General features: G+C 36.2%; 1 protein-coding gene across 1 annotated transcript; it reads left to right on the top strand.

Moving 5' to 3' along the window:
• The first annotated feature begins 54269 nt into the window (after positions 1–54269).
• Positions 54270–54818, top strand: LOC309821654 (thymosin beta-4-like). The gene has a single exon (XM_082653144.1). The coding sequence runs from the start codon at positions 54323–54325 to the stop codon at positions 54455–54457; it is 135 nt and encodes a 44-aa protein (XP_082509270.1). The 5' UTR covers positions 54270–54322; the 3' UTR covers positions 54458–54818.
• The last annotated feature ends 17271 nt before the right edge of the window (positions 54819–72089 follow it).

Genomic DNA, 72089 nt, shown 5'->3' with positions numbered 1-72089 from the left:
AGGTCAGCAGAACACTTGTAAACTGCAGGATCAGATGCCCATACCAGCCTGATTAAATCAGAACCTCTGGCTTCTGATGTTGTCTCTAAGCCATTTGGTTTCTGCACATATTTCTTTTTTATCCACATTTTCATCTCTTTCACTTTCTTTTAAACTCCTTAAACTAAGTTTAGTGCCATTATTAAATATTCATCCATATAACTATGGTATATTTACTGAACTCCTACTATGCGGCACACACAGAGCCCCCAAATGAGGTGACAGATGAATAAGTTGTAATAGCTGACGTCCTAGATTGCATTGTCACTGGGGAAATCAGCCATCAGGCTGATTAGTCTTACCATTGGCTTTGGACATGCAGGAGGCATTCAGATTGAGATTAATGATTCAGTCCTTTTCAAAATAGACAGTCTTTTAAGAGAGTCAAAGGAACAAAAGGAAACAACTGGTATTTATCACCCAGTGAGGAGTGCAAGGAAGACCTCAGGTAGTCTTGATACAGTACATAGGGAGACTTAAGTGGAAAGATGACAGGTCAAAAATACACTTAAAACCATCTCACTGTGTATCCAACTACCCGACCCACCCCCTTTAGCCCCCACTGGTTCCCTTTGAAAGGAATTCACTACATAAGCAGGTGAGGGAATTTGTAACAGAACATGATCAAAAGCAAATTGGGTAAGTGAGGGAAAGCAATTACACAGGGAGATCATTAATTGGAGGGCTTATCTCTTCAGTGAGCTTGGAATGTGTAAGCTGCAGTGTTGTGAATTGAATTTCATGCACTCCTATTGTTTGTGAAGAGCTGGCTGTGTGTGGGAGGTACCGGGTGATTTGCCAAAAATGTTGTTAAGAACACCAGCAATCAAAAAGCCACGAGGCTCTTAAAAAGCCCAGAACTGAGTGAAGGTACAAAGGCATGAAGGCTGAAGTGAATTGGGACTTTTTACTGAAACAGAGCTTGAAACTGTGGAAGTAACAATCAGTAATGCAGGGTAGTGAAGAGGAAGGCAGGGCAGAGGGGATTGGAAAAGGTCTTGCTAAGATCCCGTTTCATCAATCAAATTTAGGCTCCTGCTGGGACAAAATCTACCTGGGCCTGTTGTTAAGGCTCTTTGAATTCATAAAGCTTATAAAGAAGGGTCTGTTAGGAATCATTCACATATCTTGAGGGGAAATAGAAGTCATTTTAAACCATTCATGCATCTGGACAGGACACAGAGAAACATGAGGGAGCAGAAGCCTGGTTACTCTAGATCCTCCTATCCCATTCCTGTCACCCACACACTTACCTGCTCAGACATCTGAACCCTTGTCATTCTTCCAGCAAGCCATGCCACCTCTAACCTCCATTTCCTTTGCCTGAATTTTTTTTTTTTTTTCCCTCCCTAATTCACTGAGACCCAAGTTTCAAATCCTAGCTCTGGTATTACTTTCTCTTTGAAATGAGTTCAGGTTAAGAATACTTCATGATGACAGAATAGCATCTATCACAATACTGCACCAGTCCCCTGACTAAACTCAGCAGCCTAACTTTCTGCTTTTCTACCTTTCCTTCAGTTTCTTCAATTCATGCACCTTCATACTTACTGTGGTGCCTTTCTACGAGTTTGTGAATCCCTCTTCGTACTTTAGAACTTTCTCAAATGTCAATTCCTTCAGGCAACCTTTTCTAATCCTTCAAGTTAAATAGTCTTATAGCAGCCTGCCCCTCTCCTTTGAAACACTGATTATTTGATGTCCGTCTTTCTTATGAAACTGTCATCTCAGTGAGGTTAGGACTGTATCTTTATTGGCCTCTGATGTGTTACAACTTTCGGGCACAGTTCCTGGCATTTGTGAGGCCCCAAAAACTGTGCATTGCCTTTATTATTTCTTCTCAGTGGATTGTGAAATCCTTGGGGTCAAGGATCTTGTCTTTGATTTGTTTTCTTATGTCATAACAAAATACCAGGTGCAAAACAGGTATTAAATAAATGTGTATTAAATGAATAAAACACAAAAGAAAATATCTAGAGCAGAATTTCTCAATCTAGGCACTACTGGCATTTTGGGTCATATGATTCTTTGCTATGGAGGGCCATCAGTAAGATGTTTAGTAGCATCCCTGACCTCTACCCACCAAAAGCCAGTAGCACGCCTCCTAGTTGTGAAAACCAAAATTATCTCCAGACCTTGCTAAATATTTTTGTGCTGGTTGGGACAGTGGGCAGGGGTGTGCAAAATCACCACAAGCTGAGAATCACTGATCTATAGGACACATTTTTAAACTGCTCAAACCGTAAACATGAACTGCTAGCTTTTGCAAAAGAAAAGTGACCAGCGAGCAATGGATAACAATTATAAAATTTATTTAGGATTAGTTGAAGATTTATTTAATTGATGCAGGCTATCATGCAGGCTACTTGGCAAATCAACTTTTACATAGGCAGATACAGGAGTTAATAAATATTCTGAGAATATCCTTATAAGAATTAAATCAGATAATGTACCTAGAAGTATCTTAGATCAGAGCTCATAGTAGCACTTCTGTTATTATATTCTTTCCTTGATCTAATTAAATCATTTGGTATAAAATAGTTGTAGCTAACAAAGATAAATTAGGAAGAGTTTAGTCAAATGAGAACAAAAACACACAGAGGCACACACAATCTATTTAGTTAAATTTTTTTAAGGCAAACATTTTTGATCAGTTGATCCACTGAGTTCTTTGTTGGGGGACTAGAGGGTTGACACAAAGAGTTTGTTAGTTTCTTTCCTGCTGGGGAACACTAAATTACATCCCACCAACTTAAGCTCCCCTGGAGTGACTCACACAGTGGTTGACTTTTAGAGTTCACCAGAGGTGAGTGTTCAGGCTATATGAGGTCCGATTTTCTCCATGAAGCAGGACAAACAAAAATTTATAATGCCAGGCTGCTTGATATAATTTCTAAAAGTAGAAAGCCACTGGTTTTACCCTCCCTTAACTCTTTCCTGGAAAGAAAGTATAAGAATTATCCCCAGAGTTGCTGGAAGATGGAGAATTTCTGGGTAAGTAGATTTATTTTTTCATACCCAGTGGGATTGTTGGCTGACTGAGTAGTAAATTTAGTCTCAGTGTTTTAGCTCACAAATAAAGAAGTAATAAGAGAAGCTCTACATGTGTATTGGCTGAAATAGAAAATGGACAACAAGCAACCGGAGTTTTTAAGGAAACACATCCTGCTGGAAAAGTGTTTATTGCTGTTTTAGAAAGAATTGCAAAATTGGGAGGTAGAGGGAAGTGTCGATGTCATGCACTTTAAACTGAGGTAAATGTTAGATACAACAATTTATGAAATGCGATTTGCAAGAACAAACAGTCAACTTAGATTGCAATGTGGCTACAAGCCTGGGAGGAAGTATGAGGATATTGGGGGTCAGGGAGGGAGGTCCGTAGCTAAGTCTGCAGAAAACCTAGGATTATTATTGCTGTAATTTAGTGAGCTTTATTCCTATGTTTGGGTTTTGACTAAAATTGTTTGTTTGGCTATAGCTTCCCTAAGTGAAATACTTTATGTGGTACATAGAAATTCCTCAGTGCATTTTTTGTTTCCTGTGACTTATGCACTGCATTTTCTTCATAATTCTAAATTAAAAACTGAACAAAAGTTTCATACTTTCCTTTTTCCGACTTAAGAATTCCTTTCTTGTAAGACACATGCCCATACATATAATGACTTTAGGTAGCTATTTGATCATAGGAGAGTCATAACCACTTTGGCCTCAGTTTCCATATTTGGAGAAGGATGAATTTGGCAGCTTCAACAAAGTACGAATTCTTCTACTTGATTCCTTTCTGCTTGAGTCCAAATCCATTTTCTCTTGCTTTCTTCAGGTTAAGATGAACTCAGACTAAAAAAAAATGTGTCTTTGGGCTTCCCTGGGATCACCCCAATCTGATTATGACTTGGAATCTAATGAAAGGGCATGGAGTCCTACACTATGAGTAGAAATCTTAGCAATCAATGTAAGCCCACAGTCAGAAGCCTATGAACCAACATCAGGGTTATGGAAACAGGGCCAAACAGGCTAGGAAACTGAAGAAAACAAACAAATAAGGAGATGTCTACTTATTAAGTCTACTTAAGTCTAGTACTTATTGGCTCTGTGACCTTGAACTGCTTACTTCTTGTCCTCAGTTTCTTTATCTGTGAAGTGGAGTTTGCCATTTGTTCCATGAAAGTGTTCTAGAAAGACTTAAGAATCTGTTCACAGTGGCCTCAGACCAAGATAAAGGGGAGGAGACCATGAGAAGACTCATAGTGGAAAATGAGGCTGATTAGGATAATTCTTTTTTTTTTCCTCTCTTTTTTTTTTACAGTACACGGGCCTCTCACTGTTGTGGTCTCTCCCGTTGCGGAGCACAGGCTCCGGACGCGCAGGCTCAGCGGCCATGGCTCACGGGCCTAGCCGCTCCGTGGCATGTGGGATCTTCCCGGACAGGGGCACGAACCCGTGTGCCCTGCATTGGCAGGCGGACTCTCAACCACTGCGCCACCAGGGAAGCCCGGATAATTCTTCTTTTGCATCTTGAAATTTCTCAAAGATTTATTTCATCACAATTAGTCTGGTCCACTGGCCAGGTGGCTAACATGTGGGTAAACCAATTTCATCATGATGTGCTGCAGCACTCCCTCTGTAACTTGACTGTTGAATGATACACAAAGTAATCACCACATATCTCCTTACGTGACTGTATTAGTTTGCTCAGGCTGCTATATCAAAATGCCAGATTGGCTGGTTTAAACAACAGAAATTCATTTTAGCACAGTTCTGGAGCCTAGAAGTCCAAGATCAAGGTGACAGCAAAGTTTTCCTGGTGAAGCTGCTCTCCTTTGGTTGTAGATGATAACTTCTTGTGGTGTCCTCATGTGGCCTTTCTTCTGTGCAGGCGCAGAGAGAGAGAGAGAGAGCTCTGGGGTCTTCCTCTTCTTATAAGGATACCATTTCTATCAGATTAGGGCCCCATGCTTCGAACTCATTTAACCTTAATTACCTCCCTAAAGGCCATACTCCAAATACAGTCACATTGGCTGAAGTTCCAATATATGAATTTTGGTTTGGGGGAGATGGTAGTGTGCAATTCAGTCCCTAATACCAACCAACTATTAAGTCTCTTTGGTACTTACGGGATCTAAGGGAGAGATGACTGAGGAAAGGCAGGGTAGCAGGACTTTCTTGTAGATCCCAGGATTGTTTGGATCCCTAGTTTGGAACAGTTTTTTGTTTGTTTGTGTGTTTGTTTTACTAATTCCCACGTATGAATCAATCTACCAAGAATAATAGACATTCCCAACCAGTCATGTGGAAGTAGCACTGTTATATATCTTAATTTTGTTACGTATTCACTCTGTGGCCTTGGAACTTATCTGAGGATCAGTTTTCCCCTCTCTAAATAAGAATCATAAGGTACTATCCCTGCTTGAATATAGACAAACTACTGCTAAATTAACTACTTACCATTTTCACATAGACCCTATACCTTTCTGTTACTCTTTACTTTTTCTAATATTAATTTCCTTATTTTAGGATCAGTTTCTGTTCCACTTCTTCTATGAAGGCTTCCATGATATCCTAAAATACTCTCTCCTATTAGTAATCCAACAAGATTTCCAGGGTATCTCAAATTAATGACTTGTCCTAGAATTCTTTATGAAAACCCCTACCATATTTTGAGACCAGTGGCTCTGTAATTTAAAATTTTATTCCTACTATTTTCTTTCTCTGCACATTTTTTCAGTGCAATTATTGTGTCAAATTAAAAGGACTGAAACTAGTTTAAAAAGCAAATATTGTAGAAAGAAGAAGAAACCAGCTCCAGAAAGCCTTCAAAGATACCCTTGGCTGATTTTTGTGTCTTGTCACTGTGGCATCTATCATAAAATCTAACACATGCTTCTCGCTTCTTTAATCATTCATTTACTTATCTTTCTCCCCACTCTATTCTGAGATCATAGAGGGCAGGGACTCTTGTTCTTTTCTATGCCACTAGGGGTGTTATTAGATCACAGGTTTTCAATACATTGAAAGGAAAATGTGCAATTGAAAGACAGGGATTTAACTCAACTTTTATATTTTCCCAGCAGTGAAATATTTATTCTCCCAGTACCTTACACCACGGGCCAGTGTCCCTTCAGTGGTTAAATATTTATGGAGTATCCACAGTGTATTAGGGTCTGTAATAGGCAACATGAATTTACAGAGAAGATGGACCCAGCCACTAGCTTCAATATGTCAATCCTGTAGAAGAGGTGCACCCGTAGATAGAAGATTATACCACAGTGTGAGATGCACACTGATAGAAGGCTTCAGAGCCCAGAGGAAGCCCAGCTGTTCCACGCATTTGCTTTTTTTCTCCCTTATACACACCAGGTTCTTTTCCACCTCGAGGTCTCCGCACACTTTCTTGCACCTGCCTAGAACATGCTTTTCCTTCTGTCCATATGATTGGCTCCTACTAACCATTTATTTTTCAGTTTCAATTCTCCTTCAAAGGAAAGACATTCTTGATATTCTAACGTTCAGTCAGCCTCTCTTATTCATTTTTACATTATCTTTGTTTCTTTTATAACATTTGTGAAATTCCACTTTGGAATATGTAATTAGTTTATTTGCATGTGTAATGTCTTCTTTCCTCATTAGACTATGCATTCTATGAAGAAGAAACTGTATCTTTTGTTCAACACTATTTGAAGCACAGAGAACAGTCCCCAGAATAATGTAAGAGCTCAATAAACATCAGATTATTGAATAAAGGCAAGAATGAAATAATGACATTTGCAGCAACATGGATGGACCTAGAGATTATCCTACTTAGTGAAGTAAGCCAGACAGAGAAAGACGAATACCATATGATATCACTTATATATGGAATTTAAAAACTGTTACAAATTAACTTATTTATAAAACAGAAATAGACTCACAGGCATAGAAAACAAACTTATGGTTACCAAAGAGGAAAGCGGGGGGAGGGATAAATTAGGAGTTTGAGATTAACATATACACGCTACTATATATAAAATAGGTAACCAACAATGACCTACTGTATAGCACAGGGAATTATACTCAATATCTTATAATAATCTATAAGGGAAAAGAATATGAAAAAGAAAAAAATATACGTATACACTGAATCACTTTGCTGTACACCTGAAACTAACACAACATGGTAAATCAACTAAATGTCAATTAAAAATAAATATATGAATAAATAAATACAATTAATTTCAAAAATTAAAAAAAGAATGAATGGGCAGAGAATGTTCAGCCCCATGGAAACCAGTGAGAAGAGGGCACAAGAAAAGCTAGCCAGTAATGTTTATTTAGGATTATGCCATGATTCAAGAGCTTTGATCTTACTCTCTGCACATTTGTTATAAGCAAATGTAAGCATTTTGCAGATACGAAATTCCAAAACACAGAGCTAAGTTCCTCTTCCAGAGATAAACAAGTAATACAAGGTGGAATGAATGCTCATAGGTTTATTTTGAACGCAAATCCTCTACTTTTTCATGAACTATGACAGTACCTCAAGCAGGTGCAAGAATGGCTGCTCTCACCATTCATTTCCTTCTGGGGAAGCAAAGACTTCACTGCTCCAAAGTATTTTACAAACACAGCATATCCAGGATTCAGAGAGGTGGATAAAGGAATTTCTATTGTTTCCTTATAAATCCTATAAACTCCTTAATTTTTGCCTCTGGAATCTCTCCTCTTATTTTAATGTTCATTGTATTCTGTTTTACATTACTTTGGTCCTGTTGTCATCTAGATAAGGAATATTAAATTTATCATTACATCTTGCATCTCCATGCACTTTGCGTATTTTGTAGCAATTGCTTTGTTCACTACTAATTCTTTGCTTCACCAGAGTTAATTCTTTTATTAACAACCACAGGTTTTCAATGCTCTGTCTAGTCAACATTTCCTAATTTCTTCTTCTCATTCCCTTTATGTATTATTGAATTTTCTAAGTGAATTATTTAAGTCTGCATAGCATTTTGAGATGTGACTTGCATGAAATATGTTGTACAAACTAAAAGCATATCATATTAAAATGTCTATAATAACGTGAAGAAAAAGCCCCCAGGGAATACACTTGCTGTATATAATGACTGTGGGGAAATTTTGAGCTCTTCAGTGACGTGAAGCAAACAAAGAAAGGGACATTGTTACATGTGGAGATTTGACTTGCACTTAAGTAGATAAAATGTGTTTATGTGCCAACTAAGGTTTTTTTGGTTTTATTTAAAACTTTCTTGTTCCCTTTGCCTTTAAAGGTAATCAAAAGAGAAGATAGGACATTTTCTCCTTAATTAATCTCTACAACAATTTTGTGGAGTGAGGAGTATTATCTCCATTTCATAGATAAGTCAAAGATTTACCCGTCATAGAAAGTCAAAGATGTTAATTGACTTAAAGGTCTTTCTGATTCCAAAGTTTCTGGCTTTTCTCTAGATTCCTGCTTAAAGACTATATGGCAGTAGACATAGTGTAATTGAGTGGATTGAATTCTGCCCTTAATGGTTTTTGTCACAGAGCTGAGTAAAGACTGTGTTTGGGGGTTTTAATGGAACAGTCAGAGTGTTTTCTTCTAGAACATGTCTCCATAACTTGAGCCCAGAAATCAGGACCTTATAATTATATCATCTCTCAAGTGGTGGCAGCTTTGCCTGTTGCCCAAATGCTTATATTCAAACATCTTTGCTTGACTATAAAAGCCCTTGGTAATTTAGACCCACCTATGACAGCAACCGAATACCCATTCTTTCAATTACACTTGTACTTCTAGATAATGGAATGGGTTGGGAAATATTTCTTACCCCCTTTTCTCAGAAGAAGATGGGCAGGGGGAGAAAAAGACCTTATCCAGTAAAGTTGATGCTAGTCTTCAGAGGACAAAAAGATAACCTGGATGGCAAATGTATATTATCTTTGTCTTAGTCAGCTCAGGCTACTATAACAAAATACCACAAACTGGGTGACTTAACAACATAAAGTTATTTCTCACAGTTCTGGAGGCTGGAAAGGCACCAGCAGTTTCCATGCCTGGTAAGGGTCTACTTCTTATTTCTTTTTATTTTTTTTTAAATTTTTATTGGAGTGTAGTTGATTTACAATGTTGTGTTAGTTTCATGTGTACAGCAAAGTGAATTCAGTTATACATATATCCACTCTTTTTTTAGATTCTTTTCCCATACAGGCCATTACAGAGTATTGAGTAGAGTTCCTTGTGTTATACAGGAGGTCCTTGTTAGTTATCTATTTTATATGTAGTAGTGTGTGTATGGCAATCCCAATCTCCCAACTTATCCATCCCCTGATATCACTTATATGTGGAATCTATAAAAGGGTACAAATGAACTTGTTTACAAAACAGAAATAGGGTCACTTCTTAGTTCCTAAATAGCTGTCTTCTTGTTGTGTCCTCAACATAGTGGAGAGAGAAGCAAACTCTCCTGTGACTCTTGTAAGGTCACTAATCTCATTCATGAGGGCTCTACTCTCATGATCTCATCTAATTCTGATTCTTTTCCAAAAGACCCACCTCCTAATACCATCCTATTGGGGGTAGGGTTTCAAAATATGAATTTTAGGGGAACACAAGCATTCAGTCTGTTACAGTGTTTAATTGCCTGTAGACCACAGGATAAATCTCCGCTAATAGAAGGAGTGCTCTTTCATCAATGTGGGATTGAACTGTGTTTGCTCAGAGGAAAATTCATGCTTTTACTAACAGAGTTTGCTCATCTCAGGGAGATATAGTCAGTAGATTTTGGGAGGCTCATATTCAGACCAGTTCATGTTATTAGAACGTGTTTCTTCTCTAGAAACTGGGATGTGAATTGCACAAGCCCAGGTTGTGGTGATGTTTGAATTTGAAAACAAAGAGTCATCAGGGAATGGAAGCTCTTCCTGTTGGGAGAGAAGACATTGAATGTGAGAGAGAGGGGCTTCATCGATCTGAGAAATTTGAACTCAGTTTTGAAGAGACATGTATGAAGTTGAGTGGTGGCAGGGGCGGTGGTGGTAGTGATCTCGAGTAGGGGATGGGTGGAAGGGGAGTTCTTGCACGACAAACCTTTTGCAAAGGCATATGTGAAATAGGCCCTAACCCTGACGCACACACACAGAAGCAGACACAAACACACATACACAAACACACACACACAGGTAGATTTGTTTAGTTCTTTGTGGATCTGTATCACAAAGAATGTGCATATAAGCATCCTAGATGAGAGTGTTCACTCTGATGGAAGCGTATGACTGAATGGCATGAGGAGGGCCAAGTATGAACGCAAATAAGGAAACATATCTTTATCTTTTAACCTAGGTGGCACACAGAAGATGCCAGGAACTAGAGAAAGCAAAGTTGATTTTTAAATCACTCTGTATAATTTCATAATATAAATAGAGGTCACCCTTTGGAGATTAAAGTGCAGAGGGTTATAGTTTTTTTTTAAATTGCCACATAAATTATGTGAATTTTCAAAGCCTATGTCAAATCTCAACGTTTCTTAAGTTGGTAGTGCTAATTCTCTCTAGCCATGAATGAGTATTTTGGTATCTTTTAAGTTGGTTATTATTTACATGTGATTTATTGAAGATGTACTTTGTGGCAGCAAATGTGTGAGGCTTTAAATATGCTGAAATGTGCAGGCTGACATGAGCACGTGCATCAGGAGCCACATAGAAAGATGACCATTCTAAGCCTGAAAATAAAAGCCCCTCTGCCCCATCTCCTTGAATAGGTACCTGTCAATTTCCATGCTAGCTTTTTGGTATTTGTTGCGCCAGATGACTTGAGTTTGTTAAATGTAATGCAAAACGTTCTCTTTTTCAAAAATTACGCTCTACTCTTTAAGGCAGAATTTTATAAAATTTAATTTTCCCAATCCATGGAGAAACTGGGTATCATCAGTAAGTAATTCTGTTTTGTGCAGCTTGGCCCCAAATCTTTATTATGATAGTCATGAATGTTGACATTCAAATACTAATATAAAAATAACATAGGTATTAATTTGTTCTTTCCTTAAGAAACTTTATATTGTAAAAATTGTATTATAAAAGTAATTGTTTTTTTTCCCTGTGGGAGTATGGCTTGAGAGGTTTGGCTTCCCATTTAAAAATCCAGTCTTACCGCAGAGGTTTCAATTTAAAGATTTTTTAATGTAATGTAAATGCTTAGCTAAAAATATCTGAAGATGACTGAAAAATTCAGAATTTGATTACATCTTGCTCTTGACAAATACTAACAATCTCACTATATTTATGATCACTAGCACCATCATTTGTATATTAGTTTTATACATTCACATAATTTAATCATTTTTATCTCCCATTGTTACAATATACAATGCAGAAAGCCACTGGAACCATTGGACATGAGGAATAACTTCTTTGTGATCATGTCACTAGTTTGTGACCATTATCAGCATGATGCAATGCATGTTCTCCAAAACAATGACAGCTCACAGTTGTTAAATGCTTACTCTTTTGCAGATACCTCATAAGCACCTTTACATAAAATATTTAATTTATTGTCACAACAGTCCTATGAGATTGATACTGATTTTAATTCCACATTAGTAGAGATAAAGTGGCTTCCAAGTTGGTAAATAGCTGCTCTGGGATTTGAACCCTGGTAATGGTATCTTCACAGCTCATGGTCTTAACTAATCCACCTTAATAGTGCCCCTCATTAATCAAATGGCATTTTGAAAATGAAAGCTGTAGTAATACCTTACTTTATCAAGACAGTGTATGTGGTAGGGAGAAATGAGTATATTTTGTTATATAATACATTTGAACACAGTATATATAAAATAAATACACATGTTAATTGAGTTCTGTTATAAACTTCCAATTACTTCTTACTCACGTATCAATGACCATTTTGACCCCAGTGTCTTTCATGACTTAAATTGCCTTTCTCTCCTCCACTGATTTTGATCAACTTTTTCAGTTTATTTCACAATTTCTGTGCTGTGTCATCTACTTCTTGCTTTGGTACTCTTTTTACCATCAGCAGAAAAAATACATTTTGTTCATGCACTAGCCCAAATTGTATTCTTTAAATAGCATTTCTTTAGTAGTTGATAGTTGTTTTTTAAGAGTGACTTTGCTTCCTAATAATGGGTAGTTTGCATAGTACTGCATAGTACTGGTAGTTTGCTTGCCTTATTGAGTAAGGAATGCAAACATATGTTACAATTTTCTCTCTTACCTGAGTACTCCAGGCTAGAATTCTCTATATTGACATCAGATATTTGTTTATTTATTGCCAAAGACTATAGGAGGTGATTTTTTTGAAACATTTTTTTAAAAAAGATACAAACATTTTCAATTTGTAGTCTCAGCTAAAAATGGATTTTCCCATGAGTTAGCACCATGACACTACCTATGCAATAAAATTTAATATTATAGCACTCTCCCAGAGTTGTATCTCAAGCCATGACAACTTAATGTGTATCCAATATCATGTAGACTGTTGTTTAACTTATCATGCAATGGATGAGTATAAGACCTCTGTAATCATACTATGGTTCAATCTGACTGTATTATTGTAAATAAGTTACAAAGCCTCTTTAAATCTCACTTTATTTTAACCTGTAAGTTGTGACTTGGATTTAACTAATAGCCCAGTACCTGCAACAGAGTATGAGCTAGCTCTATATAGGTTTGATTCCCTTTATTAAGTGAATCCCTTAATAACTCTCAGGATGATCCCTGAGAGTTTTCATCATGAATAGATGATAAATTTTGTCAATTTTTTTCTGTATCCATTGACATGATCATATGGTTTCTTTTCTTTAGGATGTTAGTATGGCGTACTAGCTGAGGTCCTATACAATCTATACTTTCCAGCTAACCCTCCAATATTGTCCCCTACTATTCTCTCTCTCTCTCTCTCTCTGCTCCAGGCACATTGCTTCCTTTCTATTTGTTGGCTACTTTGTGCCTTTGGACCTTTTTACTTGCTCCATCTAGCTTTCTGCCAAGACTTCCACATGATTAGTATTTTAACTTCCCTAATGTCTCTGCTCAGATTTTATCTCCTTAATGAGTCATACTCTGACCATCCTATTGAACTATGTAAACTGAACCTGGCATTTCTGATCCCCTGCAATCTGGCTTGATTTTTTACATAGCATTTATTACCTTCTAATGCATTATATAACTTACTTTTCATTATGCTTATTGAATATTTTTTCTATCCCTCTATCCCAACTGTCCCTCTCTTCCTCTAGTTCTCTCCCCTACAAAAATACAAGCTCCATGAGGGCAGTGATTTTTATTTCTTTTGTTTTTTGATGTACCTCAGTACCAAGAACTGGCTCGTGGTAGATATTTTATCCGCATTAGTTGAATGAATGCCTGATTAACAGAGTGAATACTTGAATGGGTTCTGCTTTCCTCTCCATCTGCCTCATTCTCACCTATTACAGGTAGGTTTCCACATGTAACCAAGGGACAAGTGGAGTATGGTCATCGGGAGCTCCATTATTACATCTCATCACCTTAGGGAATCCAGAGGAAAGAGATGTACAATAGATAGATAGATAGATAGGTAGAGAAAAGAATTGTGAGAATTGTGATTGGTGAAGCTTGGCTAGTGTTTTTACACCCATTTACAGGGTAGTATGAGCAAAAGGGTCTCTCTCCAGAATCAGAACCATGTGGATCTTGGGTTAGGGTGGGATCAGGTCATTGATCCAGAGAAAGTAATGTGTTTTACGAGAAGAAAGGGCTGTGAAGATGTTGGGCAAACAAAATCCACAGATGTTCACCACTGTGTTTATTTCAGTGTGACACCTCCATAGCACATCTTTATTTGACGAAAGGGCCCCAAATTACCAGCTATGTCAGTTCACCTTAAATCATCTCGAAGGAGGAGTTACTCAAAAGTTGGCACAAGCTAACTCTTCCAAGTTACTTTGTTAACCATTTAAAATTCAGAAAATTTTGTTTACTTTGCTCTTTGCTTCCAGACCTTTCCAACTAACCACATTGTTAGTTCTTTCTAAATACACATAAAGAGGGTTCTTGGGTAGCCACAAAGTTTATGTTTATTGGCAAAGCTCTCCACAACTTATAGCAATTATGGAAAGGTACAGAGTTGAGGAAGGATGCCACAAATAAAAACAAACTTGAGACTTTATAATGGATGGAAAAAGTAATATCAAGAAAACATTGTAAGAGGGAAAGTTGTTAAAAATATTAAGTTTCCTATAGCATCTTAGCCTCTGTCTGAAAAGTAAAATTTTGTAGAGTGAAACAAAATATCAGTTACGTTATTTTTATTTAATTAATGTCATTTAATTTAAAAATAATGTTATTTATTAATATTAACATTTAATATATTATTTAATTTTCATCACAACACTAACATATGGAATTTGATATCACATTTTACAGATGAGGAACCAAATTCTCAATAGTTTAAGTAATTTATTTAATCTCATCCATGGCAAAGTGGAGAATCAGACTAACCTAGGATTATCTGATTCTAAGCTTCAATTTTCTACTTTAGACAGCAACAACATTCTCCTAAGAGAAGTAAGACTATTTTCTTCTAAATTATAATATCATACAATTTACTAAGCTGTTATGTGAAGGGGACGGCTGCAATATTGAACCAGGTTCATTAGGTTCAAAAGCTCTGTGCATTATTTTTTATAACTCCAATATCCAAACAATTGAAATGAAGGGAAGTTCATACACTGATTCTTCTGCTTATTATTAACAAAGGCTCAGAGTTAAGAATAAAAATCAGTTAGTGAAATGCATAAATGAAAATGCATATTTAAGCCAATCTTTATTATTAGAAGGTTGTATATAGTAAGAATGTCTATAGTAAGAATGTCTATATAGTTGTATATAGTAAGAATTGTCTATAGTAAGAATGATGAATTACTACCCCAAAAGTATTCCAGATGAAAAGCATTTTATTGACTATACCATAACAATAACATCTTGTAGTGATCCTGGGAACTTCTATTATACTGTCTGTTGTAGCAAAGATTTCAAGTCATTAAAAACTCAGTTTATTTCTATAACAATAAAGTGTTTAAGGAGAATGTTATTATTTCCTATTACTTGAACTAAAAATAACACCAGAACCCATGGGGCCCAATAAAGTCAAGGGCAACAGCAGCCTATTATTTTTGAAGAATGGACACCTATTTAATGAAGAAGAAATATTCCTATGGCATCTATCTATATTGTGATATCTAGGAGTACTTTCACCTCTGATGGTAAACAGTACTGGAATTCCAGTTAGATTAATTGTGAGACATCTTGGTGGCTGATGCTTTTCTACTACCTTGTCGGGTGAACTTGGGCAAGTCATTTAAGTTCTATGAGTCATTGTATCTTCATTTAAAACTATGTCAGCTTTACCAATATTTTATTAGAATACAGTAGTAGTTCACACACACACACACACAGAGTAAATTGTAAAATCCTAAACATAAAAGGGATGGTTCTTAATGCATTATTAATTACTCTAAAAATTTCTTTCAGTATTTTTGTCACTGCAGTCATTGGTCAAAAGTTCTTACAACCAAAAACTTGTCTTTATAAACAGAAAGCCAAGGTGGACTGCAAGGGCGGGGGGGAAGGGATGCTTTATTTGTACAATATCTTTGAAATGTTTTAGCTAGCTAAAAACTTGAATACTTATCTTTCTAGATGTAACAATTAATGAGAGCATTATATGTCTCTGTGTGTGTGTGTGTGAGCGTGAGTGTATTTTAAGAAAAGAGTTGGTAACAGTAAGAAATGTGTGGCTGTATCATTGGGAATTTTACTATAAAATTACTAACCAGAAAATATGCAACAGTAATTTCTTTCCTGAGTAAACTTTGAAGAGTATATTCAACGTTTATTTAAAGAAATAGTTACCATGGCATCCTTGCAGAAAAATACACCAGCACATGAAAACAAAAATAGCAATTTTAGTATTGTTCTTCAGGATGAAAAACAGCATTTGCAGCTAATATTATAAAAGCATGACTATATATGCTTAAGAGCATATATTCCAATCAGGAGACTTTTCAGGAAAAAAAATGAGTTAAATAATTTTTTAATAAACAGTATCACTTTAATTTAAATAGCTATGTAATTACATTTATGTAAATTAAGATGAGATAATTTTTTTCAGAAAAAAATAAAATTGCATTTCTCTGGATAAACTGCTTACATTTATCTTTATTTCTATGACTCCCCTATAGGCTCTGTGGCCTTTAACTTGCCACATTACTTAACATTTCTCAGAATGTGAACTCCCCCCTTCCCCAAAGGCAAAGTTCTTTCATGTATTTTTGTTCTATACAAAGACTCCATTTGATTGATATTCCATTTCTATATCCCACAACACATCTTCTCAGTGTGTTCTGCTCTATTCTTTAAGATTTAGCTGAAAAGTTTTCATATTTTGAGCTTTCCTCTACTACGTGGTAAAATCAGGAGCTTTTGTGTTTTTATAATTATTTTCATTTACTTCTGTAATAATAATATAATAATAATTCTAGTTTACATGTTTGACTCATCAACCTAACACGAGCTCCTTAAGAGAAAGGTTCACAAAGAAAAAGATTCATAGATTTAGGTTTATTCATTCATTCTTCATTTTAACAAATATTTTTGGAGTGTTTGTCTTATGTCAAGTAAGCAATCATCATTGAAAATTCACAGAAGCCTTGCCTTCATCAAATTTATGTGGACCTATCTCCCAGTGGGAATGGAGACTATCAAATGATCTTACAAGAAAGTTCATTAATTATGATCGTTTTAAATTCTGTGAGGTAAGGGTGCTGTGCTAGGATACCTGTGATAGAGAAATTTGGTCTAATTCAGCAGATCAGAAAACGCATCCGTAAGGAAAGACCTTGTGATGGGTTATAGAACCAGTATAAGGCTTTTTCGGCTGAAATAGAGAAAGAGAAGGGATACTGTGTAGGAGGTGAGCTGAGACAGAGGTAAGGACCGGACCTATCTGGAGTTCTGTCTCTATCCCAAAACAAATAGAAACTCGCTAGAAGTTTTAAAGGGGGGCAGCAACATCAGAAAAGAACAAAGTCATATTGTCCTCAGTTTGTGTGAGGCAATTGTCAAATGTCACATGATGCCCAAGTGACAGGTGATGTTAATTGGGACTAGGTGGAGAGAACAAGCCAGATCTGAGCTATATTTAGCAGGTGACACTAATGAGACTTTAAAAAAAAAATTATGATTATGAAACAGATCTTTTAAAAATTTTATTGGCATGTAGTTGCTTTACAATGTTGTGTTAGTTTCCACTGTACAGCAAAGTGAATCAGCTATACCTATACATATATCCCTTCTTTTTTGATTTCCTTCCCGTTTAAGGAGTTGGGAGACTGAGGGAACTTCAGATGCCAGGGACGCTGTCCAGGTTTCTAGCTTGAGTCTGTCCAGCTGACAGTCTTGTTCTGAGAGCTCCTAGGAGTGGCTCTGATTCAGCCTTGTGTTTTTTTGTTTTGTTTTGTTTTTTGTTTTTTGCGGTACGTGGGCCTCTCACCACCGCGGCCTCTCCCGCTGCGGAGCACAGGCTCCGGACGCGCAGGCCCAGCGGCCATGGCTCACGGGCCCAGCCGCTCCGTGGCACGTGGGATCCTCCCGGACCGGGGCACGAACCCGCGTCCCCTGCATCGGCAGGCGGACTCTCAACCACTGCGCCACCAGGGAAGCCCCAGCTTTGTGGTTTTTTCATAAGCCTTGTTCTTGCTCAGTGCCTTGGCCATTATATTTAGTGTTTGCTTATTTTTAGTGTTTAAAACAATTACTGTGGTCATGCACTGTATCTGGTAGTTTTTTTTTTTTAAGTAAGGCAGATTCTTTCTCTTAAGAAACGTATTAGGGTTCCGTTAGGTACAGAATTATTACATATATTCTCTCAGTCTCTCATGGTGAAGTAGTCTAGGTATGATCATTAAAGATGCTATATCAGGGAGTGCAGGGGCATAAAAGAGTTACTACAAACAGAAAAATATGAGGAGAAAAATATAATGGAAGTAATTAAGTTTAATATCTTAAGAGATAAGTATGATTTTGAAAGGCAGCTATGAGTATTCGGCAAAGTGAACATTTTGAACAATGGCATGGAGGTGAGAATAAGGAGGGCCAACACAAAAGTAATGAAAAGTCTAACTTGGTGGGAGCACAGTGTTTGAAATAAAAAAAGAGAACACTAGAAAGTTTGATTTGGGTTTTCACTGATGACATGAGGATTGTTTGCTTAATTTAGTTAGTGGAAACTGTTTTGAGTCAGATACAACAATTGGTAAGAATTGGAATAGAGGAGACACAAGATACTAGAAGATATTAGATACAAATAAAAATATTTACTTGGTGTGTGGTCAGAATAATTTATGTTTGATGAAATTTGAGGATCAGAGAGGAAGAAAGGTGGACATACTAGTAAAAACGTTGTTAGATTCTGAAACAAATAACCTCCAAATTCCCATCGTTTGATAAAACAGAGCTTTATTTCTCACACAGCTTTCCAAAGCAGATGTTCCTGGCTGCTGAGTATCTTTTCTCCATGTGGTGACTTAGGGACCCCGAATGTGCCATCTTGTGGCTCTGCAATGCCCTAATATCTTGGAATCCCTTCATCCAGTTGGCAGAAGGGGAAATAAAGCATTAAGAAGATGTGCTTTCTAAAAGCTCCAGCCTGAAAATTATACATATAACTTCCACCCTGCATTGCATTATCTGTTAGTCTCATAGCCAAATCTGAATACACGAAGGTGGAGAAATATAATTGAGTCATGTATTAAGGCAAAGAAGAAGGAAACAGGTTCTAAGAGACAGCTAGCTCTCTCTCTCAAAGATAGTTTCAAAAATTTCCATGACTGTGCATTGGTGTTGGCGTTACTGGTTAACGTAAACGATACACAAGAAGAGTGATGCGAGGATGCTGAATATGCTTAACATGAAGTTGTAGGGCATTTTTTTTTTTTGGAGATTTCCAGCAGAAGTTTGGTTTATAAGTCTGAAACTTGGGGAGCACATTTGGGTTGCCTTTTGAATATGGCGGAGGATTTATAGACTAAGCTGACTCTTGTAGAATTTATTCAATCAATAATGATATGTTGGTGCTAGAAATAAAGTGATAGATGAAATATGATCCCTTCTCTTTAGTGAAAAAGAAGGGGACTTAGGAAATTGACAAGGGAGCAGTTTAAATCAACACTGTCCAATAGAAGGTTCTGTGATGATGGATATGTTCTATTTCTGTTCTGTTCAATATGGTAACCACTAGCCACATGTAGCTATTGAACACTTGAAATGTGACCAATGGGACTAAGAATACCAATGTGAAATTTTATTTAATTTTTATTAATTTAAATTTAAAATCTAAATAGATTGAAATCCCTAATGGACAGAGACTATATTTTAACTCACGTGAACGATAACAGTCAACAGCAATGATGACAAATACCTCTGGAGCACTTACCACACGCCAAGCGCGATTCAAAACACTTTGTATGTATTAACATACAACCCTGTGAGGTTAGTAATATTATTATAATTATCATTTTTTTCTGGCAAGGGAACTAAGGCACAGGGCTATGAAATCTATTTCCTCCTCTTAGAAACTACACAGTCCAATGCATGAACTCTACAAACAGATCATTCTTTTGCAGTATTGCTAAGAGCAATACAAAGGAACCAGCAAGCACCTGTAAGAAACTTGGAAGCAAAAGCTGGAATTCACCCAGTGAAAGAGCTGTAGAGGCTAGGATAAAAAAATGGAATATGCTAGGTATGAACTAAGGCAGGACAGCAAAGCTGGCCACACAATAATCTCTTTCATAAACATGTAGTCAGTGTTCTCCATTCCTTTTTTTTTTTTTCCTAGAATTATACAATATTCAGGATACTCATTAACCCATCTGGCAAACACCCAGTTGTTTTTTCTTACTTGAATCCTACGTTGGATTACAGCACATGGAGCCTCTGACAATATGGAAATGCTGAAACATCAAAACTGAAAGTTCTTTACCCTCCTCTGCCCTCTGCCTTCAGTTGATCTACTCGCAGTCTGCTTAAAGCTGGAAGTAGCTACCACAGCCTGGCTGCCCTTTCCTCAGAATAGGTCAACCTGCCTGGAACTGAGCTCAGCCCATTTCCATGCATCATTAAGGCTGGATAATGATTAGCTAAATTATTCCTTCTCTAAGCTTAATGAGCTGTGATGTGATACATTTGTAATTCATTCTAAAACATATAAAAATAGATGAAGTTTTTGTTCAGAAAATCTTCCTCTAGAAGCCATTCACTTGGCTCTTCCTTTGTCATCCTAGAGAAATATGGCCCACATGGTAACCCAAGTCATTTATGAATTATTGTCAACTTTGAGACAATAACAGGATTTTCTTAGTTACACTATGTATATGTGTGTACATATGTGTGCATTCCTTTTATGAAAATGTGACAATATAGGGTCCTGGAGGTCTCTCAAATGGGATAATATTAAATACCTTTCTTTTTTGTTGTTCTTTTCACTTTCCCTTTGAATTATTCTATTGTTTATGCCTTGCTGATATGTTTAATATAGATTTTTTCTATCTCAATTTATGCAATATAATATTGTTTCGGAAGAGTTACATTCCCATCTTATCTTTGCAAATGAACGAAGAAACCTACTATTTAAAGGAGTTGGGTGTGCATGATCATGTGTGACTCTAAATCTGCGTAGACAGAGTTTAACATTATTTAAGAAACTCACAACTGGATTTACCAATGTCACATTTTGTGCCAGAAACTCTGCTTTATGTGTTTGTTAGGGCAGGCTCAGCTATGGAAACAAAAATGTCAGTGGCTTGACGAAATAAAAATGTATTTCTTCCTCATGTAACTATCCTGGGAGGTTGTTCAAATAGAGCAATTCTCCTCCCCTCAGTCATGCTGGTACCTTGTCTCCATCTAGCTTGGGGCTCTGTCATCCCTCAGGGAGAAAGAGGAAAGGAAGTATGAAAGTGGAACACCAACTCTCTTAAGAATTCTAGCCAAGCATTTTCCCACATCATTTCTGCTCACATTCCAATGGAGAGAGCCTAGTTTCATGATCTAACTGCAAGGAAGTTTGGGAAGTTAGTCTAGATTTGTATCCAGCTATGATCCCCATTTTGATGTAAGGAGAAATCTGATTTTGATGAGCAGCTGAGTTTCTGCCACATTCTGGATATGTAAAATACTGTACAGATCCACTTGGCATATCTTCTACTTTTTAAAAATAAAAATATAACTTTCATTTTTCAGATGTTCCAGACTTACACTGTCTCATTGTCTCCCCTATTCCCATGGTTTCTTTTGTCTTCTTTATTTATATATATATATATTTTTTTCATTTATCTGCCCTTGAAATACTTTGACTCCTCCAATTTACCCCAGGCTTCAAACCCCACACACAGAAGTAGATCTCTCTTCGTAATGTTTATCCCATCTTTCTCTTTATTATTATTCTTTCTACCACTACCTTTTAGACTTTGAGTCCATCTCAATTGAATTTTGCTATCACTCTCCCAGGGAGACTTCCCAACTCCTATCTTTTTCTTTTCCAATCCATTCAGTATACTGGTTCTAAATTAAATCCACACAATTCCCCAACCCCCAAATACCTGGTTCAAAATTTCTGATGATTTCTCACCATAGTTCTGAATTTGGACTTGCCTTACCCTAAAAGTCAAGGTGCTTCTCACCATGGTATCAGTCTGCCTTCCATGTACTGCCTTAAATTCTATAGAATACACTGCAATTCAGTCATTTCCCACAATCCATGTTTACTGCTTTTCTATCACTGCTCTAGCAAATCACCCCAAATTTAGTAGCTTAAGACTAGGCAAATTTATTATCTTACAGTTCTGGAGGTCAAACATCAAATGAGTTTCACTAGGATAAAATCAAGGTGTCATCCTCTGTGTTTCTTTCTTAAGGCTAGAGGAGAGAGTCTATTTTCCTGCCTTGTCAGCTTTTAGAGGCTACCCCTATTCCTTAGCTTGTGGTCTCCTTCTTCCATCTTCAAAACCTGCAATTTGCTTCTTTTGTAATCTATTTCTCTGCCTCTCTCTTCTGATTACATTGAGACCAACCTGATTATCTAGGAGAATCTTTCTATCTTAAAGACAGGTGATCAGTAATATTAATTCCATCTACAACCTTAATTCCCTTTTGCCATGTAACCTGACATATTCACATATTCTCGGGATTAGGACATGGACATCTTTTGGAAGGGGCAGTATTCTGCCTACCATGCCACGTTTTCCCTCTTTCTTGATTCCTGCTTATTCTTCTTCAATCTTTCTTCCCTTCCTCCACCTCAGAATGTTCTCTCTAAGACACTTTACATTTTGAAACCTTATACATCCATCCATTCTCAAATTTCACCTCATATTCCTTCCTCTCCAGATTCTACTCACTGGTATAAAATGCATCTCTTTATTTTGTCACTTTTTACACACATAGCCTGTGTTACTTAGAATTTTAACTTTTAAAAAATTGAATGCATTTTGAATTATCACCGTGGGTTGATTGCAGTCTTCTAGGAGGAAAGTCATTATGCTTTGTTCACTTTTCATAGCATTCATAGACTTAAATTTTTTCTTACACATAATAACCACACATGTAATTTTTGTCACATTGAATGGAATTATTTACCACCAGCAACAAAGGGGCACAGTGACATAAGTAATCCTTTAAGAGCAGGCAACCCACAACTAGCTTGCATGTGTTTTAGGAATGCTTCTTATGGGACTTTTGCAAGAGATGTCTAATTAAATTTTTTCTCCTCATACTGATTTTATTTCACATAGCTTCTTTCCTATATGGACTCATAGGTAAACATGAAGATATCATCTTTGACAGCATGCTTACCCACACTGATCACATTTATTGGCCTTCTCCTTAAAATGGAGTCTCTAGAGAAATAGAATTTAGACATTTGTCTGAAGATTTTCTCACAACAAAAATGCTTATAGAGTTTCTCCCTGTGTGAGTTCCCTGATGAATGACAAAGTTGATTTCCAAACTCATTTTTTCTATAAGTATCCAAAGTATAGATTTCTTCCCATGGGGGCCTCTTGGTTGGCCTTTTGGCAAACTAGCCTCTCAGCCTTTCACCCTGATGTGGATTCTCTCTTATACTTTGATCAGATGTTGACCTAGCTTACCTAAATCCTATTTTCAAACACGCTCTAACTATGTTACTTTAGGGATTTCCTATAAATAGGTTATTTATATCTCTCAGTTTTTGAGGCTCTATAACTTCTTTAACTGAAGTTTTACTGAAACTTCTTAAACTCTCTTTAATTCAAGACTAAATTTCACACTTATGTATAATCTCATTAGAGCATGTGTTTTGTGAACCCTGTTGCTTCCTCTTGTTTTACTGGCATAGGGACTGTGGAATTCATGGTCTAAACAATGTTAACTGAGCTGGATAATTGGCTCTCCAATTTAAGCTTGCATCACATACATCAGAATCACTGGGACCACTTGTCAAATCAGAGAAATCCGGGGCCTTACACCCAGAGTTTCTGGGATTGGCTGAGAATTGGCATTTCTATCAAGTTCTCAGGTAATGCTGATGCTGCTCGTTGGGGACCACACTTTGAGAGACACCAATATAGGTAATATGCCACAGAAAGAGCAATCTAAAGAAGAGTAAGAATATATATTCATTTATGTGTTAATTTTTTTATTCATTCATTCATTCATTTAAGAAGTATTTATTATGTACCTGCTACCTCTGATTCCAGAGTTTATATTCTTTTCTTTATATCCATTCCATCTGTTCAAAAGGAAATATGGAGGTGTCTATATTTTACGTAAATTAATATTTAAGATAATTCATGCAAGTAAATCCATACATTAACATCTAATTTACTATATGCTTTTTACAAAATGTAACTCAATTCAATGATTATTTATTGAGTGCCTGAGTGCCTACATTATACAAGGCCTCATACTAGCAACACAGAACAAAATAAGAACTTAAAAATATTAGATATATTAAAATGCTTCTCTACTTCTCCACATTCTCCCATGTATCATGTGTGGATTTGTAAATTTGGCTATTACCTTATTATAATAAAATATAATAATTAGTTTAAACTTGTCATACTGTTGTCATCCATTGTGCTAGTCAAGTTGCATTTGCCTTTCCTTTTTAATTTTAGCTTTTGCTCATAGAGCTAAATAGAGAAAAAATACTGCTGGGTGCAGAAATATGAGATGTATAAAAATGCTATGTTAAATGTATATAAATGTAGATAAATTTTGCTGTGTTTATATCTATAGGCTTTTATTTATCATTCAAACATTATAGTAAAATGAAAAAAGAATCTTTGAAAATAGATGACTCAAGACCCAAAGTTTAAGTTCATCAATAGCCCTCTGTGTGTGTGTGCGCGTGTGTGTTTGTGTGTGTATACACACTTGAATGTTGCCTGCTGGCTCTTGTCTGTATGCATAGTTCTTTCTTTTAATCTCGAGGTATTCATACTTTTTATTTTGCTTTTTTCACTTATTATATTATAAACTATTTCCCATTTTCTATAGTCTTCATAATTATTTAAATGGCTCCATAAATTTTCATTTAGCTAAAATTGCACAGCATTTCCCTTCATTTTAAGCATATAAATCCTTCTATTTCTCTAATTTAGAAAAAAATTTTGAATAATATTCTCATGAAATATTCCTAGTAGAAAGATTTTGGTCAAATCTATGAATATTTTTATGACTTTTAAATGAGAATCTTATTAATATATAATGTAAACAGTAGTATATGAAGATACTTTTTAAAGGTTTATCTTTCATTGATAATTTATGATTTTTAGTCATTTGCTAGATATTAAACGTGCTTTTTATTTTTAATTCACGTGCATTTTATTACCGATGAATTTAATCATTATGCTATGTTGATTTATAACTTTTTATTTTTGAATAAATAGGTCATTTGAATCAATAGAATAGGTTTTACTTATTTATCTATTTATTTTCAGAGGATAAGACTGCTTTTCATAATTGTGGATCCTCTTCATAAGCCATAACCTCATTTCAAGTTTCTATAAGTACTTAATAGAAAGTGTGCATTCAACTATAAATTGAAACTACATTTTCAAATGAAAATAAACATTTTTCTCATCAAGTATTTAGATTTTAAAAAGCACAAATATCTATAATGAACCACTCCAAAAAGAGTTCACTTTAGTAGTAATATAAGAAATTAATAAAAAGCTTTTATAAGATATAAAGGCATACAAAATAGCATCACCATGAGGTATTCTATTGTCTGTTAGAAGACTGGATAAAACTACAGCAGGAATGTTTGAAAAAGAAACATTTTTCATTGTATTAATGCTATGGACTGAATTGTATCCCCTAAAATTCGTATGTTGAAGCCCTAATCCCAAGTGTGACTGTATTTGGAGACAGGGTTTTTAGGAACAAATTAAGGTTAGATGAGATCAAAAGGGTGGGGTCTTTATCCAATAGGATTGATGGTCTTATAGGAAAAGGAGAGCAAGATCTCTCTCTTTGTCTCTGTCTCTCTCTCTTTCTCCACATGTATGCACAGAGGAAAAGCCACGTGAAGACACAGTGGAAGGTGGCTACCTGAAAACCAGGAAAAGAGCTCTCACCAGAACTTGGCTGCGCTGGCACACTAATCTTAGACTTCCAGCCTCCATAACTGTGAGATACTATATTTCTGTTGTTAAAGTCACCCAGTCTATGGTATTGTATTATGGCAACCTGAGCAGACTAAGACATATAATTAACAATAATTATAATTACATATAATAATAACAATACATACACTTATAAGAATACACCTTTTCCTACTCCTCAACTGGAGCCTAATGCAGAACTTTGTTTTGGAACAGCCCAGAAAGTGTGATTTCAAGTTCTGTCAGGATTTCCCCAATTGTGTAATAGAAATGATAATACCTGTCCTATTTTCTTTCCTTTTCCCACAAAGGGTCATTATGTTATTGTACATGAAAGTGGTTTGCAGGACTTCCCTGATGGCGCAGTGGTTAAGAATCCGCCTGCCAATGCAGGGGATACCGGTTCGATCCCTGGTCTGGGAAGATCTCACGTGCCACAGAGCAACTAAACCCCTGTGCCACCACTACTGCGCCTGCGCTCTAGATCTCACAAGCCACAACCACTGAGCTCATGTGCCACAAGTACGAGCCTGTGCTCTGAAAGGAGAGAAGCCACCACAATGAAGAGTAGCCTCTGCTTGCCACAACTAGAAAAAGCCCGCTTGTAGCAACAAAGACCAAACACAGCCAAAAAATAAATAAATAAATAAGGAAAAAAAATAAAGAAGTCCCTTCTGAAAAAAAAAAAGTGGTTTGCAAGCAGAAAACACTAAGAGATAAAAAAGTGATTACAAAATGATACAATCTATTGGTATCTAATGAGCAACTATTATATTGCCTGGGCCAGAATTTTTTGGTCATAATCTACATCATCAGAATCACCTTCTTTAATGCAAGTTACAAAACAATAAAGAAAAAAAACTGAATGGATATTGGATACATCCATGGGCAGGTACTTCATGGTCAGAAGTGTCTGAAGTCCTAATCTGGTTCTTAAATTGAGGAATCTGGCATTTTTAACAAGACAGCTTCTGAATATACTTACAGACATGTCATTACCCTTATATCACAGTGTGGGGGAATACTTTCAAAGGGCATCATTTTGGAAAATGATGACTTGTTTGTAATTTGTTCTATTTAGAGGACGAAGGAAGGGTTGGTTATTCTGAATCATCACTTTGCTGTATGCCTGAGGTGGAACCACAGGAACCTTGCAATGCACATGAGTTTTTCACCTTCCCCTCCCTTCATAGCCTCTAAGCATGTGCTGTCAATTCTGCTACATAAATAAATTTAGCAAAGTATGTAATTGCTGGGGAAGATTATTATCTGAGATAAAGCAAAAATTGTCAGCTAAACTAGTGACAAAAATCTTACAACTTCTAGTCCCAGATTTATGCTCCAGAATCACTACCAAAAACCATTTCATCTGTATTAGGAAGATTTCATATCCTTGGAGGTAAAAGCGTACAATGAATATTTATTATGGCCCAGAGTCTTGTTCTCCTTCTTTTATGCCTGCTTGTTTTTGTTCCTCTTATGTAACTCGGAAAGTTTGCTGGGACAGCCAGGCGAGGACACCGTGCATATGGTGGGGCTCTTAAGACCTATTTGTTGAACTGAATGCATTTTCTTGTTATTAAAACGTCAGATAAAATCCTGGATTTACTTATTTACTAAACTTGTGGCTTTGTACCTGTTACTTTTATTCTCTGAATCTCATCTGACACATGGGCATAATAATAGATACCCAGTTTTGATGTAAAGATTAAGTAATTAAGTAAGTATAAAGTAATACTCATAAAGTAGATGACCTGTGTCTGGAATGTATTAGTTACTCCCTTCATGTTAGTTATCCTATCTTACCCCCTCCTATTTTAAAAAGAGAACTAAAAATCTTCTATTGTCATTTATGTTAAATCATCTCATTTAAGAAACTCTCAACAATCAAAGGTAAATTCCACAAAATTAAAAGATGGGGGCAGTTTTTGATCTCTCATATATATAAATAATTCAGAAGAAGAATGAATTACATTTTCTTTCTATTACCTGGATAATTGCCTCAGTTAAGAGTTGGTATTTTCAAAAGGCTTCCCACTTTTTAAAGGCACTTTTCCATAAAATATCTTATTTGCTCATCATGGTAAAACTTGTAGGATCGAACAATTATCAGTCCAGTTTTAAAAATTTGAAGATACTAAATACAAGTAAACACTTACCTGTATTTAAACAAGCTCTGTGTTATTCCCCCACCCCTGTTCCTTCTCAGCCTTTACTATTTCAGTTAATCATAATTGTGTAATTAATCAAGACTACAACCCAGGAGGTAGTTTCCCTATTTTTCTTCTTCTCTCTCATATCCAATTTCTAGTTCCATTGCCCCTTCTTCTAAGATATATTCTGAATTCATCAAATTTTCACCACTGCACTTTCATTCCTTTAGTCATTGCTACCATTATATGTTATCTTGCACTGTTGTGATAAGATGAATATGGAAAAGATTAACTGAAAAGTTACAAATAAATATAGGTTATTTTTATTATTGAGGTTTTAAGCATTCAATAAATAATACTCCTTTTCTCTCCCTAATGTATATATGTATATAACGTATACATATTGTCTTCCTATTCTTTTCCATTATGGTTTATCACAGGATATTGAATATAGTTCCCTGGACTATACAGTAGGACCTTGTTTCTAAGTTCTTAACTCGTAGGAAGAGAGAAATAAGAATTTGGCAGAGATTGAAGTATCATCTTTATCACTTCCCTGAATACAGTCCAATACTTTCGTTCATTCATTAACGAAATGTATGACCCTTCTCTGGGTGAATTTGTGGCTCAAGTTTGTAAAATCTCTCTTATTCCACCCATAAGCCCGGGTGTTCTAAATTGGCCTCACCATTTGATTCTCCTTTAAGCCATGAACAACCAGGTTAGAGCTATTCTACTTTATATTAATTGGAGAGCCAACAGCCAATTTAACTTCCAATCCAAGATGATACCTACCAGTCTTCATGTCTTTTTGCCTACTCTCAGACAGGATCTTGCAGCATAACTTCTCTGCCCCACCCAAAGAAACTGCTTTTCTTTCCTGTCTGCTATGTGGATGACTTAAAAGTCAGACTTGCCAGAGATCTTTTCAGTTTTACACTTTTTCACCTAAGCATCATCTTACATATAATATCTAATCTATGCCTCACTGGCTTCTGCAGAGGTCAAGCCATGCTCTTGGAGTTCAAGATCATGCTGTATCTTTACACAGTCAAGGCCAACATGAACTGCTCTATAAGGTAGAGCTGTCCAAGTTTGCTAAGGTCCTTGCAAAGCTTGTTTGCTAAAGAGCTATATTTTCTATGAGCTGTGCCTGCTAAAAATAGCCCTACCTCTATCAGTGAAGCCACTTGACTGTGAACAAAGCTGCCATAAACCATAATGATCCACCAAGGACAAAATTCCACTTAGGTCTCCCTTACTAAATCCTTAAGAATAAAGCTATGGGCCAATCTCTCTCTCTGTGGTATTTTGTTCTCCAAAGCTACTGCTTGACTTTTCTCAAGGTTCCTAACCAATACATGCATATATTGGAGTTTGAGAGAACTTAATAAACAACTTTTTTCCTAATCTTAATTCAGAACAAAATGAAATCCAGGAGACAGAGAGATGGTAACCAGAGTATCTGCTTTATTGACATTAAGGTAAATGTAGACCCTGGCTATACATCTCTAGGCAAGTGAGATTGCTAATACTTTACTCCGAAATTGAGCAGACACATCCACCTTGACACAGGCTGTACTGTATGATTGAAGACTTTGTCCAACATGGCAGAGTCCACCCACAAAGTTATTTGTTCTATGGAAGAGCAGAATGCAGTTCTCTGAGAGCAGGAAGACCCCAAAGGAAACAGAGGAGGAGACAGAAAACAATGCTCATCTTTTCTAACCACACCAATTGGCTGGCTAACTTCTCTCATCTCTGGGAGGAATAAGAGGGGTGGGGACAGAGCCAAGAGACTTTATTTAGCTGAAGTTTCTCCACCTGGAAGCATGAGGAGTGGAGAATTACTGTTCTGCTACCAAAAGCATACCATCATGATTCTGAACTTCATTTCTTAAATGAAGAAATAAGCACGGAGAATTTAAATGATCTGAGAAACTAATGTTCATTAATTGCATGCTAATATCAATGAGAAAAGAGATGCTCTTATAAATATGCAGCTGGTATAATTTTTTTTCTCATTCCACTTATTTTGATGGCAATAATGATGATTCGGATATGCTGGTTGCTTAGGATAATAAACAGAACCTTCCCTATAAAGTATTATCTTTTTAAAATTCTTGGTGCTTTGTTTGGACTAATGCTTCTAAGTGTGTATTAGTAAGGAATATGGTCACATATTGGAATGGGGGGAAGAGGAGGGCTCTTTTCAGACTAAATTACTCAAAAATTCTGATACTTAATGTTACCATCTCCAGTTGAAAATCTCCTCTCAAGTTAGCTACAGAGCAGTGGTTTTGGAGGTCAGCGTGTTTTATTCTTTAGGTTACTGGTCTTGAAAGGATTTGAAGACAGCTGCTTCAGAGTCCTGTTAATTTCACATCACCATGCCCATTTGTGGCCCCTCTAGGCCCTCCATTGGACTGACACTGGAATCCTTAGCTCCTCACTGTATTGTTACCCTCCAACTACCTAAGATTTGCTGCCTCTTATGAATCTTTCCTCCCGTACAGCTCCTTCAGTTCCCTAACCCTGCATGAGGATACTCTTCTCAACCTATTAGAAAAGGTACCTGACTTGTAAACCTTATCACAGAACAAGGCTTTCAAGTGATTAATTCTTTTATACACCCACTTAATCCTAAAATAGTTATGGGCATCTTCATGTGCCAGGCCCTGCCCAAGAGCTCAGGTTACTAAAGTGGGGAAGACACAATGACAATGAAGGACCTTAGGTTGCAGCCAGAACTGTATTTCCCAAAGTATCTTTCTTAAAACCTTGCTATTCAAAGTGTGGTCCCCATGGTATTATGTTAGAAATGCTGAATTTCAGGTCCCACTCCTGATCTATTGAATCAAAATCTTTAAAAAGAATCACAGTTTATGGGTATATGCACTAAACTTTAAGAAGTGTATTGCCTTAAAACACATTCTGTGATATGCTCTGTCTTAGTCTGCCTGGCTACTCTAACAAAATACTGTAGACTGGATGGTTTAAACAACAGACATTTATATCTCATCATTCTGGAGGCTGAGAAGTGGGGTTTGTTTCTGTGAGAACCCTCTTCCTTTCTTGCAGATGGCTGCCTTCTTGCTGTATCCTCACATGGTGGGGAGAAAGAAAGCATGCTCTCTGGTCTCTACTTATAAAGACCACTAATCCCATCATGAGGACCCCACCCTTATGACTTCATCTAAACCCAATTACTTCCCAAAGTTCTCACATTTTAATACTCTCACATTGGGAGTTAGGGCTTTAACATATAAATTTTGGGGGACACAAACATTCCTTCCATATAACTCTACTATTAAAAATATTTAATACTCTATTCAAATTCAAAACTTTTGGGTGAAATGAAATTAAAAAGCTTTTGTATTAAATAATTTTCCAGAGGCTTTCTATGGTAGTTTACCATTTTAATTTCCAAGAAGCACATATAGTACATTGTGTTTCCAAAATTTTTGACCAGGGAACCACATTTAATCCAAAATGTTTAATGGAACTAAAATATTAGAGAGTGCTTTTTCGGAAAAAATGGGGGTCACATGATTTTTTTTCCTGTTTTTCTCTTTTAACTTTCATATTTACCATGTCAGTGTCTTGTGTCAGAATGTCAAAATGTATTACATGCATTATCTCACTCAATTCTCCTGTAGACTTCCCCAATAAAATACACAATACTCAGTTACATTTGAATTTCAGACAAATAATGAATGTGTTTTAAGTATGAATATGTCCCAAATATTGCATGGGACATATACTAAAATATATTGGTTTTTTATATGAAATTCAAATTTAACTGGGCTTCCTGTATTTTTATTTTCTAAATCTGGTAACCCTACAGCCTCATAACAACATATGAGGGAGGCAGAACAAGCATTTGTCTTATTGGATTTTGTAAATGAGAAAACTGATATTCTGCAAGCCTGTGACTTTCTTCATGTCATGCAATTAGTGAGCTGTAGAGCAAAAATCACATGTAGGCTTTCTCATTTCTAGTCCAAGACTCTAGCTTTCACTGTTTTAGCGTGAGGGATAATTTAAAAATGATGATACTGTGCTCCTAATTACTATAGTTTATTTCAGTATACATTATTTCAGCATATATTGGAGGCAGAGGGGTTACCTGCTTTTAAATTGATGTTCAAATTATTATAAATATTTTGGGAGAGAAAACTATGTATTCCTGTAAACTAGTGGATCACGTATAATTGGAAGAAAGTATATTTATTTAAATATTGGCTAAATAGGAGTCTCTGTGGGTCTGGAGAAAGTCCAATGAACGTAGCATAAACCATAACATGAATAAGAACTCAATATATATCTTTATTCAATTAAGGAATAGAAAGCTATCTTCCTTAAATGAATTGGGTAACTAGGAATTAATATCATGGTCCACAGGTTAAAACTTTTGACTCTGGGGCTTCCCTGGTGGCGCAGTGGTTGAGAGTCCGCCTGCCGATGCAGGGGACACGGGTTCGTGCCCCGGTCCGGCAAGATCCCACATGCCGCGGAGCTGCTGGGCCCGTCAGCCATGGCCGCTGAGCCTGCGCGTCCGGAGCCTGTGCTCCGCAACGGGAGAGGCCACAACAGTGAGAGGCCCGTGTACCGCAAAAAAAACAAAAAAAACTTTTGACTCTGAAGTCAAATTACTTGGTTTAACCTTGATCTAGCTCTCTTACTCTGTGCCCTTAAGCAAGTTACTTAACTAATCTGTGACTCGGTTTTTCCCCTGTAAAATGGATTTAATCCTTGTAAACAGCTCATATGGTTGTTGTGAGGATTAATGAATTTAATACAAGTAAAGTACTTTACAACAGTGACTGGCAAGTAGTAAACACTCAATAAACTTAAGCTGTTGTGATCATTATTATTTTCCTCCTGCAGCTGCTGAGACCAGCATGTGCCATAATTATTTCAAGTTTCCTCTTACCCCAAATTGCTTTTCTTACTGGTTCCATTAACAGCCGCAATAAATCACATAACTTCAAACAAAGGTTTTCAGGTTTGCCTCAAATGCTCCATCTATTAATAGCTTGCAGTGGCTATAAATGGCAAAAGCCTAGAATGGTGCCCAAGCTGTCAAATTCTGCCCGTAATTCTAAAAATTCAACTAAATACTCTGCTTATACTCACCTACAATGTGATTTTATATAACCATCTCCTAGCTTTTCAAGGTAGAGAGAATTCAGGCAAAGAATCACCTTGAAAACATAAATTTGTCATAAATTCAACCTTTATTTCTAATCTTCATTTAATCAGTGACAGAAGGTTGGAAATTAGAAGCAATAAGATATACAGATAATTTGGAGTTTGTGAGCCTGAGCACGTCAGACTAAGGTTTAAATCCTTTGGACACGTACTCTTAAAAAGAGTCTGGTTATCATAGCCAACTTCTGCAGTCCAGCATATTTTCCTCCATCTGCCAAGAGTCTGAACGTTTCCTAGGTCTGTGCCCTTTCTTCAGCTGATTGCTCTGCCCAGCACTGCTGACTTTAAAATATCCAAACCACTAATGTAATATGCAGCACCTGCAAATACTGTGAAATATTAGCGGAGTGGTAATGAGAATTGACTGCAAGTATAATGACAACAGGTGAAATTATTCATAGCCTGCTCATGTAGAAAACTTAAGATATAAACTCAATGAGCATAAATGAAATAAGTTCATGACAAATATGAAAATACCCCAAACTGCTGAAGTAATAAAAGTAAATATAATAAATCTTTTCTGCAAACATAATAAGGTCCCTAACTGCAAATGTAATAAAACCTATCAACAGCTGCAATATATTTGGAACATATTATTTAGCTTTACAAAGAATTATACCCCCTGCTGGTATGGCCTCAACAATGTCATGCTTTGTCTTTTGCCAATGAGTCCAGATCTATCAGACTACCGGTTGCCCAGTGTATATTAAATATGACAGAACGTTAATACAACCAGGTTTGGATTGAAAATGAAATGCTCAATCCATATGTGCTCTTTGGCCATTCTGCAAGCAGAGCCAAAGGCTGTGGATCTCCCACCAGGGGCTGAAATGCAGCCAGGAAAGCTAAGCATCGGAGGTGAGGAATTGATGAATCGCTGGATAACCTTTTTGTTGCTTGGATATGGTATCTGAATCAGGAAAGTGAGCAGTACGTGGACCAAGGGAATGAGGGGCAGAGGGACTGATGTGAGAAAGAGATATGGGGGTGATGACATTCTGTAAAGATCATTCATGTGCCGGGCAATTTGCTAGATATTTTGTCTCTTTTCTCCCTTCTTTTACTTCCTTCTTTCTTCTCACAATGTAGCACATCTGTTGAGTATCTACTAGTTTATATCCAGGGAGAAAAGAGTAACTAAACTCACTGTCCTTGGCCACTTGAGTCCCTTAAGTCCTGTGGGAGAATCAGAAAGTGGCAATACTAATATAATTACAGTACTAATACGATTCTAATACAAGGCAAATACATCTGTCGCTGGGCAAGAGAAAAGGATCTGGGACAGAAGCCTAAGGAATATCAACATTTAAGGGATGAGCAGGGGTTATATACACATATGTATGGGTCTTGCAGTTTTTTATATACATATAAGTTACTTTTCATCTTGCTTCACTCACTTAATAATATAGCATGGATATCTCTTTAGGTCGATAAAAACAAAACTAGCTCATTATTTTTAAATACTACATAATATTTCATGCACTGAACTCCCTCAATTAACCAACATTTGGGATATTTTCAGTTTTTCTAACTTCTAATCTTTTGCTGTTCTGCTAGCACCATCCCCTGCCAATAATACTACAGAAAGTATCTTCATATATATTGCTTTGCATACCTGAGCTTTCATTCTGTAATACTGGTAATCGAAAGTGAAAATGTAAAGGCTATGGGATTTTTGTTTTTAATAGATATTGCCAGATTATGCTCCAAAGTATAATATTGATTCATATTCTTACCAGCAATCATGTGTCTATCCATTTCTCACAACTAGTCACTAGACCAGACTTATGTTGCTTTACATTTTTAAATTTTTTTTTTACAATTAGAGGTAAAATATGTTTTTTCATTAAGTCTTCAACTTCCAACTGCTAGTGAGTCCTATGATCTTTGTATTTATTGGCCACTTGAATTTCTTATTCTGTGAATTGCCTATTCACATAATTTCCTTACTTTTTTTTTTTCTTATCAGAGAGTGTTATGTATATTTGAGATAGTAATCAATTTCCTACAATATGAGTTGCAAATAATTTATCTTATTATTTGATTCTGTTATGGAATCCTTTTTATGTCTATTTTCCTCCGTGACATCTGGATTTCCTCTCACTTTGGTGGGTCTATTCTTTCCCAAAAAAGCTATATGAGAGCTCCTAAATTTTTCTAATATATTGTTTTATTTAAAAAATAACTTTAAATATAAATACAAAGCTATAAAATATATTATGTATAGGTATCTATTTATTATTGACTATGTATATTTATATAATATAATTATTTTACATTAGATAATCATACATTGGATTATTCTGTAAGGAATTTAGTTTTTTTTTTTCAGTATGCGGGCCTCTCACTGTTGTGGCCTCTCCCGTTGCGGAGCACAGGCTCCAGACGCGCAGGCTCAGCGGCCATGGCTCACGGGCCCAGCCACTCCGTGGCATGTGGGATTTTCCCGGACCGGGGCACGAACCCGCGTCCCCTGCATCGGCAGGCGGACTCTCAACCACTGCGCCACCAGGGAAGCCCGGAATTTACTTTTTATGTGACATGTGCTTTGTTTTCTTATAGATGGCTAACCACTTGTGCTGGCTATGAAATAAGCTTCATTTTGCTACTTTACTGAACTATAACTTGTCATACATTCAATCACACTTTCAGGTGGCTCTATTTTGAACTAGTTATTCTGAACAGCTGTCTATACCTACTCAATTGCCATCCTATTTTTATTATAATGGGTTTATTGTAAGTTTTGGCATCTACTTAGGCAAAGTTCCCTTCATATTCCTTTTTTGTTGTTGTTTTGTTTGTTATATCAGATATTTATTCTTTCATATTAACTTCAACATCATATTCAGTTTTAAAATAACAAGAGAGTATTCTAATTTTCTTCAATTTCTAATTATTTTTAGTTCTTTAATACACTTTATTTTTTAGAACAGTCTTATGGTCACAGCACAGTTGAGCAGAAGTTACACAAATTTCCCAAATTCTAATTTTTAACTTAGAAATTGTGCTTTATTATTCAAAACATGATTGTAAAGTTTTTGAAGTATTTTTTCATCTTGACATATTTAGGTATAAAGTTCATTAATTTCTAAAAGTGGTATGGGAGATCTCAATGTTTTCTGATGTGTAAAATATTTTAATAGCACTGGATTACTTGTTATTTAAAGATTATATAGAACTCATCTATAAAAAATCTAGGCTAATAACTTTATAAGTGGTAATTTTTTAATTAATGCCACTACCTTTCATTTGCCTATTTAAAATTTTCTATATCCTTTGAAATCAATTTTGATAATTTATATTTGCTTGGTAATCATTCATTTTTCTTCAAGTATTCCAATTAGTTTTCCTAGTTTTGCACACAATATTTGTGTTTAAATATTTTTAAACTCTTTTGAATATGTGATTATGCCTTCTTTCTCATTCCTTATTAATATGTATTTTTTCTCCTTTTTTCTTAATTCAGTTTTGCAATCCTTTAAAAAACCACACTGCAGACTTTAAAAAATAATTTCTACATTTTATTTTTGCTTTCTATGTTTCAATAATCACATCTTATTATTGATGTAAATAACTTCTTTGATTTTCAAAAACAGTAGACAATAGCCGAACTCTTAAATATTGTCAAAAATTATTGACAAATATTGTAACCTCTCCTACTCTAAATATTTATTCAGATAAACTTTTATCTAGTGGCTATGATCACTTATTCATTATTCTATCTTCTTTTCCCCCTTATTGTTGCCTTATTTATTTTTCCAATTATATGTGTATAAACTTCTTAATTTTCATGTCTAATGTAACTAAAGTATAATTCAATTAATTTGCCAGAGTCTAGTCATTTTTTCCCTTGCCTATTTGTGAATTGAATCTACTCCCAGTTATCAGAAATAACACACAGTACACCAACAAACAATACCATCTAAATCTTTCTCTCTTTTTCTTTTTTTGTTGTTGAATTACTTCCTTAGAATACATTCTCTAATGTCTCTGTGGCAGACAGAATCTTAAGTTTGCCCATGATCTTCACATTCTGTTATTCACAGCCTTGTGTAATTCCCTTCCTTTAAGTGTGGTGGTGGCCTGTTACTTGCTTTTAAACAGTGGAATATGGCAAAGGTGATAGAATGTATGTGATTATGTGTTTATTATTATGTTACATAAGACTGTAGTGACCATCTCACTAGAGTCTCTCCCTTGGTGGTTCTGAGGAAGCAATCAGCTATGTTGGGGAGCCCCATGTGGCAAGGAACAGTGGGTGGCCTCTAGGAGGTGAGGGCAGCCTCCAGCCAACAGCCAGCAAGAAACTGATGGCCTCCGTATCACAACTACAAGGAACTGATCTCCCAACAACTCAAGTGAGCTTGGAAGTGAATCATTTCCCAACCTAATCTCAGATGAAACCCCAGTCCTGGTTGACACTTCACAGCCTTGCGAGACCCTAGGAAAGAATCCAGCTGAAGCATGGCCAGATTCCTAACCCCCAGAAACTGTGATACAATAGGATGTGTTGTTTTAAGCTGCTAAGTGTGTAGAAATATTGCCTTGCAGCAATAGAAATACAGTAGTATTATCAGGTCATATGGTAACCTTACTCCAATATAGTAAGACATTTTAAAATTTCTCCCCAGAAAGATTGTATGCTCTAAGTACAATCAAAATGCATCAGCACTATAAAAATATATCCATTTCACCACACAATTTCAGATGTTGAGTATTTCCATTTGCTAATTTTTGCTGTTATTTGTTCATTTAATTTGTATGTATATATACACACATATGTTCAATTATACCTATATTGTGAATGTGTAAACAAATCAAATGGTGTGTATATATGTATACATACACACACACGTTTGTTTATTAATGAGGCTGAAAAATTGTCAAGGTTTTTTCTGATATTTGTCTTATCCTTGGTGTGAACTGTCAGCTCCAATACTTTGCCTATTGGCTATGGAAGTTTGGGAATTAATTTAGTATAAATTTTAAATCAGTTCTGCTGTATTTTGTATTGCAAACCTTTGTCTCAGCAATCAAAAATTTTCTTCCACTCTGTCCATGCAATTTCTAAGGCATGAAAATTGTTTTCACTTTCAATAGTCTCTCTGTATGTACCCACCAAATACGGAATTCAATTTAAAAAATAACATAAAGTTAACATTTATTGAGCACTCACTATGTGCCAGACAGTTTCTGCATGACACAGGGTCCTTATATGTCATGTCCATGATTGTATCTTTAGCACTGTACATAGTGACTGGCATATACTAGTTGCTCAATAAATCATTATTGGATAAAAATAATATCTATTTGAGGGATTAATAAGGGTAGTCAAAGAAGAACCCAACTTGAAAGCAAATGAAAAAGAGAACTCAAGTAGAAACTTCTGAGCACTTGGTCCACTAAAATGTTCCTTGCATGGAAATTACCTTGCATCATACTCTGTGTATCCTTTTGTAATTGTAGAATCACTTTTTAACTTTTACCCTTTCCATAGTCTAGTGAAGTTGGCATAACAGGTGTATTTAGCTGAACTCAAAATTTAGAGAATTCAAGTAACTTGCTGTATGTCATACGTGGTACCATATGTCAGGATTGTTACAAGAACCCAAATTTCTGACTTTAGTGCTTGTTCCATTATTCATAAGCTATTTAAAACTGCTTATTTTAATATATTTTTCTGTGTAATTGAAGTCTCTCATATTGCCTTTATGTTATTATTTATATTCCACGTATTATGTTCTATCTCCTCTGCAAGATCATGAGTTTAATTATGGTGGGCACTTGGTCTTAGGTCTCTATTTTAGGTATATGGAAGTCTGTAGATCCACAATACATAGCTAGGGGAAGGTAGCATAAGTGAATTATACCTGTGATTCAGCTGTCCATACTGTCACACCTTTGAACATCTCAACTCCCTTGTCCACCTTCAGGCATAGACATTATGCAGCTGAATCTGGTGTTAGCCTATGCTAATGATGTGGAACATGGAAAGTACACCATTTGCAATCTCCATCTGATAGAACAGAAATGAATGGGTCATGCTTTGATTTGCAAAGTGCCTTTGGCTAGACCATACATGCTATTTTCTAAGTACCTAGATTATAAAGCACAGGCATAGAAAATTCAGAGACAGCCATACATCAGTGGGAATGACTATACTTCTCTACTGGACCAGTTAAAGGAAAATATATCTGTCTATTATATACCCTCATACAGTTATCTTAATGGCTTTATGGAAGGTTATATTTCTTATATGATCTTTGGTTAAATATCACATATTTCAATGTCTTCACAGTCATTTTTTTGAAAGTGAATCCCCATTTTTTGAGGATATATCTTTGTGAAGGAAATTAACATGGGATTTTGCTTCCTTCTGGATGCTGGGGAGTAAATATGTATTTTCTAGAGATGAAGGAAAGAATAAAGTAGAGGAAGGCATTTGAACAAGGTGAAACAACACAGGCAATGATATAGAAACAAGTTCAGGGAAATTCAAGAAATTAGGTATACCTAGAATTTAGGATGGGTGTAGAGAGATTGAGATGAAGGAAAGGGAAAAGATAAACAACCATGAAAACCACATTAAGAAGTTTGAACCTTCTACAAAAGGCAAAGGTGAACCATCGAAAGCCAGGAGAATAATATACTCCTTTGGTGAATCAGTGTAACTTAAATTACAAGCAGAAGTATTTGCTAATAAATTAAAGAGGCTTCAGGAAGAGGCAGAAATGAGAAAGAGCAATAATGTAGTTGTAGATCATATTTGAATTGGAGTGCATCAGAATCCATTGAAACTTACCTTTCATCAGAGGCTTAGTTTTTAAGTCTGTACAATTGAAATGATATATCTTTCAAAATACAGTTATTATGATGAAATACATAAGTGTATATTCATATATGGGAGTAAAATAGGAATTTAGTAACATATTATTAATGTTTTTGTTGTTTTTTTTTAACATGGCACACAAGATTCTGCATGACTTGGCCTCTGCTTTCCTTTGTACCTTTACCGCTCATCATTTCCTACTCCCAAAATGTTAAGTTTCAGCAACATTGAATACAGCTCGTTGTATCTTATATCCATGCCTTTGCTAATTCTATTTTCTCTGGAATAGTTTCTCTGTGGTGTTTCCTTCTCATTCTGAAGTCTCACTGCAGGATTTTAATCCACCTGGAAGGCTTTCCAGCCTTCCCCTCTGATCCTCATACACTTTTTGTGTGTATCTTTAACATACCTTGTATTAAAATTCTCTCTTTATGTTTCTATCTCTTCCACTAGGTATGGTCCCACTGGAGTCTGTGGCAGTGTCATACTCATCATTATAGCCCCAACACTTTGCACATATCTTATCATAACTGCCAACAATTGCTGAATTTAAAAGGTAGACAATTATCCAATAAAAACTGGCTATTGTCCAGATTAAAAAGAAAAGGCCATTTAAATAAGTAAATATTACTGGAGATGAAGAAGAAGTATAAGCTTAAATAAGCACCTAGCAGATGGAATAGAGAACGTTTGGCGCTTCCTTTAAGATTGTAGTTAAAGGAAAGGGAAGAGTTGAGTTTAGCTCATCCTTTCTGGAATGTAGGAATAGGTACTCATGATGCTTTTGCCTGAGATGGGGAATCCAGATGGAAGTGCACATGGGTGGGGCTGTGGATGAGAGATGGTCATGAGACATCTGAGAAAGCACAGGATTTAGATGGAAATGCATCATAATCAGACTTCACTAATGTGATCTGCATTCACCTCTCATTCTGCCTGCGAAGTCCTTCCTCCTATTCTTCATCCTGGTAATTGCTGCCTGTTTTCAAAATTTGACCCTGGTCCCTATTCTCTGGGGAGCTTTGCCTAACTTGCGGTTGGATGAAAGTGCTCTCCTGCTTGCACATCTCATTTCTCTCTGGCATAGGACTTATCACGTTGTCTCAGAGGAGATGCTCAACACTTATTCATTCATTCTTTAATGAAGACTTATGGAATCAATAAGACTGATCTCTTTAAAAATAAAATAGGTTGTTTAGTTCCATAGCACTAAAAGTTAGCCCTCACTGTAAAAATGTGAAAGAAACAATATACCCACACAACTGGGAAAGTGCACATCTTTATTACTAAAGCCAGATGGATTTTTTTTCTCAAATCAAGGCCTGCCACAGCACGACATTAAAAAAGGTATAATTTTACTTTTAATTTGTATTCCCCATTTCAGAATTACGAGACTTCAGTCTTCTTCAGATTATGTTAAGCTGAATTTTTTTTGCATTAATTGTTTTAAATAAAGGTTCTTACTTGAGGGTTTCACTGAGTTGGTTGAAAGGAAATTCAGGACTCCAAACCAGCATAGACCTTCCAACACTGAGAAAATGTTTGTACTTCTTATAAAATTTTAGAAAGAATTGTGTCATGTGGCCGTCACTTTAGGAAGCAACCCTTCTGGAAAGAAATTGTCAGAAATAAGACTCTTCAAGTGTCTCTCAGTAAAAGATGTTGCCCACTCTGGGCATGAGAATTTCACGGTCATGGTTTTGAGTGCATCTATCTGGTTTCAACGTCTTTCCATAACAGGAAGGCAGAGTTGTTCAAAGGGGCTTTAGAAAGATAAAAGCGTTACTTAAGAAAACTGAACATGTTCAAAACATACACAGTTTAACATACATCTACATAGAGGTCTATATGTACGTATATAGCTGTAAGGAATATATTATAGGGATTTGAGGCAAACATCATTTTTTAAAAACATTCACTAAATATAGCTGGATAATTGTTCTACAATGGTTCAGATGTCTTTTCTTTTCCTTTTAGTTTCGTGTATCGTAATGAGGATGATTCAGACATTATCCACCCACAGGTATGTGGTAGCAGTAAGAATCATATAATTCAAATCATATAAATCAAATATATCACATATTGCAGTGCCTGGACAAAAGTATGTGTTCAACAAATATTCTTTCTTCTGCTTTTCTGCTTAACACTCCAATGATATAATAGTGACTACGTTGTGCATGTGATAAAGTACTAATTTAGCTTTTGGTAAGTATGTTTCACACAGTGGTTTTTCTTTCATGGTAGTATCACTAGAAAATGTGAGAGGATTTAAGTTCTAGCCATCATGGAGATCTATATATCTGCTAGTTATTGATCCAGCTTACAGAAAGACACAGAGAGCCTAAATTGTGCTGAGCAAATGATTTTTTAAAACACAATTACATTTCTTTGGCTAGGGGCTCTGGTACAGTAATTACTTTTCTTCAAAAGAAACTTCTTAGCCCATCACAATAGCAACAGACCTAATAAAGCCAAATCGATCCCCGAAGTTATTGGAGCTGATCTTCTAGCTGATAGAAGCTATTTCCTTCAGTCGAAAAGGAACACATCTCGGCCTTTATTTCCTTGTTATAAAATTCAAATAAAGTATTTGGTAGCATTTCGCTACAAAACCCTGCATGCTGTGTCTCTTTCAAGCATTTCTAAGTGTACTTACAAGTTCTTTGATTTTGGAGTAAATTTCTCCCTGAACTTTAATTTGTTATCATCATTGTTCAGGTGACTGAAAATGTCTAAGGCTACCTTATAAATTGAATGGGATTGAGTATAAGATATATGGGAATCTTGCTACCACATTGCTGACAGAGGCAGTGTTGGACCTAGTATTCTGAAAATGCCCATACACCTGAGTAGGACCCTAAGCTCAGGAATTCCACTTGCTCTAATGGCTGATAATGGAAAAGAAACTTGGTAAGTGAGACACAAAGTTTAAAAGGTTTATCAGGTTTATTGGGGCTAGGATGAGAGTAGAGAGAAGGCAAGTGAGGCAACTGAGGTGCAATATTTAAGAAGCTCCCTCTCAGGGTCCTTCAAGTCCCTCAGTTGCTTCACCCCAGTCCTGACCAATTTCTCAAGATATTTTGTGATTCAGGAAAACAATGGTGGAGGACATTCCAAACTAGAGATTATAATAATGAAAATTAATATTCTTTTATGTGTTCACTGTAAAGAAACATCAACCCTGTGTTTTATTTTTCATTATCACATTTTTTCCTCTCTGCAATACTATGAGATAGATACAGATATCTTTACTTTGAAGATGAGAAAACTGAGGCACAGAGAAATAAATGTATTTGTCCAAGCTCTCACAGAAAGTTTAAGTACAGCTAGGATTAAAACACAGATGCATCAGAGAACTGGGATTCAAAGCCAGGTTGGAGGACTCACTACATTTTAAGTGAAACTGTAAAGCACATTTCCCATGCAAGCAGGAGGCCAGAGTGACAGTCTAGGACAAGATCAGGATAAGGCTTATCTGTGGTAGCTGAGTCTGTAGTTTAAAAAATTGAAAAAAACATTGTGAAGATGGTGGAACTGGAACTGTATTTGTTAGGGCTGTCATAACAAAATACTACAGGCTGAATGGCTTCACAAACAGATACTGATTTTCTCACAATTCTAGTGGTTGCAAATCCAAGATTGTTGCCAGATGTGGTTTCTCCTCCTGACACCTCTTTCCTTGGCTTTTCCTAGTTTTCCTTTTTTTTTTACTTTTTACATGGCCTTTCCTCTTTGTTTTCATGCCCCCGGCGTCTTTTCTATTTACAAGGACACCAGTCCTATTGGATTAGGGCCCCACCATTATGACCTCATTTCACTTTACCTTTCTAAAGGCCCATCTCCAGATACAGTCACACTGGGGTTAGGATTTCAATCTATGAATTTTGGGTGGATACAGTATGGTCTGTAAGAGGTACATAGAGACAATCTCACTCCTATCGTCCAGTATTGTCTAGTATCAGCCAGGATAGGCTAGGCTCTGATGTAGTAACAAGCAACCTTAAAATCTTAGTGAATTAATGCCATAAATGTTTTACTGTGTTCATGCTATAGGCACAGTATGGCTTGGCAGGGGAGCTATTCATGTGCTTTCTCAGGGACCCAGGATGTGAGAGCCTTATCTTGACACAAGCTTTATCAGCTTGGAGACTGGAAAAAGAAAACTTGGAGAACTGTGCACTGATTTTTAACGCTTCTACTTACAGGTGACACATCTCACTTCCTTTCACATTACAATGGCCAAAACAAACCATATAGCTATGCTTAAATGGAAAGGAGACAGAAAGTTACAGTCCTAGTAGTATGTGTCTGGAAGAAGTGCAGGGTGCTAGCCTGAGAAGCGAGAATTATATCTTGAACAAATGTCTGCTGTTTCCTTGGTGGTGAGGCAGCTTTAAGGATGTAGGCTGTCTCATATAATTTTTACTTGTTTATTTGGTTTGGTTTTGGTTTAGAGAGGCAATTTATAATTTGTATTGCAAGATATTTGGCATTTCTGGCCATGCCCAATAAAAGCCAGTAACTCCTCCTTATCGTGAGAACAAAAATCACCTCTTACATTTTCAAACCCCCTGAAAGAGGGGGCTGTGGGCTAGAAGAACTAACTACTGGGATACAAAGTACTGCAATTTAGGAATGTTCACTAACACCCAAGGCTTGCTCCTCAATCCCAAAGCTTAGGTCTATTTGTCAGTGAAAGCAACCAGAATTCACTTGCTCACAAATATCACTCATTTTTGAACAAAAGAAATGGGAATGGAGTGAAGACATCAAAATATGTCTACCAAGAGTCAGGTACTAGGGTGTAAATAATTCTGTAAGAGATATGATGTCAGGGAAACCAACAGGAAGAAGGGAGAGAATATAGACCAAAGGGAACAAAGCAGGATTTGGTGTAGCCCTGACAGCTACAGAATTTGCAGGGAGAAATCTGCCTAAATGCCTGCAACGTTTGGACTTACTAAGCAGACCTAAATACTAATTACAACAAATCATGAATACAACAATTTGAAGAAACCATGTGGAAACATTAAGTTGTGTCTGTTATGGTCTGCATATATAAGTAGGGAAACATATTGCTGACTATGGCCAGCATCAAAACTAGTGAAATTTACAGATTTTAATACCTCATTTCACTGTTGTTTTGCAGCAGTAAAATACGTTTGCAATTACGTAGCTTCGAGTATTTCTTATGGAAAATTACGTTGTCTTAACATAATGACCTTTCAAGTTGTGGTAATACTCATTTTAATTTCAAAACTGTTTATACCACTTACAGTTAGTGCCTTATGATTTATAACTTCTATTTTATGGGCTCTTGTTCTGTATTTTGTGGTATAAATATTTCCCCCTTAATATAATTTTTTTAAATGATACTGGTATAAATATGTCAAAGGAAGAGGCAAAATTAATATATTTTGTATTTCTATACACTGTAAAAACATGACAAATGAACAGAAATACAGAAAATATTATAAAATGAAGGAAATTTATTTAGATAGTTCAATAATTCATATATAAAACATTAATATATTTTATCTATAAAAATAATAACCAGATAAGAATCACAATAGGAGGACAGTTTCCACATACAATTATAATAAAAAGATAAACTGCCTAGGAATAGACTTAAGAGATATGCATGATTTATATAAAGATAAATTTTTAAAAATTCTATTGAGGAACATAAATGAAGTTTTAAGTAACTGAATACTTTTGTACTGGAAGATTCAATGTAGTAAACATTTAAATTCACACAAAATTCATCTCAAATCTCAGTGCAATCTCAAAACACAATTAGATTTTATTGAAAATAAACATAGGACAATAGCTATAAAAATAATGAGAAAAATAATAAGGAGAATATATTACGCCAAATATTGAAATCTCTATGGTTATATATTTATTGGAGATACAGTTCTGAGGGATACATGCCCTTACAGATCGCAATCTATCCATGAAAAAAGTGGATGTTACTGATAATGTACATGATTTTACATGAGTATTTTCATCACATATTCATTAGCCTTCTGAGTATATTGTTTGGATACTTGTTGTAATTCTCTACTTCCTTTTAGGCTAATATAAAATTCTCATTAAACTTTCTTTGTAACAGAAATTTATGCCCTATTTTTAAATTTGATTTTTTATCTTTAGGCCATAGACTATAAATTAAATGTTTCTATTTATACATTTTAATTTCAAAAAATTTCTTTACATAAATTTGTAATTATGTGCATTAATTGCATATACATTTAATAAAACACTAAACTTTTAGAAAGAAGAAAATAATTTCTTATAAGCTACCCTCTGTCGATGTACACTTTTATTATTTTGGTGTGACTTTATTCCTTTTTTTTACATGGTAACTACCATATAGGAACTGGCTGTTCTTTAAGGTTTGAAAAAACTGAGAAAAAATCTTGTGGACCTCTCGAGTTTTTAATATTAATATCAAATAATTCTTTAATAATTTGTTCAAATTACCATCATGTATTTTTCCAGTAAGTTCTTCTATTTTTTCTTCCTGGATAAATTTTGTTACATGTACCTTAGAAATAATGGATTTTATAAATATATAAAATTATAATATTTTCCGTATTGGTCATATTCTTTTTTTAACTCATAAATACTCTTTTTTTTTTTTTTTTTGTGGTACGTGGGCCTCTCACTGTTGTGGCCTCTCCCGTTGCGGAGCACAGGCTCCGGAGGCCATGGCTCATGGACCCAGCCGCTCCGCGGCATGTGGGATCTTCCCGGACCAGGGCACGAACCCATGTGCCCTGCATCAGCAGGCGGACTCTCAACCACTGCGCCACTAGGGAAGCCCCATAAATATTCTATTTTTAAAGTAGTTTTAGATTCATAGCAAAATTGAGGAGAAACTATAGAGTTCCCATATACTCCCTGACCCCGCACATGCATATCAACATCCCTCACTAGAGTGGTGCATTTGTTACAACTGAAGAACCTACACTGACACGTTATTATCATCCAAACCCTGTAGTTTATATTAGGGCTCATTCTTGGTGTTATGCATTTTACAGGTTCTGACAAATGAATAATGGCATGTATTCACCATTATAGTATCCCACAGAATAATTTGATACCCTAAAAATTCTTCTATTCATTTTTTTAATCTCTCCTCTAGCTCCTGCAACCACTGAATTTTTTACTGAGAGTAAAGAGTTTTGCTCTTCCTAGAATGTCATACAGTTGGAGTCATACAGTATACAGGCTTTTCAGATTGGTTTCTTTCACTTAGTAATATGCATTTAAGTTTCCTTTATGTCTTTTCATGCCTTGATAGCTCAGTTCTTTTTAGTACTAAGTAATATTCCATTGTCTGGACATATCACAGTTTATCCACTCACTTACTGAAGGACATCTTAATTGTTTCCAAATTCTGGCAATTATGAATAAAGCTGCTATAAACATTCCTGTGGAGATTTTTGTATGGACATAAGTTTTCAACTCCTTTGGGTAAAAATGTCAAGGAGTATGATTGCTGGATCATATGGTAAGAGTATGTTTAATCTTGTAAGAAACTGCCAGACTGTCTTCTAAAGTTGCTGTACCACTTTGCATTCCCACCAGCAATGTATGAGAGTTCCACATCCTCCTCAGCGTTTGGATTGTTAATGTTCTGAATTTTGGCCACCTCTAGTAGGTTTGTAGTGATATCTCATTGTTGTTTTAATTTTTAATTAATTACTATCAATTCCCTAAAGACATATGATGTTGAACATATTTTCATAGGCTTATTTGCCATATCTATACCTTCTCTGGTGAGGTATCTGTTCAGGTCTTTTGCCCAGTTTTTAGTTAGGTTTTTCATTTTCTTATTGTTGATTTTAAGAGTTCTTTGTATCTCTTGGATAACAGTCTTTTATCAGATATACGACATACTTGAAAATATTTTCTCCCAGTCTGTGACTTGTCTCAATCTTTTGAGAGTCCTTCATAGAGCAGAAATTTTTCATCTTAATAAGGTCCAACTTATCAATTATTTCTTTCATTGACTGTGTCTTTGATCTTGTAAAGAGCATTGCAATACCCCCAAATATCTAGATTTGCTCCTATGTTATCTTCTAGGAGTTTTATATTTTTGCACTTTACCTTTAGGCCTATGATCTATTTTGAGTTAATTTTTTTGTGTGGGGGGAAGGTTTGTTTCTAGATTAGTTTGTTTACTGGCGGATGTCCAGCTGTTCCAGCACCATTTGTTGAAAGGGCTATCTTTTCTGCATTCTATTGCCTTTGCTTCTTTGTCAAAGAGCAGTTGACTATATTTATACAAGTCTATCTATCTCTAGGCACTCTACTCTGTTATATTTATCTATTTGTTTATTCTTTCACTAGTATACAGTGTTTTGGTTAGTGTAGTTTTATAATAAGTGTTGAAGTCAGGTTGTGTCAGTCCTCCAACATTGTTCTCCTATCCAACATTGTTCTCCTATAATATTGTGTTGTCTGTCGTAGATCTTTTGTCTCTCCATGTAAACTTTAGAATCAGTTTATTGATATTCACAGAGTAACTGGTTGGTATTGTGATTGAAATTGCATTGAATCTATACAACAGTTTGAGAAGAACTGACATTTTCACAATATTGAGTATTTCTATTCATTCATATGTAACATCTCTCCATTTATTTAGTTCTTTGATTCTATTTGTCATATTTTTGTAGTTTTCCTTATATAGATCTTATACATATTCTGTTTGATTTGCACTTGAGCATTTCATGTTTTGAGGTGCTAAAATAGATGGTATTGTGGTTTAAGTTTAAAATTCTACTTGTTTATGGCTGATATGTAAAAATGTGATTGTGTTTTGAATATTAACCTTGTATCCTGCCACTTTGCTAGAATCGCTTATTAGTTCCAGGAGTCATATCCATTTTTACTAAATTTGTGGTTTTTCTTCTTGGTTTCCCCAGAATTACTAGAACTAGAACTATTTTCTTTCTTTAATCTAAAAATTTAGCACTAGGCATTTAAAAACATACTCAATTTTCTAATTCACTAATTGCTGTTTTCTCTCTTTAAAATATTTTCTTCCATTTTATTCTTCCATTGATTTTATGCTAATTTAACTTAAATTTTGGTCTGAATGATCACATCCAATATTCTCTTCCTGCCTTTTTTAGTTACAAAAATATTTATGCAATTTGATTTGACACTGAGTACAACCTTATATGTGTCTTATTCCTAGGCTACAATCGATTAGTTGTGGAGTCATATGACTGAAAAACTTACTAGCTCTGTCACTCTGGACATGAAAAATGAGACAATAGCATCTTCCACAGAAGGTAGTTGTAATGATTAAATAAAATAATTAATGGAAAAGACTGACTAGAATATTGGGTATATAATATACACACAATGGGATATTAGCCACTAAAAAGAATGAAGTCTTGTCATTTGCAACAGCATGAATGAACATAAAGGGTATTATGCTAAGTGAAATCAGTTAGACAAAGACAAATACTGTATGATTTCACTTAAATGTGAAATGTAAGACACAAAATAAATGAACAAACTTAACAAAACAGAAACAGACTCACAGATACAGAGAGCAAACAGGTGATTGCCAGAGGGGAAGGGGGTAGGGGAATGAGTGTATATATTTGATAGATGTTTTTGGATATATATTTATTTAGGTTCAAAATTTTAGAAGCCTCTACTAAAACATACTTACAAGTTATTTTATTCAAATTAATTGTCTTTAGTTTTATTGTCTATTCTGTCAGTAAATGACAAATATAGGGAGTTCATAGAGATAAAACTATCTGATAAGGTCTAAATTTCTTCCAGTGTCATCATTCTATTTTCAAGACAAGTTGTTTTTCTATATCTAGATGCTATGAAATTCATGAGACATATCTGAAATAATTTCATTATGGAGTATGTGGAATACAGCTAAACCCATTTTTTTGTGTATTATCTATGGCTGCTTTCACATTACAATGCCAAAGCTGAGTAGGTGAGACAGATAATGGCCTGTAAAACCTAAAATATTTACTATTTGTTCTTTTACAGGGAAAAAAATTCCCTACATTGTATATCACTTTGGAAACAGCAGTAGTTGGCACCTTCTATATGATATATTACATTCTTTATCTTGCTAAACAAGGGTAACATTTTTGGGGGAGGTAAAATTTGTAGGCTCAAATGGAACCAGGAATGGTGAAAGACAGACTAGAGGTTCACAAGAAGAATAATTACTGTAAGAAGGTATCTATCTATCTATCTAGATCCAGCTGTAGATTAGATATATATCAGGAAGAGAGCTGTCCGGATTTTTTCATTTGGATCGTCTTCCTGAGGATGTAAGCCCTCTCAACATATTTTTAAAACAGGGGCTGAGCCCATTAGAGGGTGATTTGATGGTTTTGTTTGCATAGAGGAGATGGAAGAAGGAAAGGAGTTGTAGATAGAATTTATGAAAAAGTTTTAAATAAATTTTAGGATTAATTGAATCTTCACAATAATTTTTAATTATAAATTGCAATCCTATGAAAAAATATAACAGGCCATCTAAACTATTTTCCTTGAGTTTCCCTAAAAGTGAAGATTTTCCCAGATAGATAGCCACTTGAGATGCCCTGCTCCCCTGACCACAGTGCAGATTTTGAAATACTAGTGTTGTATCTCCATTTATTTCAAGAGGTTTTAGAACATTTTTTAAAATGGTCAAGAGAGAGTTGATTTGAAATAACTTTAATTTAAAAATAAATACATGAAATATAGCAACTTCAGGAAAGCCTGGGTATGACATTTAGTTAAATAAACAGAAAAAATCAAATAATCACAGAGTCAAGCAACATGAGCTCAAAGAACAACAGATAGTATTTACCATAAAAAGGAAGAAAAAACCACAACTCTTCTTGTAACATGTTTGTTTAAACTATCTATGCAAAATCAGAGCACTTACTGTTTCTGATTATTTTGGCACACAATCATATTCAGTCTTATTACATAACAGTATTATTGTTGTCTTGCAGAATAACTCCTAGATTATTACTATTGGTGAAATAATATCTTGTTTTAAGACCTAGATTCAGACTTTTTGAGACAAGGGGCAGAGTTTCTCCCGTTGCGGAGCACAGGCTCCGGATGCGCAGGCTCAGCGGCCATGGCTCACGGGCCCAGCCGCTCCGCGGCATGTGGGATCTTCCCGGGCCGGGGCATGAACCCGTGTCCCCTGCATCGGCAGGCGGACTCTCAACCACTGCGCCACCAGGGAAGCCCGGGGCAGAGTTTTTTTTTTTTTTTTTTTTTGTGGTACACGGGCCTCTCACTGTTGTGGCCTCTCCCGTTGCGGAGCATAGGCTCCAGACGTGCAGGCTCAGCGGCCATGGCTCACGGGCCCAGCCGCTCCGCGGCATGTGGGATCCTCCCGGACCGGGGCACGAACCTGCGTCCTCTGCATCGGCAGGCGGACTCTCAACCACTGCGCCACCAGGGAAGCCCCGGGGCAGAGTTTTTTATATGCGCAAATTCTCCAGCCATGAATTGTAATAAAACACAAAAGCTGATAGTCATCCTAGATACTACTTATAATACTCTTTACTTGCTTAAGTAATATAGCCTCGCTGTGGCTGGTTTCCTTGTGTAACAGGGCTATGTCAATGAGAAAGCATGATCTCTTCTTTCATGAGCTTACATTCAGGTGGAAAATTTAGATTCTACATGAATACACAAATAGACAGCATTTCCGTAAGTAATGATAAAGAGCTGGGGAAAACAAAAACAAAAACAGTGACACTATGGTGTGATAGCTATACTAGAGAGAGAGAGTACAGTTTCTGAATGAGTGCTCAGGAAGGGTTAGATCCAATTAATGAAAAGGAAACAGGCTCAAGATGAGAGGAGGGACTTCCCTGGTGGTGCAGTGGTTAAGAATCCGCCTGCTAATGCTGGGGACACGGGTTCGAGCCCTGGTCCGGGAAGATCCCACATACCATGGAGGAGCTAAACCCGTGCGCCACAACTATTGAGCCTGCGCTCTAGAGCCTGCAAGCCACGACTACTGATCCCGTGAGCTGCAACTGCTGAAGCCCGTGAGCCTAGAGCCTGCGCTCTGCAACGAGAAGCCACCACAGTGAGAAGCCTGCACACCGCAATGAAGAGTAGCCCCTGCTCGCTGCAACTAGAGAAAGCCCTCATGCAGCAACGAAGACCAATGCAGCCAAAAATAAATAAATAAATTTATTAAAAAAAAAAAGAAGATGAGACGAAAACACCTTTCAGACACAATAAAGAGTAAGCGTGAAGTTCCTGAGGCAAGAGCCAGATCCACCTGCTCCAGCAATGGCCAGAGTTTGCTGTGGCTTGAGTTAAGCATGGTTGACTAGGGCAGGTAGCAGCTCTTCAATACAGTGTTGGAAGGATACATGGGGAAGACATTGGAACCAGGAAGCAAACTGATCTTATTTTCACTTTAAAGACTCATTTAACTACTAGTAGAAAATGGCTATCAGGATGCAAAGAGCGAAAACAGGGACCAGTTAGGGGTCTGTTATTAAGAGTCTTGGCTAGGAATAAAGATGGCTTGAATGTTGGTGATTTTATTAGGTTTGAGCAAAATGGGTGGGCCCAGGACATGTTTTAGAAAAAGACCCTTGTCAACCTTACTGCACTGTGGAAATGTACTATTATTACAGTTAATGAACATTAATAAATTCATCTCAAAAATTAATTACTTAAGCCCCTTCCCATTTTTTTTAATAAGCTCACCACTATGTACATTGCTATTCAATAGCAATGTTTTAATTTTTGCCCGGTCCTTTCTCAGTATAAGAAACTAGCATCTGATAAAATAAGATCCAGGTACATAGTTGCTACTTGATAAATATTTGCCATGTTAATGACCGCATAAATAAAATATGACAGACTTGCTACAAGGGTATTGGGTCAAGGAGATATTTGAATGAATGAAACATAGATTGAAGAAGTTTATTGTTACAAGATAAAATCGGTTGACAGTCTCTTCATTTCAGGATGGGAATTTTTATAATGTCACTGACCCTGGGATATATTTTTACATGAAATTTCTGGGCAGCATTGGGCTTAATCTGTTAGCATGAAATAATGTATATAAATGAGCTTCAAAAAGAGCAGAGCTTTGTGTCAATAATAGTAAGAATTGCTATCATTTATTTTCTGACCCCTATGTGTCAGATCTCATGCTAGGCATTTGCACATACATTAACTTGTTTAATTCTCACAAAAATCATAGAGGAAAAACAATATCCCCTTGTTTTCAAATTGAGGGATCTGCTACTCAGAAATTTTATTTAACAGGTGGATGAAGGACAAAGCTTTCAAATTCTGATCTGACTAGTTTCATTGCCTCGATAAAGGGGGACATTGATATTTTGATTTTGAAATAAATATTGACACACAAATATCAAGTACATTGTTGATTTCTTTGGAGAATGTCTTAGAAATTATGTTACATATGCTTCTAAAATAATCATAGAATTACAGATTTTAGAGATTTAGAGGTAGATCTCTATATGACCAGATATTTCTTTATATGTAATTCCTTGCTTGACTTTCACATGCTCGAGGTCATTGGAAAGCAAAGCTAGGATTCAAATCCAATTTGGTGCTCTTCCGACCATAGCATACTGATTCAGAATTTGACATTTGGTTCATCTCTGTGTTTATAAGAAGACTAAGATAAAAGACCCAGAGAAATCTATGAAAGGGCTCATTTTGCCATTGGTGAAAAGAATTTGTGGTTTACTTGGAAGAAAAAGATGACGTGATAGCAGTAACAAATAGCTTTGGCTTTAAAAAAAATTGTAAGCCCTACGAAGTGCCTAAAAATAATGAAACAATATGCTTAGCATTATCATGAGAGTGCAGTGCTCTGATGTACAGAAAATATAGAAATTAAAGGGAAGCTGTTGGATGTCAATGGCAAACTTTGCCGATGTCAGCAGTGTCAGTAGCAGCAACCACTAGAACGCATGACAGGGAAAGTGGGAGGACTTGATAAACAATAGAAAGATTATTGCATCAAACATTTTAGAAATTTCTCAAATGGAGAAGAGATTTTCATACCCCTGATTTGTTCACTTCAAAATGGCCCCCAAACACCCAGGCTGCTTTTTTCACTCTCCCTTATACACTGTGACCTCTGAGTCAAAAGGAACACCCACGGAGAAACATAAACCTGGGGAGGCTGGGTTCATCCAGCCAGGATGTATAAATAATCTAAATGTTTACTCTGAACCCATCCAGAACAACACATTCAGAACGTCTCCTGCCCTCACCAAATTCCTCAGAAGTGACCAGTCTGTACTATGTAATTAAGACAACTGGACTCGGCGGCGACCACTGCGCAGGTCGGACCTCGTTCGCTCGTAACTCGCTCCGCTTCCTGGGCAGCCATGTCTGACAAGCCCGATATCGCTGAGATTGAGAAATCCGATAAGTCGAAACTGAAGAAAACAGAAACGAAAGAGAAAAATCCACTGCCTTCACAAGAAACGATTGAACAGGAGAAGCAAGCGGGCGAGTCGTAATGAGGCGTGCGCCGCCAGTATGCACTGTACATTCCACGAGCACTGCCTTCTTATTTTACTTCTTTCAGCTGTTTAACTTTGTAAGATGCAAAGAGGTCGGATCAAGTTTAAATGACTGTGCTGCCCTTTTTCACATCAAAGAATGGAGAACTACTGACAACGAAGCCCGCGCCTGCCTCCCATCCGCCTGTCTGGCTGGCAGGAAAAGAACTTGCATGTTGGTGAAGGAGGAGGCTGGGTGGGACGACAGTGAAATCTAGAGTAAAGAGCAAGTTGGTCCAAGGTGTCCTAAGGGCTGTAAAATGCAGTTTAATCAGAGTGCCATTTTTTTGTTGTTGTTGTTCAAATGATTTTAATTACTGGAATGTACAATTTTTTTAATATGCAAATAAAAAGTTTTAAAACCTAAAAAAAAAAAAAAGACAACTGATTTCTCAGAAGAATGGCATTGAATACATCAGTTACAATTTTCTTTAAATGAGGGTTAGTTCTTATCTCTCTCAGATAGACAAAGCCATAGTTTTGTCATGGGTTTCAAATGAATCCAGAGTATCCACTGACATGACCAGAAGCTCTGGATACTAATCACACCCACGGTGATAAAAAGAATGGGCCACGAAAATATGAAAAATAAGGTCATGTAGATAGGCTATAATTTATTATGTGCACAACATTAGGAGTAAGCTAGAACCCTAAGTTGTCATATTCTTTTTCAGTTTTCCATGCTGTTTGCCATATGGATGGTTAACAATGTGTTGTAGTTCCTCAGCTGGAGGTGTGATAGGGTATAATCGACAGCTGTACAGATTAACATTTGAGAGGGGTGGGTTTAAACGACCATGGAAGTGTACCTGTTTATGCTTACTTAACTGCTTCCCCGCTGTATTGGGAACGAACCACAGATCAATGTTTACTTTTTTTCCCCCGACTCCTAGGACTTGGAGATCCTTCAACACACTGGGGGTAGAAATGTCAAGGTGAATGAATTTTTAGGTAGGGAAAACAAGATCATAAAAACAAGAGCCAGAAGAAATTAAGAAAGACCCAAAGCAATAGTTTTCAATGGTAGATATATCTAAATCACCTCAAGGTACTGCCCCCAAATTATTTCATCCCCCCTCATGCCTAGTCTATGGCAGAATATACCTTACTATTTTTCTATGTAACAACTATCACCTTGTGATTGAGTAATTTTTATGTAATTTTTTTGTTTGATTTCAGAGCTAATTCTAGGCCATAAAAAAACTGTAGAAAAAAACTTGTGCCTGTATTGTTTTCCATCTGAATCTATCACCTGGTAAGACCCTTCACACATAGGAGATATGTAGTAGATATTTGTTGAATGAATACATAAATGAATGAATGAATGCATATTCTTGTACTTTGACCTATCAATAGTATATTCTAACATTGAGTCTAGATGGATGGAATCATATATATTTTCAAAAGTTTTTTAAAATTTATTTTTATTGAAGTTGATTTACAATGCTGTGTTAGTTTCTGCTGTACAGCAAAGTGATTCATTTATGTATATTTTTTTCACAAGTTTTTAGGTACTTCTGCTAAGAACTGCTCATATCCTTGCCCTGATTTCTTTAAGCTTCTGCCTGTAAGATCATGTCTGTACCATCGTTTGCCTAAACTATACGGGGCCAAAGTATATATAATAAATCCCATCATTCTCTTCTTCATATAGTTTTTTTAAAAGTATTTACTGGCACCTACTATGTTCTAGTGCCCTGCTTGGAACTGAAGGCACAAGATGAATGATCTGGGTCTTTTATACAAGGACCTCTAGTCTGTCCGGTGGATGAGACAGATCAACAGAGGGTCTGTAGGTAACACTAGAGGCACTAGAGAGGGACAGGGAAACTTCCAGGAGCACAGAGGAAAGCACCTAGTCCAGCCTTGCAGGTTGGTCTCTATTAAGACCTCTTCTACTCTTCCTCCCATCCCTCATAATACTTTTATAGTAGTGTTTAGGATGAGTTACATTCAAATGCACTGTTTCCTGGCCCAGCCATTAGTCTTAGGTATCTGAGACCTTCCTCCCCACTCCTTTCTCCCTACTCCAAGTCTCAAGTACAAACCATACTAGGTATCTCTTTTGTAAGTTTTCTGTTTATTCTCTCCCACATCTGAGAGTGATTGCCTCTAGACCTCTTTCATGCCTCAATCTAATCCCGCCTCCTTGGCTAGTACTCTAATTCAGTGTTTCACCCAGTAAGTGTTTATTTAAAATGTATTGTTCTGAACACTGCCTTTCGAGTGTTCAGATGCTTAGATTCCTTGTTGCTGGGACACACACTTGAAGGCCAAACTCTCCCATCTTTCTAACCTTTGGAACTCCAAACTCACTATACCAAAAGTGATGGAGGCTAACCATTTCGGGTCATATAGATTTTCATACGATTTAAAATTTTAACCTTATATATGATTAAGAAATCCTTTGAGTAAATACTAACATTTCTTTGGGAAGAAACTATTTGGAAAAATAAAATCTTGTGCAAAATTTCCCTCAGTAACCTCACTAATGATTCCCTCCAAAAAGCAAAACAAGAGTTATGTCAGTATTTCCAGATGACATGAAAATAGAGCATCTTTCATTGTGAACAGCAAAAGTAACTTAAAAATCTCTTCAAATCCTTACTTGTCCTCTACAATTTGTTATGATTATTCTCATTTTACAGAAGAGGAAACTAAGTTTAACAGAATTCTGATGAGTTTTCCTAGATCATATAGCTAGTAAGCCACAGAATGAGGGATTTGACCTCAGTTCTGACTCTCCCCCAAAGCTCCTATTCTTAGAAAATAGAATTAAGTTGTTGAGAAAAGCAGTATTTGGATCCAGCTGGCTGTAGTTTCAGTCTCACCTCTTCCATGTGACCCTGTGTCGATTATGGAATTTCCCCTAAACACTCATTTCATTATCAATAATATAGGAATTAAAATGACTAAATGATTAAATTACCTGTTGAATATGCTAAATAAGTCAGAGTAAGAGCTAATGCTTATCCAGTGGTTATCATATGCTGGGCACTGTTTGAAACATATGACATGTATTAACTCATTTAACAACAACCACATGGCTTAGGGGCAAATATTATACCTATTCTGCAGTTCCAGAAACTGAGGCATACAGAGTTTAAGGGATTTTTTTGTCCAATTGTCTTTCAGCAAGATGTGGAAGAAAGGGATTTGAACTCAGTCAAGCTGGCCCCATGATTTTATTTGTCATTTTGCTATACAGTCTGTGCTAGTTTGGTATACTAGGCCATAATAAGCCCTGAAAAACTACATCTCCCTTACTCTATTTATTACCATAGATTTCAAGCAATAAATATGCCACCTGACATCAACTTACTCTGAACTAGTACTTCTGTCTTTAAGACTATAGCAAATAGCAAGTAAAATAAAGATATTCAAATCAGTACTGATGAATTAGAAATCAGTAAAATGTTTTAACTCCTGAAGATGTGGATATTCACACTTTATTTCTGTTTATTTGGTAGGTTTTTTTTTTTTTCAGAGTAGCACTTTGCACATAATGTGCAAAAGTTATAATATCACTATTTGTCTTGGCAAATACCTCCACCTTCCTATCTGTATTGAGGAAATCCATACTTTTATTATCTAGGTTTCTCCCACTCTTTGGTTCATGTGTTGCAAGTAAGTTTCTGATGCGAGTTAAGTTCTTTGGAGGGTCCTATGGAGCCATTCATTACAAAGGGAGCCACCATGGCTAACAGGGATGACCTGACAACCGTTCCATGGTGAGTCTCCAAGGAGTGACAGCTTGAACTATAGCATATGTGCTTGGAGAGCTTTCGAGGGACAGCAGACTGCATTTTTGGTCTTATTGTTTCAGAATGCCAAGGCATTATGGGGACATGACTGTTAACAATAGAGCCTGCCATTGTTATGGTGTTATTTTTTCTCAAGGCTTTCTGAGTGACAGTCCCTGGGGAGAATGAATTATCATCCTTAACTTGTAACTTAACTGCTCCTTTTGTCATTCTGCATAATTGCTGTCACCCAGGTAAAACTAAATAGTTTTTCTCCCTGGTAAATTCTCCCACACTCAGCTTGGAGACCTTCAGGCAAGACAGGCAGTGGGGAACCTGGGCAGATAATGTGGTGATCTAAAATCACTCCTAGAAAAGGAGAGTCTTTGAAAAGCTTTGTCTCCGAAAACAAATGTCAAGCACAGTGAAGACATTTGTTTAAATAACTAAAGTTGCCATTTATTTAGCAATTACAAAAATAGGTATTAAAATTGCATGTGCCGTATACAGTTGGGAAGGTTAAATGGTTAATGCATTGAAAGTGCCTAGTCCAGCATGTGGCATAAAATAAGAGATCAGTAGGTGTTAGCCTTCATTGCTTTGTGACATTATGTGTTTAATCATTATTACTGTCTTTCAAGGTAGTTATTATTAGTGCCATTTTATAGATGAGAAAACTGAATTTTATTGGAGCTGGAATTTAGAAGTAAGTAGGCTAAACTCTGAAGTCAGATGTGCTTAACTTCAAAAATGCTCTCTGATTTACCCAGTGACTTGTGTCAAGGGAGAGATCGAGATAGGTGGCCACCCAAGGGAAATGAACAGTATTTGGGGCTGATCATAGACTATCAAGTTTACCAGTTAGTCCCATTATTTGAGTGAATTTTTCCATTTTTCCATAAAGCTGTATTTTCATAAAACTAATATAATTGGTTAAATAAAATAATCTATTTTGAAAAATAACTGCTTGGATAATTTTTTTATTCTCATGAAGGCCTTGAGGCTGATAAATATTGATAATAATATTTGTAAAATGTTGATAATAATATTATCAATAAAATATTGATAATGATATTATCAGTATAATATTGATAATATTATCAATATAATATTGATAATAATAATATTTAGTAATAGTAGTCACAATAATAACGATGATGATAACAAGAATAATGTGAATAGTAAAGGTTACCATTTATTGACCACTTACTATGTGCCAAGTATTTTTCTAAGAACTTACCATTCATTATCTCATTTAATCGTCATTAGGCAGGAGCTATTATTATCCCTGATTTATATGTTATAAAACTGAGGCTCAGAGAGGTCAAGTAACATATGGAAAGTCCGAGTTATTAAAGAGGTGAGACAGGATTTGAATCCAGGCAGTCAGACTCCTGGGTCATGCTCTTTACATGGGTAGTACATGATGAATTGAGACTCAAGCCCAACACTCCCTTTCTCACATGCTCCCACTCTTTCCTTCTCATTCAAATCCATGATAAGCATGGATCCCTCTTGAATCCACCTTCTGCTGTATCTACATTTGGTTAGATTTGCAGGACATACTCATTCGATTTTAGAAAGTGAGATGTTCTTAGACTTTATTATGATCCATATTGGCAGTGCCCAAACAAATAACCCAGAGTAAGTACAATATAAGGACTGAATTCACAGACTATAGAGATGATTCTCAGTCAGGTCTGGAAGAGTAGGGGATGAGGGATATGGGTAGGGATGGGGGCTGGAGCCTGGGGAGTGAAGGAAGTCTCTTTGGAGCCAAGTTAGCATTTCTAGAAAAGAGATACATTGAAAAGCACATTCATATGACTACCATTTTCATTATATACAAACTACAGAAAGGAAAGTTCAGCATAATCTTTGCTGGCAGGTGAAGGAAGTATGTTAAAAAGAGAGGTTGAACAACATTGACCTACCTAAAAGTATGTCTAGTTTTCACTCAGACAGACCTGTGCTTAAAGACTGCATACATTTTAGAGCAAGTTATTTCAACAGAGCCTCAACTTAATCATCTTTAAAAAAGGGATTCTGAGACTTTTCTTACAGGTACAATTCCTAGCACATGGTAGGAACTCTATAACTGGAATCTATTGTTATTATTATCATGATCATTTACCCTAATTACAAGGTTAAAGTAATATTCATTCAATGGCAAAACGATCAGTAGTTTTGAAAATTCATATCCACATTAATTTTATTCTTGATGCCCCATAATTGACAATATCTTTCTATAAGCACTGACAACTGTAAATATATTCCACTTTATGGTCTATTTCTCTCTCTCTTGTTTTTTTCATGATCTCTCTGATCCCCCTCCAAAACAGTATATCTCTTCAGTTTATGCTTCATGACTTTTCTCTCTAAGGTACTCAAAACAAGAGATTCCAGTTTTCACAGCATACATAATGTATTTTGTATTAAAACAAAAAACAAAGAACATTTCAACTCCTGACCATGCTTACTGAAAGCAAGTATTGTAGTCTGTCCATTTCTTGATGAAATTCCTCATTAGGGGTCTTAAAATGTACAAAGCCTTGTTTCCATGCTGATGTAAAAATATTTAAAAATAGTGTGAAGACTAGGCTGTGCCCTAGAAATACACTGAGTTGCAAATTCCAGCTACATTCTTTGAGGGGTTAAAGTCATCCTGAGGAGTGTCCCGGAGAACAAATCACCACAGTATCAGTTGGTTGTGATACTGCCACTTTCTCGTGAGCTGGACCTTAGTTGCCAGGGTCAGATACTTTGCAGCTGTCCTGGCAGTCACAGCGAGGAGTTGATATTTAACCTAGGACACCAGCCAAGAATTATTTATCTGTCAAAACTTGTCAAATATAAGTCAGTGTTACTTTGCCTGCTGAGCCCTAGACTGTCTGCCTGCCTGATTTCCATGAGGGAGATTTTCAGATAATTTCTATAAAGGCAGGAAAGGGCAGCCTTATTGCAAAAGGTAAAAAAGAGAAGTAAGACACTCTTTCGTAACTTTTTCCTCTTCCACTAAAACCAAACGAGCATCCTTTGAATTTTGAATGCGTTGTCTCCACAGGCAGCAACACTGAATTTTGAGTCAGGAAAAGCAACACCTTCCTTTCCCTGGCTCACCCCTCAGGACCTTTGGATTTCAAAAGTCAGCTTTGAAGCACCTGGTTTTCCAGGAGTTTGAAATGTGTCAAATTGACTCAGACTTGCCTGGACACTCCTTTCAAGTGTGGGAATGGTGACCTCTTTCAGGTCACCTTCCATGCTCTTTTTCGTGCTTGGATCCCCTGCACTGCAGCCCAGACGGGCCCAGTTGCTCCTCTCTCAACCTCTCAGTTAAAACGGCACATTTGGTTTGCAGAAAATAACAAGAAGAATCCAAGAATGCTTGTCTTGGATTCAGTTCTGTTAAAATTTTCTTTGATAACAAGTTTGTTTAGGGGAAGGAGGAGGAAAAAAGGAAATCTGGGTGTGTGTGTGTGTGTGTGTGTGTGTGTGTGTGTGTGTGTGTGTGTGTGTGTGTGTGTGTGTGTGTGTGTGATGGGAGGTGAGGGTCCACTTACAGCCCTACTGATGAAAAACAGCAGATATTTGGAAGCACATCATGGTTTTATTTTTCAACCAAACTGCAGGGCTGAGAGGTTTGACTGCTGGGAGGAAAGAAGGCACATTTGTCAGAATTTTCACTTTGATGCATGCTTATGCAGTTATTAAATACAATATCTGAGGGCATATAAATTGCTCTGGTGTCCAAATACCTTATGGTTTTGCAAGTCTGCCCTGTGTCTTAGAACAGCTTCATATTGAGTGAAGGTATTTGAGGCCCATTACCCTATAGAAAAGCAGCTGAAAAATTAATTTGCCTACTGGAGAGTAAGCTCACAGGTGTGGGGAGAAAACAGTCAATCAATGTCAATAAATGTGTTTTGGAGAAATTCTGTGTTTCTGCCTCCTGTGTGATTTCAGTGCAAATTTTAGGACATAGTAGGTGCTTGATAAATGTCTTGAATGAAGCTATGTACTGTGCTATGTTTACATAGCACGTATTACATAACTCCTTAGAATTCTTCCCTTGATCTAAGTAATAGGCCGGTAATGAATCCATGTGATATTTAAAAGACAAAACTGGTTAGTAGAAAGGATACCAATTCAACTTAGGTGCTGAATACACGTTGGTTGGATAAAATGAAAATTCACAACTGCAAACTATTGCCAGTAAAGTAATTTTATGCTGACTGGCCCCAGATATAAGCAGAACATATATTAAACATATATTTATGGTAAACACTAGCAGTTCATTTTAGAGAAAATAATTCCCAGGGCAATCTGTCTCTGGACTTGTCTAGAACAGTTGTTGAAGTCATAATTAAAATGTTTTCCTTGATTTGGAAGGGGAGAGGAATTGGGACCTTGGTTGTCCAGCTGAGAGGAACGGTCCTTTATGGAGGAGGAGGTGACATTCTTTCCATCCATAATTCGGTGGCTTAATCCTTAGCAACAGACCTAATCATTTCTTTGGGCTTTCCAGCTGTGTTAAACCAACAGAGTGATATGAAGACTGTTAAGGAAATGTCTGGTTGTTCACATATTGATTAAATCCTATACCTCATCATCCCATTTTTAAGGTCAAAATGAATAGAAGTTAGGAAACTCTCCCAGCATCCTCAAATGACTAAATGTTTAATTATTGAGAGAGTGAATAGCTTAAGTCTGCTGCAAAACATGCAGCCTGAGTGCCTGTTTAACAGTCCTTCAACTCACCTTGAAAGACAGCCCTCCTTAGGTTGCACTCCTTTTAGAAAAGAGTTCTAGGGAATATTTGCCAGCTCTTGAATAACGTCAGTTGATTTCCTTTTATCAGACCACAATATCTATGTACTCAATGATGTTTTCCTCCTTATTTTAGCTTAGAAGGAGCCCAGGGTCAAATCTCTTGCTCTGCTACAGACTTCATAAAGACCAAGGATTTTTCATACTATAACATTTAAACACTATTTCCCTGTTTCTAATTTAGCAGTCTTATTTATGTGTGTATGTGTATTGTAAACCATAGGACACTTCTTTTTGTATTATGTGACCTATAAAGCACATATTTTGAATTATAAATTTAAGTTTATAATTATACATTTAATTATAAATTTATAATTATAAATTTAACCACAAGCTATACTAAAATCAATGCTGGCTGTGCCATCTTTGGCAAGTTTCAAAACTCTTCTATGCTTTTGTTTCCTTACTTGTAAAATGGGGATTATAATGTTTATCTTATAGGGTTGTGATGAGGACCAAATGAATTAATAATGCAAAGTATGAACTCTAAAGTACAACATTTACCATTGACTCTAAGCTCCTTGATACCATACAAAGTAACTTAACAATTTTAAATTCCCAGGGTTTCAAGCCACACATGGCATTCATTGTCAAGGCTTTTGGCCATGGGATCTTATAGGTCTAGGATGGCTTTGTATTTTCTTCAAAAACCTGTTTACCTTCACCTTTACAATGTCTTCCTGCTTCCAGCTACAACCCAAATAGAACTGAATCCTTGTCCTTGCTGCTACTCTGCTATTCTGGATATACCAGCATTTCTCAACCTGGACATTATTGACGTATGGGACTGGATAATTCTTTGTTATAGGTGTCTGTCCTATAAATGTCCATTGTAGGACATTTATCAGCATCTCTAATCTCTACCCACTAGATGCCAGTAACATTCTCCATTTGTGGCAACTAAAAATATTTCCAGGTATTGGCAAATACCCCATGGTTGGCAAAACTGTTCCACTGGAGAAACACTGGTTTATAGCATTTTAAGGTACTTATTTAATAAAAAAAAAAAAAAGTTTCCTGGAGCCAGAAGAGAATCTTAAATTATTTAGGAATTTAAATATATATCATTTACCAATAAGGCAGGGCCACAGTTGAACGATATCATCAAAATAAATCTTACATGCAAGTAGGTATTTTTCACCTTTATTTTACGTGATTTGTGGGACACCCAGAAGGTCCTTTTGCTTCCTTTAAATATCTACTTACTCAAAGGCTATACAATCTTAAATTCCAGCATTAATAAATGAGTCTGTTTACATGCTATGTTCTTTTAAAAACCAAAAGCCCTGGGAAAGAAGTACTAATTAAAATTAGTTCACACCGAGGTATTAATAGCAGGGCACAGTGAAGAGAATTTGTAGACAGAGTTGAAAGACTTACTGACTTACCTTGTTACTTTGAGCTAGTCACTTAACCTTTCTCAGCTTGAGTTTCTTCATCTGGAAAATAGGAACGATGAAACTGACCCACAGGTTCCTATTTTGAGCATTAAATAATCTAATGCAAGTAAAAATACTTTTTAAAAGCTAATACTGCTGGGGTTTTTTTTTTCAGCTTTTGTGACATGCTTCTAACTAAAAGCCTAGAATATAAGACCACTGAATATCTAAGATGGAGACATTTTAAATAAATTCTGTGGACTTCAAAGTTTTAGCCACAGTAATCTCTGCATTAAAAAAAAATTTAAATAATGAGCTTGCAGGATTTCTGGAGTATCTGAGAGAAAGTTGACAGCCAACTAATAATAACAGAAGTGCAAAAAGATATCTCAAATGACCATCTACCTTTTAGATATTACACTCCCTACCAATTACCCATGACCCTTCCAGCCTTCTGGCTGTCCTCTTCCAGAAGGGGAATAGGAATCATTATTCAGCTTCTGATTGGACTTTTAAAATTCAAAATGGAAGTTATATTACTATATTAACTCAGGGAAATGCTATGGAAAACCATCTATTACATGTATAAAACCAATGTTTGGTATCAACCGGCCTAAGATGAAAGACTGTAACCTATATTACTGTATTCTGGACTGGTCACCTGAACACTGTGCTTATCAAGTATCTGGGAAGTTCCTACCTGCTTTCCCTCTCTAAAATCACACTGTTAGAGACAGCATAGTCCCAGCAGGCATTGGTAAAATGCCAATATTACCTTGTGGAGTGGTTAGACCAAATTAATGATTGCCCACCTAGACTAGGAACAGTGAATTTTTAATCATTTACCTCTACCTAGATTCATAGTCACCTGCTGTTACTAGCCACACTGCTCTGCCAGATATTTTTACAAACTTTGTATAATTTAATTTTTCCAGCAAAGCAGTGAGAGACATAAGTATTCTTGTCTTCCGTATGTTATTCATGAAGTTACTGAAGCTGTAGGAGTTAAGTGTGTGAGGGTCAGGTGTGGAACTGAGATTCAAACTTTGATGTTCCTGCTTTAAATAAGCACTTTGTACCTCACAAACCAGGGAATAAATAAACCTTAACATATCACATGGTCAAGTCCTGACAAGCTCAGTACAAATAGTAGGACTGTATCTAACCTTGAATTAAAACCTCAATCCTCTGAACTCTTATGTTTCTTTATTTAAACCTCTTAGTACTTGTATTATCTTTTTTATATCAAAACCAGTTATGAGAATGACCCTTATTAGAATGAAGACTGTGGTATTTCCTACAATTCCACCCTTTCCATCATATTCATTCATTCATTCATCTATCCATTCATTCATTCACACCTTACATGTTTGGGGCCCCAGGAACATAGAAATACATGCAATGGGCATAATCCAGTGGTTCTTATTCCAATTTTTGTTAAATGAATGAAATACAGCTTTGCTTGACTATTTTAGTTACTGCTCCAAATCCCTACAGATTATAAATTATCCTTTCATAGCTCTTCACACACACATGTTTTTTATTTCAGGATTTTTCCCCCACCAAGTATGTATAACTAGCAAGTGATACTCAAGGTCTGGAAAATAAGTTCTCACGTGGTAGAACCTTTTGTCACCTATTTCAAAAACAAAATCCACATTTCTCCTTCATCTCACTTTTGCTTTTATTGTCATAAACTTGTCTGTATTCATTATAATCATGGTTGCTGACATAGATAATCAGCCCAGTATGTGAAGGGGATTTTCAGAATTTTCACAAGGCTGGAGAAGAGTTCCCTGTGTGAAATGTAACCAAGTCCACAGAAAGTTCTTGTGCTTTCAAGTAACACATTTTCAGGCTTTTACTTTCTAACTCATCCACTTCTGTGAACCGCACCTCCACACCCTGCCATTCTGCTTATTTTTAAATATGTTCTGCTATTGTTTATTTAAATACAATGTTTGCTTTTATAATGCTTTCAGATTTACAGAAAAGTTGCAAAGCTAATATAGAATTCCCATATATACTTTGCTTTGTTTCCACCATTGTCAACACATTATATTTCTATGGTACATTTGGCAAAATTAAGAAATTGACATTGGTACATGACTGTTACCTAAAGTCCAGAGTCAGTTTTGATTTCACCAGTTTTTCCATTAACATCCTCTTTTCCCAGTAGCCAATTTGTATCACCTTGCATTGCTTTCCTATCTCCACTGTCCTTCTGGTCAATGAGAATCTTTCTGTTTTTTTCATGGCTTTGACAGTCTTGAGGATTGTTAAAATTCTTAGAATTTCCTTCAGTCTGGGTTTGTCTGATGTTTTTCTCATGATTAGACGAGATATAGGTTTGAGGAAGAATAACACAGAAGTGAAGTGCCTCTCTCATCTCATCTCATATCAGGGGTACATCATGATGACGTTAACCTTCACCAACTAGATAATGTAGTGTTTTTGAGGCTTTCTTCATGGTACAGTTATTATTTTTCCCCTTTTCTGTGCTATTCTTTGTAAAGAACTACTAAGTCTAGTATATTTTCAAGGGAAATGGAGAGAATCTAAACTCTGCCTTCCTGAGAGTTGGAATTAGAATTATTCTGTAACAAAGTTTTGTTAAATTCATTGTTTAGGATCACAATATCCCCTAAAGTTACTTGGTAACAACAACTTCCTTTTTCAACTCTATTATCTCTAGCTGTTTTGTTTGTTTGTTTGTTTCTTAGAATGGTCAAACAGAGAATTTTTGTTTGTTTTTTAACTTCTTGTTTTATATTGCAGTATAGCTGATTAACAATGTTGTGTTAGGAAATTCCCTGATGGTCCATTGTTTAGGACTCAGTGGTTTCACTGCCGAGGGCCCAGGTTCCATCCCTGGTCAGGGAATTAAGATCCCACAAGCCCTGTGGCATGGCCAAACCACATCCCCCGGAAAAAAAACCCCAAAACAATGTTGTGTTAGTTTCAGGTGTACAGCAAAGCTGTTTTTTCTTAGCTAAATTCTGCCACACAAATGTACATGCTTGTGTATATACACATACATATAGATATACATAACCTTCACAAAGCAGAAAGTTAGTTTTCACTTCCTGCCTCCCCCTTCCTTCTTCTTTTCCTGATTTACTCTCCTCAGCTTCAGAATCCTTATTCTAGTCTTTTCCAATCTTTTCCCATCCCATCTTTCTTACTTTAATACTGTAACAACCACTCTTCCATGAGTCCCCACTCATGGAAGGGACTATTGACAAAGTGAGGGCAGTATCTTCTAGAAATATATAAATTTGATTGCAGGAAAAGGGTGATACAAATCCCAATAGATTAAAAGAATGGATTTTATTTGTTCTCTAAGAATTGAAAATAGAACATGCCTTTGAATATATAGCCACTCTCATAAAGGTTTCTATTATTTATTCTGTTTCATTCATTTATACGACAAATGTAAATAAAGTGCCTAACATGTGTAATGAACTGTTACTATGCAAAGGGGGACTCTGTTTCCCACCAGCACCCCAAGAAATTTTTTAGGAGTTAACTGGAAATTTTTGTTTCCAGATTAAGATTATCATGATAAATAATTATAAAAAGTTAAATTCCTTTAAAGGTTGCAGAGTGACTTTCCAGTAACATAGCTGGAAATTTCTTTCCCAGTGATGGCATGCAATAGTGTTCTGTTTGCATCCCTGCCCTTCCAACAGCCTCCAAGGAACAACTTTCCTTTTATACCTTGTTTTATATTATCAAAAAAATTAGGAGCCTAGCCTCAACTATTTCAAAAGTCTCTTCCAGCTAAAAAATTATATTTTTAGTAAGAAGAATAATCACTTTGAATCAATAGACAAAGATTTGAATTCTGATCCCATTCTTTTAGGTAAATTCCCTAACATCTCTGAGATTCAGTTTCTTGATCAGTAGAAACTGTTTGAATATAATGATGCCTCAGATATTTTGGAAATACATAAAATTTCTAATTTAAATATGCATTAATTAAGTGCCATTTGCCTCCTTGTCTTGAGATTTCTCAAGTTCTAAAGAAAACTAAAAAATTAATAGATATGGTCTTACATTCTGATCCCATCCTTAGGCAAATTACTTAAATTTTCTGTGATTCAGTTTCTTCATCCACAAAAGTAGAGCTGATATAATTATTCTCTTAGTATCTGTTGATGTTCAAATGAGGTTATATACAGGAAATATCTGATTCAAATATGTCATCATATATGCTGGTTCTTTTCTTTCTGTAGATCACATCCTGATTTTGGTTGTATTTGACCAAAAGAAGAGACAGCATTAAGATAGAAATCTGTTCCAATGGAGAGACAGCATAGGCTTTTTTTTTTTTTTTTTTTTTTTTATTTATTTATTTGGCTGCGCCGGGTCTTAGTTGCAGCATACAGGGTCTTAGTTGCCTTGTGCAGGATCTTTAGTTGCATCATGTGGGATCTAGTTCCCTGACCAGGGATCGAACCCGGGCCCCTGCATTGGGAGCATGGAGTCTTAGCCACTGGACCACCAGGGAAGTCCCGAGCATAGGCTTTGGAATCAAGGAAACTCAGGAGTGAATCCTGGCTCACCAATTTTTTAATGTTTGCAATGTACCTTCAGGCTTCTCCAATTTTCTCATTTGTGAAATAGTACAAATACTGTTGGGAGGATTAAACCAGGTAATGGATTCAAAAATGGTGTTGTTTATTTTTTTAAGATAAGACTGGTAAAAATCATAGTGCTTTTAATACATAAGTAAAGTGAATCAGATTTTTGCTTCATTATAGAAATGATATTTTCAATATATATTTCTGAAACTATAACTAGATTAACCTCACCTTGCATTACAACTCTGAACAATCGTCAGGGAAATGTTCTGGGTGACAATGGCATTAAACCCCTTTATGGATTAGCTACTTATTGATTTATTCAATTCATATTGACTGAACACCTACATGTGTTGGTGTCTGCTCTGATTGCTAATTTATTCTAGGCTGTTTGAAAGCATTCTTTCCCAGGCAGTTTAAGATGATGTCAATACAAAAATCATCAAGCTAAATAATGATGTGATTGTAAACATTTGGTTATTAGACCATTACATCATAAGCTATATTCGATGTAAAAAATGAAATATCAAAAAAGACATTTCAGGACAGTAAATGTTATATTTGCAAGGACTCTAACCAAAGGTGGAGTGCTGCTTTCTATATCTGGGGGTTTCTTCATAGATGACAATATGATATGCCTCAGGTAAGTCAGAAAAGGACTGAAACCTTCTCTGAAGAGCATCTAAGAGGTACCTGGGTTTTCTATAAACTTTACGGCTATTTTCCACTGAGTTTGAAAAAAAACCCTCCAATTCTGGAGCAGAGCAATTCTAACAAAAGGTTGATGCAGGTCCTACCTCTGCTGTCAGTCAAAATATTTTTTCTCATGGACTCCTGGAGCTCTGAGACCATGACCTTGCTCCAAAAGAGATCTAGCTATGCACTTCTTATTAACATGTACATATGTCAATAATGATTCTCTTTGGAAAATTAGCCTAAAGTGGGCTTGATATGTGAGTGCCAGCCGTGCTTTTGAATTCTCAATGTAGGATTGTTTATCTGCTAGATAACGTGACAATGAAAGAAAGATAAACATATGTGTGTGTGGCAAAGAGACATGAACTATATAATAAGGTATTTTGACTAGTGGTCTATGACATATTAGCATGATTATTAGACGTGCCTTCTCCAGAGTAAAAAAAAGAAAATCATCTACCTGTGATCTACTATTTCCTTGTTGTGTGGCCCTGGGAGAATTTCTCTAACTCTTTTAAAACTGGGTTTCTACTTTTATACAATAGAACTGAGTCAGTTCTCTAACTTATGGGGTTAATTTAATGATTAACTTAAATGATGCCTCTAAACTGCTTCATGCAGAGATTTGTGCATCTTAAGTGCTCAGTGAAAAATGTTCAATATTTTTGTTATTTTTAGTATCATTATTATTGTAATTGATGATAGTGGTAATGACGGGCTGACAGCAATGAGAAGTAAGATCTCCCAAATATTCTCCACTATTTCAATTTTGCATCTTGTTTATTCCCCAGACATTTCTTTGGTCATGCCCATTCTCTACTTCTTATTGCAGTGTGACTCACACTGAGGTTGTTCTTTGCAGGGAATCTAGGGGGAGCTTGTGGTACAGAAATTAAGAAAGCATTAGCAAAAATAAAGAAGGGTTGTTTATTGGAAGGCACTTGAGATTTGAAGTAGATCAGAGCTGGGTTTGGATTGCCCTCCATCATTTACTATCTCTGCAACCCTGCACACATCTCTTAGTCTCTTACTCCTCAAATTATCACCTGTAAAGGAAATAAATCACACCCATGTCCCAGAGTTAATATGAAAGTTCAGAAGATAAAGAACCCATAAGAATTAAGAAAATGAAAGAGAAAAAATTCAAATAGAAAAATGAAAAAAGAGGTAAGCAGACATTTCACAAAAGAAGAAACATAACTGTTAAATATACGGCAAGATTTTCAGTTTCACTAGTAATCTGGAAAGTGCACATAAAACCATAAGGAGATACCATTTTACCTATCAGATTGACAACTTTTTTTAAAAGTCTGACAATATTAAATACTGGTGAAATGTGGCAGAATAGAAACTCTGATGCATGGTGGTGAGAGAATAGTACAACTATTTTGGAAAACAACTTATTAGTAGAGGTGAAGGTTTGCATATCCTAAGACCTAACAATTTTGCTACCAAGTCTTTACATAGAGGAACTATTTTAGGAAAAAAGAGAATATGAAGATGATTGACATTTTTATCACCATCTATATGCCAAGGACTTTACAATGTCTTTTATTCTTGCAGACATTCTGTAAATGTGGCTCTTAATGCCAGATAAAATATTCATGTGGTGCAATCCTTGCAGGTCTTACTTTAGAGTACCATTTATAATTTCATGATTTAATTAAGTGCTGGCCCCTGTACAGACATATGTACAATGTGTCAGTTATTCATCCAGGGGACTGATTAGACACAAATGTCAGAAGGAGAGGGCAGGGGAATCAGTGGAGATACCTGCTTTGCATCCCATCTCAGGTCTAAATGAAATCTGAGTTTTAGCCTCTCCTGTAACTTAGCCAGTGGTTGGCCTTTCCAACAGGGTTCATATATTACTCTTCAAAAGAACTACATTCATAAATCACTAGTTTCTGCTTACATATTGTAGGACTTTTACACTAGATCCCAGACATTTTTCTCCTCTCTTTGCAAGATACCATTCTACTTGGTGATAGGAGATGAATATATATAAAATTATGAGTAATATGCCACTATACATTTCCATAATAGAATACTTTGAAACAAGCCCCCTTAATCAGGCTTCACATAATAGATTCACCAGGCAAATGGAGCTCCCACTTCACGGTATAAAACATTGACATTTATAATGCATTCAATCTCAGGGTTTGAATTCTAGTTTGTTGGCATACTAGTGCTCTAATTTGTTGAGTAATACACTTACCCAGAGCCACTTTGCTTTGCTTCCCAGTGTGATTGTGTCAATATTCCTTGTTATTATACTTAAGTAATTTTACTAAATATTATGTAAATTAAATAAAAATGTGAAAGTTTTTATAATAAAAACTATGTTAAAAGACTCAAT

This window comes from Grampus griseus (genome assembly GCF_964374135.1).
Source record: "Grampus griseus genome assembly, chromosome: 4".
In the NCBI taxonomy this organism is placed as follows: Eukaryota; Metazoa; Chordata; class Mammalia; order Artiodactyla; family Delphinidae; genus Grampus; species Grampus griseus.
The sequence above is the reverse complement of the archived record's forward strand: the minus strand, read 5'-3'. Positions and strand labels throughout refer to the sequence as shown.

Excerpts from the sequence above, each read along its gene's own strand:
- LOC309821654 (XM_082653144.1), top strand. The coding sequence starts at position 54,323 with ATGTCTGACAAGCCCGATATCGCTGAGATTGAGAAATCCGATAAGTCG.